This window comes from Callorhinchus milii, unplaced genomic scaffold, assembly GCF_018977255.1.
Source record: "Callorhinchus milii isolate IMCB2004 unplaced genomic scaffold, IMCB_Cmil_1.0 Scaffold4, whole genome shotgun sequence".
Taxonomy (NCBI): domain Eukaryota; kingdom Metazoa; phylum Chordata; class Chondrichthyes; order Chimaeriformes; family Callorhinchidae; genus Callorhinchus; species Callorhinchus milii.
The window spans coordinates 2,842,057-2,905,175 of record NW_024704745.1 but is presented as its reverse complement, the minus strand read 5'-3'; the positions used below and the strand labels follow the sequence as shown (position 1 = coordinate 2,905,175).

General features: G+C 46.9%; 1 protein-coding gene across 1 annotated transcript; it reads left to right on the top strand.

Moving 5' to 3' along the window:
- Positions 1–3,379: 3,379 nt before the first annotated feature.
- mrpl39 (mitochondrial ribosomal protein L39) lies at positions 3,380–15,445 on the top strand. Its single transcript, XM_042333988.1, has 10 exons — positions 3,380–3,392; positions 4,015–4,224; positions 4,891–5,030; positions 7,552–7,651; positions 8,644–8,711; positions 10,417–10,529; positions 12,078–12,143; positions 13,025–13,184; positions 13,916–13,963; positions 15,275–15,445. The coding sequence occupies exons 1-10, from the start codon at positions 3,380–3,382 to the stop codon at positions 15,323–15,325; spliced, it is 969 nt and encodes a 322-aa protein (XP_042189922.1). The 3' UTR covers positions 15,326–15,445.
- Positions 15,446–63,119: the final 47,674 nt, after the last annotated feature.

Below are 63,119 nucleotides of genomic sequence, written 5' to 3'. Positions count from 1 at the left end.
CCCTCTCAACCCCTCTCCCTCCTCACTCCATCCCTCCCTCCCTCAACCCCTCTCCCTCCTCACTCCATCCCTCCCTCCCTCAACCCCTCTCCCTCCTCACTCCATCCCTCCCTCAACCCCTCTCCCTCCTCACTCCATCTCCTCCTCACTCCATCTCCCTCAACCCCTCTCCCTCCTCACTCCATCCCTCCCTCAACCCCTCTCCCTCCTCACTCCATCTCCCTCCTCAACCCCCCCTCCTCACTCCATCCTCCCTCCCTCCCCCCCCTCCTCACTCCATCCCTCCCTCACCCCCTCCTCACTCCCTCTCCCTCCCTCAACCCCCCTTCCTCACTCCCTCAACCCCCCCTCCTCACTCCATCCTTCCTCTCTCCAACCCCCCTTCCTCACTCCCTCAACCCCCCTTCCTCACTCCCTCAACCCCCCCTTCCTCCCTCCAACCCCCCTTCCTCCTCCTCCAACCCTCCTCCCTCCCTCAAACCCCCCCCCCTTCCTCCTCCCTCCAACCCCCCCCCTTCCTCCCTCCCTCAACCCCCCCTTCCTCACTCCCTCAACCCCCCCTTCTTCACTCCCTCCACCCCCTCCTCACTCCATCCCTCCCTCCTCAACCCCCTCCTCACTCCCTCAACCCCTTCCGCACTCCCTCAACCCCCATTCCCCACTCCCTCAACCCCCATTCCTCACTCCCTCAACCCTCCCTCCTCACTCCCTCAACCCCCCTCCTCACTCCATCCCTCCTCCCTCAACCCACCTCCTCACTCCATCCTCCCTCCCTCAACCCCCGCTCCTCACGCCTCAACCCCCCCTTCCTCACTCCCTCAACCCCCCTCACTCATCCCTCCCTCCACTCCTCTCACTCATCCCTCCCTCCCTTCCTCCTCCAACCCCTCCTCACTCCCTCAACCCCCCCTCCTCAACTCCTCCCTCTCCAACCCCCCCCATACTCACTGACCCTCAACAAATCACCCTCCTCCTCACCCCCTTCCCCCTCACCCTCTCCCCTTCCCTCTCACCCCCTCCTTCTCTGCCCCACTCCTCATCCCCCTCTCCTGCTCACCCACCTCACCCCCCCTCCTCATCCGCCCCCCCCTCCTCATCCGCCCCCCCCCACCCCACCCTCCTCAGGGGATTGAGGAAGAGAGCGCAAGTTTGTAATTGATATGACTTTTGAATAAACCAATAAATAATACTTGCATTTGATACATCGCCTTATTTATTCACTTCGGTGGAGGCGCCTCAAAGTGCTTTACAGAAATATACTGTGAAGTGTATTCACTGTGTGCTTCTTGGGTGAAGTGCAGCAGCAGGGATTGCACACAGCAATGTCCCACAAACAGTTGTGGATTAAGTGACCAGTTTTATCTGGGGGATTGTCTGGCAGGACACTGAGCGAGGAAAACTCACTTCTCTTTTCAAATAGTGCCACGGGATCTTTAACGTCCGCCTGAACAGGCAGACGGGACCTCGGTTTAACGTCTCATCCAAAGGATGGTACCTCCGACAATGCAAAAACATCCCCAGCACAGCAAGCAGACCATCTGCTATTTTTTCCCCCCTCTGGAACTGAGTCCTGTAGCTCAGTGGTTGGAGCACTCGACTCCCTTCGCGAGGGGACCTGGGTTCGATTCCCTGCAGGGCGTAACATTGGGCAAGTTTTCTTACTGCATGCGTCTCTGTTTATCTAGCAGTAAGCAAGAATCCAATTGTTAGTCGACTGGCGGATCGCTTTCTGAGGGTAATAATCCCTTTTTTAAAAAAAATTGGTCGCTTCAATCCATGACTGTTTGTGGGACGCTGGGGGCACAATTGTCTGCTGCTTTTTGCCGACAAAATATACAGTCAATTCACTTTACAGTACATTCTCTGATATGCTTTGAGACTTCTCAACGACGTGTTAAGGCACTATATCAAATGCAAGTATTATTTTTAAATTATGTTTCTTTTCTTAATAATTATAATTATACTTCAATTTTATCAAGTCTCTTTCTTGTGTTTCTTCTGTCCATTTCCTCTCCTGTTTCTCTCTCTCTCTTTCTACCCATCTCCCTGGTGTTTTGTACCTGATTCTCTGCTGGAATGCAGATGTACAGACAAAAAAAACTCACCAATATCTCGCCCAAGTGGTCACTGTTCACGCATATAAAGGGTGAGCACTGGGACAAGCTCTTTGACCTTGCCTTGACTCACTCTGATAAAATGTCAACATGCATAAGGATTCCAGCTACGGTCCTAGCTCAAGGCTGTTGAGGTTGGAAGCACTTCCTCTCAGGGTACCACACCCACGAAACGCCAGAAAACAAACAAAACCCTCTGATGCTGATCTGATATTTCTATTTAGACATCACCACTTCCTCTGAAACTGCTCTCAAAATTCGGGCTATGCTTCTCTTTCGCCGGAGTGCCTGTAAAGGGACTGGGACCTGGGGACAAGCAGTCTGGTCCTGTTCCTATAAAATTGGAATTTCCTGTGGAGGGATTCAGGATAACTCAACCACTGGCACTTTAGAGCACGTATATCTGGATATCAGGAGTACTTTCAAGCTTTACAGCAATGCCACAACATTCCTTATTGAATCACAGATTTTACAACAATAATAATAATAATCTTTGCATTTGATATAGCGCCTTATCACATCTCAAAGCGCTTTGCAGGATATATCATAAAGTGGATTGACTTTGCGAAACATGGCAGCCAATTGCGTATAGTAGTGTCCTACAAACAGTTGTGGATTGAGCGACCAAGTTCTTATTATTTTATTTATTTTTTGAAGGGATTATTATCCCCGGAAAAGCAATCTGCAATCGACTAACAACCAGTTCCTATTTACTGCTTGTTAAACAGAGGCGTGTGGAGTAAAGAAACTTGCCTAACGCCGGGGAATCGAATCCAGGTCATCTTGCTTGTGAGGCGAGTGACCTCTCTGGCTGAATCACTTTTAAAAGTTATGGATTCAGCCTGAGACACTCTGCATCCTAATAACCCAGTGTGTGTTCGTGTCAAATAATTTGTGTTAAAGAAATTTCCCTTTGAGCTTTTTCCTGTCATTTTAAATTTAGGCCTGTACAATATAATTCAAATTTACATTTATACAGTGCTTTATAATAATACTAATAATCCTTGCATTTAATATAGTGCCCTCTCATGTCTTCTGGACATCTCAAAGCGCTTCACAGGATATACTGTAAAGTGAATTGACTGTATATTTTGTGGGCGAAACACGGAAGCCAATTGCGCACAGCAGCGTCCCCACAAACAATCGTGCAACACTACTGGGAGGGGAGGAAGTCCCAGAGGATTAAACAGCCCTGCCTTGGCACCCGAGCAGGGGATGGGAGGCGGTGGTGGGGGTGGCTATGGAGGGGAAAAATAAACTAAAGCATGGTCTTAAGAGGTACATCTTCGGAGAGATCTTGATTGAGGTGAGGGAGGGAGAGAGAAAGGGAGCAAGTCAGAAAGAGAATCTCGGATGGAATTTCAGAGAGTACAAGCCTCCCTGCTGATGGTGGGACAGATAAGGTAGGCAATATGAGACAGGCCAGTGGAGCCTGTAGCTCAGTGGTTAGAGCACTCGCCTCGCAAGCAAGAGATCTGGGTTCGAGTCCCAGACAGGGTGAAATCTTGGGCAAGTTTCCTTACTCCACACACATACGCACACCTCTGTTTACCTAGCAGTAAGTAGGAACCCGGTTGTTATTCGATCGCTTTTCCAGGGGTAATAATTCCTTCAAAAATAAATTAAAATGAATAATAATAAATTGGTCACTTCAATCCACGACTGTTTGTGGGACACTGCTGTGCGCTTTTGACTCTCACGTTTCGACCACAAAATGTACAATCAATTCACCTTACAGTATGTTCTGTGAAGAGCTTTTAGATATCTTGAAGATGTCATAAGGCGCTATATCAATGCAAGGATTATTATTATCTAAGTTACAAACTCATTGATAGGTAGAAGGATTTTCTGGGAGGAAAAAAAAATACTGGTGAGTGACCTTCGCTTTCTGTCCTTTCAGGATTTCTCTGCACGTCTGCAGCGTCTTCGCGCCTGACGAGCTCCGAGCTGGTTCAGAAGCGCATCCAGCTGTTCAACAAGGAGAAAGAGAGACAGAGGTCACTGATCCCCCGCATCGAGAAGATTGAAGTTAAATATGTGGGAACGTCAGACCCTGGGACTGTCTTCATCATGAACAAGGGGCTCTCTACCCCTTACAACTGTGCCATGCGTGAGTTGTCCATCTTTGTTATTTCCAATTCTCTACCTCCTCCTTGCCCTGTTCTCCTGACATACTCCCTGAACTCAACAACAACTTGGATTTATACAGTGCCTTTCAAATGCCCAGGAGCGCTTCACAGTGATGGAGTCTGACAACGAGCCAGGGGGAGAGTGAGGGGGGAAATGACCATAAGCACGATCAAGAAGGAAACTCTTCCTGTTCCGGTCTTATTGCGCTCTCCCTCTTGTTTCAAGCTCCCTTTATTCCATCATCCCACAGCGTAGTGGTTAGTGCGTTCATCTCGCAAGCGAGAGGATCCAGGTTTGATTCCTGGGCAGGGTGAAACCTTAGGCAAGTTTCCTTACTCCACACGCAAACCTTTGTTTGGCTTGCAGAAAGTAGGAACCTGGTTGTTAGTTGAATGTCGGACCGCTTTCTGGGGATAATAATACTCAAAATAAAATATTGTCGCTCAATCCACGACTGTTTGTGGGATGCTGCTGTGCGCAATTGGCTGCCACACTCCTCCCACAAACAACAGTCAGTTCACTTTACAGGATATTCTGTGAAGGGCTTTGAGATGTCTTAACGACACGATAAGGCGCTATATCTAATGCAAGGATTATTATATTATTATCTGTAATTGCTCCACGTAACCTCCTCCTGTTCGTACAGATCTCAGTGAGTGGCAATGCAGGCGGTCAGTGCTGGCCCTTGTGGATGGGGAAGTCTGGGATATGTATCGACCATTCCACAAGTCTTGTGATATCCAGTTCCTGACTTTCAAGGATGAAAACCCTGAAGAAGTTAATAAGGTAATGTCTCGACTTTCTGAAATAAGTTTAAGGCGAATTCCAACCTGGGGCAGTGGTAGTGCTCTCTCGTCTCTGAGTCAAGAGATCATGCGTTCAAACCTCACATTGGGACTTGTAATCACACAGTCTCAGCTGACGCTCCAATGCAGTGCTGGGGGTGCTGTCCTTCGGGTGAGACGTTAAACCGAATCTGTGCCCTGTTCAGGTGGATGTTAAAGATCCTGTGGCGCTATTTGCAAAGAAAAGGGAGTTTCTCTCTCTCTCCCGGTGAGCTGGCTAACAATCTCCCCAGGTAAAACGTTGTGCGCAAACTGCCTGCTAGTTTTCACACACAAAATATAGTCAATCCATTTTGCAGTGTATCTTGTGAAGAGTTTAGGTAATAAGGCGCTGTATCAAATGCAATTATTATTAATAATTTGTGTTTTGTGAGAGGCACTGTATAAATGCCACCAGTTCTTGTCGAAAACCTTGCCCACGCTCTCTGTTGAGAGAGAATTAGATGCGTATTTGATAAAGAAAAATGTAAAAGGGTAGGGGAGGGTTTGGAAGAGCAGAGGGGTGGGATTAACAAACATGAAGATTGGCCACTTGAGCAAGAGTGTTCCTGATATCCAACGGAATTGTGAACCTAACAAAACTCAGTGTCTACACTATAGGGAAAGTGGCAAATGCATTTTTGGACACACTTGATTAATTTAGGTTGGGAAGCTTCCTTACTCGCTTTGGGACGTCGTCCCGACGCGAAAGGCGCTCCATAAATGTAATTTTATTGTTGTTGTTACTCTACACGCGTCTGTTTACCTAGCGGTAAGTAGGAACCCGATTGTTAGTCGATTGTTAGTTGGGGGTAATAATTCCTTAAAAAAAATAATAAATTGGTCACTTCAATCCACGGCTGTTTGTGGGGGACTCTGCTGTGCGCAATTGGCTGCGCGTTTTGCCCACGATATTCTGTAAAGCGCTTTGAGATGTCTCGAAGACGTTATAAGGCACTATATCAAATGCAAGGATTATTATTATTAGAATTGTGCCTTTGCTGACTAAACGGCTTTCCTTTGAGTCCCACCACTCTTTTTCCACCCCGTCCTCTTTCTGATATGCGTCGAATTCTCTCTTAAAAACTATTGGGGATTTAGCTTCCAATGCTAGCAATGTCAAAGGGGTGCAAATGTGAAGCGATTTTTTAATATCTCTGTAAGAAATTCACCCTTTGTTTCCTTTTTGGTAATCGTCTTGAACATATTTAATTCCTGTTTTCTTCAAGGGCTCTGAGATGCTACCCTGCGTGGAGGGCGCTTTATAACTACAAGTTGTTGTTATTGATTCCTCCTAGATTCAATGATAGAACAGAAAGTCATTAGTGAAAGGACTTTTTTTTTTTAAAAACACTCCTTTTAAATCATTTTGCTGTCAAAACCCAATTTGTTCAACTGCAATTATTGTTTTTGGCTTTGCTTTGATGGGAGCTATCAGGAGAGAGCCTGCAAGACATCCAATAATAATAATCCTTGCATTTGATACAGCTCTTTATCATGTTGTTGAGACTTCTGAAAGCGCTTCACAAAATATACAATAAAGTGAATTGACTGTATATTTCGTGCTTGAACTGCGGTAGCCAATTACACACAGCATTCTGGCACAAACAGTCGTGGATTGTTATATAATAATAATTATTATTAAAATATTTATTACCCCCAAAGCAATCCACCATTCGACTAACATCTGGGTTCCTACTTACTGCTAGGTAAACAGAGGCATGTGGAGTAAGGAAACTTGCCCAAGGTTTCGCCCTGCCTGAGAGGCGAGCGCTCTTAATCAACACACTACACGTCTCCACAATGCACTGCTCCTCCACAAACCTGCCAACTGGAACTTATTTTTTAAAAAAAGACTACACAGATCTGGGGTTATTCTGATGTTATCGGGGTTGTGCTGCAAATGCGGCCCCCAGTTGACCTTGGTTAATGAGGCTCTGTCCTAGGAATATGGAAAAGAAAAAGAACAAACTTGCATTTGTATAGCGCCTAATGTCCATCCTTTTTTTTTAAACACTTCATAATAATAATAATAATCCTTGAATTTTACATAGCGCCTTACCAACGTTTTTGAGATGCCTCAAAGCGCTTCACGAAATACACCGTAAAGTGAATTCACCGTATATATTTTGTGGGTGAAATGCGGCAGCCAATTGCGCACAGCAGTGTCCCAGAAACAGTCATGGATTGAGTGACCAAATTATTATTTTTGTTTGAAAGGGATCATTATCCCATAAAAACGAACTAACAACAGGGTTCCTACTTACTGCTGGATAAACAGAGGTGTGCGTGTGGAGTAAGGAAACTTGCCCAACGTTTCGCCCTGCCCGGGAATCGAACCCAGATCCTCTGGCTTGTGAGGCGAGTGCTCTAACCACTATGCTACAGGACTCCACTGAAATAAACTGTGTCCTAGATTGATGGCAGGCCCCATTCATTGTTTTGAGTTCATTCCTTGATCTCTGCTCTTCTGTTCTTCACAGGCTTATTGGCGATCGTGTGCTATGATAATGGGTTACGTGCTTGAAACTTCATTCAAGGACAAGTATAGCATTACTCTGGTCAGAGCCCCTGAAGTACCAGGTATTTTACCAACACTACATCACGTCAAATGTTCGACCACGAGATAAGGCTAGATAATAATAATCCTTGCATTTGATACAGTGCCTTATCACATCTTCGAGACTTCTCAAAGATCATAGAATCGTAGAATGTTACAGCACAGAAGGAAGCCATTCGGCCCATCGTGCCTGTACCAGCTGTTTGGAAGAGCTACAACAACAATAACTTGCACTTATATAGCGCCCTTCACGCAGGGTGCATCTCAAAGCGCTTACAATTACAGAGCTCTTTCCCCATGTCCTTGAAATTGTTTCCTTTACAAGTATCTATCTAATTCCCTTTTGAAAGTTGTTACTGAATCGGTTTCTAGATATATCAAATGTAAGGATTATTATAATTTGCTGTCAAGTGTAGTCACTGTGTATGTGTAACCGTCTTTTGGTTGAGAAGTTAAACCCCAGCCCTGTCTTTTCTGCCTGTTAAGGTGGACGTTAAGGAGGACTGAAAAGAGTAGGATGTTTCTCACTGTGTCCGGGCCGACAATCCACCAAATAAAAAAAAAATGGGATCATTTGCTCCATGGCTGTTTTGTGGGATATTGGTTTAGCTTAGTGGTCAGAGCACTCGCCTCGCAAGCGAGAGGATCTGGGTTCTCGCCTAAACAGGCGAAACCTTAGACAAGTTTCATCTCTGTTTACCCAGCAGTATGTAGGAACCCGGTTGTTAGTCGATTGGCAGATTGCTTTTCTTGGGGTAATAATTCCTTCAAAAAAGTAAAAATGAATAAATGATAAACTAATAATTTGGTCACTCAATCCACGCCTATTTGTGGGACACTACTGTGCGCAATTGGCTGCCGCGTTTCACCCACAGAACACACAGTCAATTCACTTTACAGTATATCCTTTGAAGCGCTTTGAGACGTCTCGAACACGTGATATCAAATGCAAGGATTATTGTTATTATTACCATTGAATACTGTGTAATTTTACTTTGCTTTATGTGCCCTTTAGTAATTTCTGGAGCTTTCTGCTACGATATCGTGTTAGATGAGAGGCTGGACGACTGGAAGCCCTCCGTGGTGAGTGAAATAATCTCGTCGGTAGACATGTGGGCTTCTTGCAATGACTTAACCCCTGCTCCCCTCAATATTTTTCATAGCATAACCTGTACCCCAGGGGCATGGGGAGGGGAAGATGGAAGGACAATTGACCAGATCCAAAGAAGGGACTACAACCCATATTTGAAGGGGTAATAATGGCTTCAGAAATAAATGTGTAAAAAATAATAATAATAATTGGTTACTCAATCCATGACTGTATGTGGAACACTACTGTGCCCAATTGTTTCACTCACAAAACATACAGTCGATTCACTTTATTGTGTGGAGCGGTTTGAGACTTCTCGAAAACGTGATAAGGTGCTGTATCAAATACACACATTATTATTATATTATTACAAGTGTTAAGTATTAAAGCCAGCTCCTGTCTGCCAGTTTCAGGTGCACTTTAAAGATCCTGTGGCACTTATTGGAAAAGAGAAGGCAGTTTCTCTCAGTGTTTTACCAGAAATGCCACAGATAAATTAATCATTCACTTTGTAGCTGTTTGCAGTTGCCGTGGGCGTTTGCCTAGAAATACACAGCCACTACTCTTGACATTGACAGTAATTACTCTGAGGGATTGTGAGAAATGTCAGCGTGATGAAGCACAATAAACATGCAAGCTCTTGCCTTTCTTTAAGTATGCGTGCAAATCACGACCCGATTTGGGATTTATTTTTAAACCCAGTTTTAATTACCTTCTTATTGTGGGTGCGGGTCGTGGGGAGGTGTGGTTGCGGGAGTGGTAGTGATGTTCTTTTACACGCCACAAGGTGTCTCCACACACCTACATATTGTGTTGCAACTCTCGATTTTCTGCATCGCTTTCTGGCCTGACACATCGATGTGTACCTGCAGACTAAGTACAGCACTTCTGTCAGAATGGGTTAACATCCTCTTTGAAACTATAGCCCTCAGTCTCGCAGCAACAAAGTGCTCCACCGTCCACGATGGACTATGATAATAGTAATAATCCTTGCATTTGATATTGCGCCTTATCACATCATCGAGATTGAGTGACCAATTTATTACTTTTTTTGAAGGAATTATTACCCCTGGAAAAGCGATCCCCCATTCGACCAACAACCGGGTTCCTATTTACTGTTAGGTAAACAGAGGGTGTTGCACTAACCTGATATTGAATTCTTGGGCAATCTCAGCCAAAAGTCAGGACATGGAATCACACAGTCTTAAGTTGATACTCCCAACGCAGCGCTGGAGGGGGGTTTGTTGCATTGCCGGAGGTACCGTCCTTTAGGTGAGACGTTAAACCAAGGTCCCGTCTGTTTGTTCAGTAGAGTTGCTATGATCGCTGCGTATGCCCGGCACCTCCCAACCTCTCCGACTTGCTTACCCTCCAACACACTACCAGCTGCCTCTGCTCGACTGGCTTCGGCCTTCTGCAAGTCCCGCTTGCCATTGGTGGCTGCATTTTCAGCCACTACTCCCTGAAATACTCTTCCTCTATCCCTCCTCCTTCCCCCCTCCCTCCCCACTTGCAAATTCCGCCTTAAAACCTTCCTTTGTGACCGTGCTTACAGTCACCTCTTCCACTTCCTCTCCCCCTGGCTCGGTATCAGACTCCACCACTGTCAAGCGCTCTGAGATGCTACCCAGTGTGAAGAGCGCTATGCAAATGCAAGTTGTTGTTGATGTGCTAACACAGTCTCTGCCTGTAACCTAGGAGAACCTGCGCTCACTCACCACAGAGGCTCACCGGCTCATTCATAAGGACTCGCCCTTTGAATCTTTGGAAGTGGTACCCAAGGTGGCACAGGAGATGTTTCAGGAGAACCAGTAAGTGGGTGGAAATCCTTGCATTTATATAGCGCCCTTCACTCGGGGTAGAGTCCCTGAGCGCTTGACAATGGTAGTATTTTGTTTGTTTCACCCACAAAATATACAGTCACTCCACATTACAGTATATTCTGTGAAGCCCTTTGAGAAGTCTCGAAGACATGATAAAGGCACTGTATCAAATGCAAGGATTATTATTATTTATATTTTTAAAAAATGCGCTGACCAGAGGCAGTCTGCTCCCTCTGTTTGTCAGGGAGATGTTCAAACCATTGTACTATTTTAGAAGAGACCAAGGTTTGTGTGTCAGCCTGGCTCAGTTAGTAGCGCTCTCACCTCAGAGTCAGAAAATTGTGGGTTCAAGCCCCGGATCAGGTTTGTATAAATTTGTATAGTCTCGGCTGACACAGTGCTGTGCTGGGAGAGTACTGGACGTGTGTTGTCCTTTGGATGAGACATTAAACCGAGATCCCGACTGCCTGGTTAGGTGAATGTTAGGCGCTGCTGGAAAGGAGACGGGAATTTCTCCCGGTGACCTGGCCAGCAATCTTTCAGATTATGGATTGTGGAGTCCCGTAGCTCAGTGGTTAGAACACTCGCCTCGCAAGTGAGAAACCTGGGTTTGATTCCTGGTCAGGGCAAAACGATGGGCAAGTTTCCTTATTCCACACACCTCTGCTTACCTAGCAACAAGCAGAAACCCGGTTGTTAGCTGGTTGGCGGATCGCATTTCCGAAGGTAATAATCCCTTCCAAATTTAAAAAAAAATTTATAATAATAATTTGATCACTCAATCCACGATTGTTTTTTGAGACACTGCTATGCACAATTGGCTGCTGCATTTCGCCCAGAAAATATACAGTCAATTTTACGGTGTATTCTGTGAAGCGCTTTGAGACGTCTTGAAGTTGTGATAAGGCATTATATCAAATGCAAGGATTATATTATTAAGACTGCTTGTGGGAGCTGGCTGACTGCAAAATAACGGCTGCTGGATTTGTATTCAAATACAGTTGTTACACTTGTCCACGATACCTATAAAGTGCTTTGAGATATTTTGACAAGATGAGGCAGTATTAAATGCAAGTTCTTTCTTTTATTGGTGACCGTATGTGTGATGACTACCCTTGACAGTCCAGATGTATTGAAGTACAGGGGTCCTCAAAGTCCTGTTACCCCCTATTATAAAACAGCCATATGAGATAACGGAGGAGCTCAAACAAGCTGTCAGAGAGGAGTTTGGCCTCCTCACTCCATCCATGTTAGGGAAGATGTAGCACCGAACATGGCAACAGATCATTATCTGCCATGAAAAAGATGGACACACACACACTCACACACATCCTCTGGACGTCTGAACACAGTTAAACACTCTTACTGAATACAATTCATCACTTCTGAATACAATTATGATCATTTCTTCCACGTGTTTCAGTTCTTCCGCATGGGTCAGTGCACTGTAGAAAGAAAAAGAAAGAAATGCGAGTAAGAGGACTTTGTGGACACCTTGTATGTTCATGGTATTCAAGTTCATGGATGTCTTCACAGGCACAAGTTGGATACTATCGAGGAAATGGCTTCTCTCCACCCCAACAGACTGGTGAAGCTGTACAGGTGAGAGCACTCTTGTTGACCCAAGTGGCTATCGGGGTTGGGCAGAATTGTTCAAAAGGGAACAGGATATGAAAACAATGAGGAATATGAGAGTCGGTCTGGAAAGGTCTATTTAAAAAAAAACAATTGAACCGGCACATGCCAAGAGGGGTATGATATGGGTATCGAGTGTGACAAATTGGATAGCATCTTTCAGGTCGGGAGGGCTTGATGTGTGGTTAGTGTGTGTGTGTGTGGGGCATAATAACCTGGATCTAAATCCGTACCCATATCTCACCAGTTCTGGCCCAGGCTCCACTGGCTCCCCATCACCGAACGGATTGACTTCAAGATCCTCACACTCGTGTTCAAATCCCTTCACTCTCTGGCACCTCCCGACCTCCTCTCCGACCTCCTCACTCCCCAATCCACCACCCGGCGCCTCCGCTCGACCGACACCGGCCTCCTGCTCGTCCCTCGTGCACCCCCCGCCCCACCATTGGAGGTCACGCATTCAGCTACTATGCCCCGAAACTCTGGAACACTCTCCCTCAATCCCTCTGCCTTGCCCCGCCCCCCACCCGCCATTTTTCAAGTCCTGCCTGAAAACCTTCCTTTTCAATCGTACTTACGATCACCTCTCTCTCTCCCACCCCCACCCCCTCCTTCCCCTGCAGCTCGGAGTCAGGCTCTGCCATTGTTAAGCGCTCTGACACGTTTGATTACGTGGAGGGCGCTGTATAAGTGCAAGTTGTTGTTGTGGGGGGTGTGGGGAGAAAGGTGTGCAATTGACATGATGTATATGGGGATCAATTGGGGAGTAGAGATGTTTGTGTATTTGTGTGTGTGCGTGGTGGAGGGAGGGGTACAAGCTGAACATTTTCTGACTGTTTTTTCTACAGATGCGATGAATTTGTGGACGTGAGTGAAGGACCACACATCCCCCGCACTAACTATTGCTCTCAGTTTGAGATCACTGCCGCACACAACCTGGGCGCAGGGCACCACGGGGCAGGGCTGCTTCGCAGGTTCCAGGGTCTATCGCTGCCTGCTCACATGAGGGTGAGTGAGTGTCGGAATGCATCGAAGCCAGAAGATCAAATTCATCCCATTACATGCAGAGGGAGGCCGCATGCGAATGCTGGGCGGTGTTTGTGTGGTGGGGGAAGTTTGCTCGCTGAAGAGCTGAGGCACACAAGAGATATCACGTGGTATCATGTGGAGTCCTGTAGCTCAGTGGTTAGAGCACGGACTTGGGTTCGATTCCCAGCCAGGGTGAAACCTCTACACACACGCGCCTCTTTACCAAGCAGAAAGTAGGAATCCGGTCGTTAGTCGATTGGCGGATCGCTGTTCTGGCAGTAATAATTCCTTTAAAAAAAATAATAAATTGGTCACTCAATCCACGACTGTTTGTGGTACACTGCTGTGCGCAGTTGGCATCTTATACAGCACTCTCCATGCAGGGTAGCGTCTCAGAGCGCTTAACAGTGGCAGAGCCTGATTCCGAGCTCTGGGTGGGGGGCGAGGGTATTTTGGCCGTAAGCACAGTCGAAGAGAAAAGTCTTCAGGTAGGTCTTGAAAAATGGTGGGAGGGGGAGCAAGGGGGAGGGATTGAGGATTTCAACACTTGATAGCATTTCCCTGTGAAGCCACTTGAGATGTTTGGACATTACCAGGGCTATTTTAAAAGCAATAATTATTATAACTTAGGGATGTCTCCATTAGTGGGGCCTGGATGCTTTGAAAGATGTGGTTCACACAGACTAATGTGACTTTTTCTCCTCTCACAGTCGTTCTTCTCTGTGTGGGACAGATTGCGGCAGAGGTCTCAGAAACTGGTGAGTTGGAATAGCTGAGGCTCTTCCATTCAATTCTTTGGGTCACAGCTCTAATCTACTGTAGACCGTTCCCCTCTTATTTCCCCATCGTGTCTGTGCTGGTGCTGTTTCCATTAACCCGGGACTATCTGCTTTAATCCCAATTCCATTCCCCTGATCTTGCCTCCTCTATTCTGATCCCAATTCCTTGCTCGTTCTTTGTGACGTTGAAATGTTGTTATGGCCTTAGCTGCAGTGTCAAATGTACCTCATTTACAGTCTGGATCGCACTACTTGAAAGGGGTGGTGGAAACAGATTCAGTAACAACTTTTAAAAGGGAATTGAATAGGTTCTTGAAGAGGAAAAACTTGCAAGAGCGGGGGAGGGAGTGGGACTGATTGGGTAGCTCTTCCAAAGAGCAGGCACGATGGGCCGAATGGCCTCCTTTTGTGCTGTAATATTCTATGATTCTATATATTCTATGTTCAGTTCTTTCTCTCTCTTCCGCTTTCTCTCCTCTCGCTCTCTTTCTCCTCTCTCATCTCCTTTCTCTTTCTCTGTTAAGCGCTGTCAATGCAATGCAAGAATAAAATCCTCAGAAGGTTTGAGGAAGCTGAATATTTTGTGGTGATTTTTGGAGACCATTTGCTTCTGTACGCTCACCAATATTATTTTGGTACGTTAATGGAATGCAGAGCTTTAAGGCTCTCTGAGAGAGATGCCGGCTCTCTGAAAGAGCTCTCTGTTTAGTCCCACTCCTCTGTTCTTACCCCTGTCCTCACCATCATTTTCTTTTTGAAATATTTTTCTTAATTACCCTTTCGAAAGTTATTACAGTTTCTGCCTCAATCAATGTCTGATTGGGCATTCAATGTCCTAACATATTATAGTTTTCAAATCCCTTCATGCCCTCCCTATCCTACCTCTCCGATTTGCTTACCCCCCACCCCACTCCACCACTCGCTGCCTCCGCTTGGCTGGCTCCAGTTTTTTTTTTCTCCCTCGTCCCCTCCGCTCCACCATCGGCGGCAGTGCCTTCAGCCACTATGCCTCGAAACTCTGGAAGTCCTTCCCTCAAACCCTCCTCCTTGTCTCCTCCCTCCCCACTTTCGCATCCCACCTGAAAACCTTCCTTTTTGATCGTGCTTACGGTCACCTTCCCCCTCCCTCCCCGTCTGCCACTGTGAAGCGCTCCGGGACCCAAATTGTTGTTATATATAAAAAAAAATCCTAATCCTAAATTCTCTGTTCGTTTATGCTTTTGGTGATGATGATGATTTATGTCCTTTACGCTTTTATTTCTAACACTGCATTTGTTCTATGCTCTGCAGGTGACAGAAGAAGGAGCTCAAACAGAGACTGTAAAAACAACAGCATCGTAATAGGGGTGAGGGGGTGGGTCGGGGTGGGGGCGTGAGAAGCTTAAACAAATCCCAGTTTGTTCTTATGTCTAATATATAATGTCAACAGAATGGTATGGATAATAAATGTATAAAAGTGTACTGGATGGGTGTAGTTGCTGTTGAAGAGAAGTGGGTAAAGGCAAAGAATGATGTTAATAACAATCCTTGCATTTGATATAGCGCCTTATCGCATCTCAAAGTGCTTCACAGAATATACTGTGAAGTGAATTGACTGTATATCTTGTGGGTGAAACTCAGCAGCCAATTGCAGCCAATTGCACACAGCAGCGTCCCACAAACAGTCGTAGATCGAAGTGACCAATTTATTATTTTTTTAAAAGGAATTATTACCCCCGGAAAAGCAATCCTCCAATCGACTAACAACCAGGTTCCTACTTACTGCTGGGTAAACAGAGACGTGTGGAGTAAGGAGACTTGCTCAATGTTTTGACCTGTCCGCCTGTGAATCGAACCTGGGTCCTCTCACTTGTGAGGCGAGTGTTTTAACCACTGAGCTGCAGGGTGCCACAACATCTATCGATGACTAAAATAGGTCGTGGGTGGGGGAGAAGGGAAAGAAATGATAGGCTTGATATTCTAGAAGGATGAGATGCAATGGACTGAAAGCCTTTCTACATCTGAAGCACTTGTAAATTTCATATCTCTGCTGTGTGAATATAGGTGTCTGTGACCGTAGTGTTATTTCTTAATCGGTCAGGAGATGAAATCCGTGCAGTTAATGCACTCAAACCCAGTTGTTAGACGATTGGCGTCACTTTCCGGGGGTGATTATCCCCCCAACCAATCCTTGCATTTGATATGGCGCCTTATCACGTCTTTGAGACGTTTCAAGGCGCTTCACAGAATATACCGTGAAGTGAATCGACTGTGTATTTTGTGGGCGGAACGCGGCAGCCAATTGCTCACAGCAGTGTCCCACGAACAGTTGTGGATTGAAGTGACCAATTTATTAGTCTTAATTTTTTTAAACGGAATTATTACTCCCGGAAAAGCGATCAACAGTCGACTAACAACTGGGTTTCTACTTATTGCTAAGTAAACGGCAGTGTGTGTGGAGCAAGGTAACTTGCCTAACGTTTCACCCTGTCTAGGAATCGAACCCAGGTCCTCTCACTTGCAAGGCGGGTGCTCCAGCCACTGAGCTACAGGACTCCACGACACTTGTTGCGGAGCTATAATGGAGGTAGCAGCGATTGCTTTTGCTAGGAATACACCCCAATACGTTTCCTGGAATTGAAGGAGGGCGTCATAGTGGAGCCTGGTAACTAAAGGTCAATGGAGTAGGAACGATTTTCCGCCTTAGTGGGATCATAGCTGCTGCTTAATTTAACGCCTTTTCTGTGGTGAGCTTATCTTGAAAACACCTCATCGCTGCAGTTGCGTTTTGGTCTTTCATATCCTGGGCCAATGTTTTGTACAGAACTTCCGGTGTACTGCAAGATTAATCTACCCAGAAACTGATTCATTGTTCCCCCTCTCTTTCATTGTCCCTCTCATTTACTTGCTTTGCTCTCTCTCTCTCTTTCTCTCCTCTCACGTGCTCTTGCTCGCTGCCTTTCTCGTTCGGGTTTGCTTTCTTTTTTTCTCTTTCACACTTGCTTTCTCTCTTTCGCAGCCTCACGGACCTGCTCTTCATCCTCATCTTATTGGTTCATCTGGCTTTTGTTTTCTCTGCCCTTTCTCGCTCGCTGCCTTCCCTGATACTTATGATAATACATTTGCATTTGATGTAGCGCCTTATCACATCGTTGAGACGTCTCAAAACGCTTCACAGAATATACAGTAAAGTGGAGTGACTGTGTATTTTATAGGTGAAACCCAGCAGCCAATTGCGCACAACAAGATCCCACAAAGAGCCATAGAGTGAGTAACCAACTTTATTTAAAAAAGAACTTTTTTTTGAGGATTATTATCCCCAGGAAACGATCCGACAATTGACTATCAACCAGGTTCCTACTTTCTGCTAGGTAAGCAGAAGCGTATGGAGAAAGGAAACTTACCTAAGGTGTCACACAAACAGTCGTGAATTGAACGACCAATTTTATTTTGAGGGCCAGGACACCAGGAGACATACTCATCACTTGCTCTCTGTCTCCTTTGCTCTTTCGTCTATTTTTTTCTCCCCTCATCCCACTCATGCCTTCATCATCTTCATCAGTGCCGTCACCAGCCACGTCTCAGAGCTAATGCTAACATGTAGGAGCTGGTCAAAATTTACAACCCCTATCACAATTAGCATTAAATCCGCAACAGCTCAGAATGTCAGTCCAAAGGAGCAAATGGAGGGCAGGGCAGGAAGCCAGGGCCGATCATTCAATGTGTTCTTCCTGTAAAAGAGAAAAGAAACCCAGTGAATTACAGTCTCTCCTTCAACAACAACAACAAATTAAATTTACACAGCGCCTTTTACATCGGGAGAACGTCCCAGAATGCTGGACAGTCAAGGATATGGACCTGAGCAGGGGTTTGGGATCAACTGGTGGAGGGCAGGGGGGAGGGGTAGGAGAGTGACCAAGGCCACGGTCGAAGTGGAGGTTCTTGAGATAATCCTTGCATTTGATATAGCGCCTTATTACGTCGTCGAGACATACAGCAGTTTTATCTAGTGGGTAATTTACGCCACCCAGATTGCACCCAGGTCCCGTCTATTACTGATCTCAGCTCAGTCAGGAGTTGGGGTTGCAATCGGCTTCTGTGGGTTGGGTAAAATCAGCGCCCCTCCCTCCTGAGGTGGTCCAGCTATCACCTACTGAGTGAAAGGTGAGGACAGGATCGAGCTGGGCTATAATTCTTTCTTTTCCCCCATCTACTCCCACACCCAAATCCCAATGTGGTTGAATACCCTGGTAACAGACACAGATGAGTAATGGCCACATGGAGTGAGATTCCTTGGAACTGTACTCCCCCGGTACAAGTGTCACGGAGCCTTCAGAGAGATGAGTGGATGGTCCATCTCGTGGATGGAGAGAGGGAAGTAAGTGGAGTCTCCTGTGGAGGGGGGAAGGGGTTTGCTGAGGTTAAGGGACGTCCCAAAGATTCCGGCGTGAAAGGTATCTTCAGTCCCTTTGGAGTTGGAAGTGGATCACAGGCAGGATGGCCGAAGGCTTAGTCGAAGAGGAGAGTCTTGAGACATGCCTTGAAGGAGGCAAGGGAGGGAATGAGGTGAAGGGACTGAGGGATGGAGTTCCAGAGGCTGGGGGCAGAGAGGCTGAAGGCCCGACCGATGGTGAGGTGAGCCGGACTGGGACATGGAGCAAACCAGAGCCTGCTGAGCGGAGGAACAACAACAACAACAAGATTCCATTTATAAAGCGCCTTTCACGTCAGGAGGACGTCCCAAGGCGCTGCACAGTTGGGTCATGACCCGAGCAGGGGGGAAATGGTCAGGGTGAGGGGAGGGAAGGGAGGGAGCGAGGAGGGGGAAGAGAGTGACCAAGGCCACGGTCGAAGTGGAGGGTCTTGATAAAATAAAATAAGAGGAAGCGGACAGGTTGATTATGGGGTTAGCATGTCGGAGAGGTAGGAAGCAAGGCTTTGAAGGTGAGGGCAAGGATTTTGAACTGTATCCTCTGGGGGATGGGGATTCAGTGGAGCCGATCAAGGATGGGGGGGGGGCTGATGGGGTCACTGAGCCTGGTGCGGGAGAGGACACGAGCTGCAGAGTTCTGGACGATCTGCAGCTTGCGGATGGAAGAGTTGGGAAGGCCAACGAGCAGGGAGTTGGTGGGTAGAATGGCTCTACACAGGCCTTGCTGTGTGGTGGAAGAAAGCTCTCTGTGGAGAGGTAGGTTAGGGAGAGGGCAGCCAGAGGTTACCTGTTCAGAGCTCGGTTGGGAGTGCATGGCTGGAGCCAGCTGCGTGACTGAGCCGCAGCTCATAGTCACAATCTGCCCTTTATGCACTTGACGGCAGAGGCGGAAAGGTTTTTGTTAAGGGGGTGGGGTGGGAGTAAAGGCACAGTGGAATTTCCCTTCTCTCTCGCTCATCACGCCATTTGTGAAGAGTGTGTGTGAAGGTACTTAAACAAGCTCACTTCGAGAGCTTGGATTCGCAAAATTAATTTTTTTTTAGGAATGAAGTTCTGTTGGTTCGTCTGCGTGACTGCAGAATGCTTCTTCTATCGCACTCTGCCGTAACGCTTCTGTTTGTCAAAAATAAAAACTTGGCACAGCGCCAAAACACGTCAAAGCACCTCAGTAATTACTATCACTTACAGTGACTATATTCTGTAGGGAAATGCAGCAACCATTTTGCCCACAGCAAAGTCCTAATGGCCAGCGTTATCAAATGCAAGGATTATTATTATTACTAATCCCAGAAAGTATTAAGTAAAGGGTTGAATGGAGGCGAAACTTCAGGTACCTCAAAAGCGTGCACTATGGAGTTTAACTAGTTAAAACTGCAGGTTGCCTTCACAAGAAAGATTGAATGTGGGTGGTGGGGGTGGGGGGGTGGAATGGAGGGGAATGGGGAGAGGAAGGGCTGTTGGTGGGGGGGTTGTGATCTGGGCGTGAGAAGAAGGATATTCACTGGTTCGTTGTTGAGGGGAATTACCGTCTCACGTGTGATCAAGGTGATACTACGAATCCATCATAAAAAAAATAACCCATGATTCATTCAAACCGAACAGCTCTCAAAAAAGTCATTTTATGTTGGAAATAGGTTTTTATTATGCAGATTGCTTACGTTCCAAAGAATTTCCCCTGGCTAAAGGGCAGGAAACAGCTTTTTTATACGTAAAGCTCACTGCGCCCAGAATGAATAATAATCCATTCTGTCAACAGCTTTGTATATTAACAAAGAATTAAAACATGTGGTCAATCAATCCACGATTGTGGGAAACTGCTGTGTGCAATTGACGCCTGCGAAACACACCATCACCACACTTTAGTATATGCTGTGAAGCGCTTTGAGACGTCTAAATGACGTGATAAGGCGCTATATCAAATGCAAGGATTGTTGTTGTTATAATAGTGCAGCTCTTCATTTGTAATAATAAGAATAATCCTTGCATTTGATACAGCGCCTCATCATGTCTTCGAGACGTCTCAAAGCGCTTTACCCAATATCCTGCAAAAGTGAATTGACTGTGCATTTTAGGCGAAACGCGGCAGCCAATTGCACACAGCGGAGTCCCACAAACAGTCATGGATTGAAGTGACCCAATTTTTTTTTAAGGAATTATTACTCCTGGAGCGAGTGCTCTAACCACTGAGCTACAGGACTCCATATATACCGTAAAGTGAATCGACTGTATTTTTTTGGTTATTAACATCTGGCTGACCGGCTTGGAAAAATGTAATCCTTGCATCTTGCCTGTGAGGTTGAAACTGTTTCAAAGTGCTTCAAGGGGGAAATGCGGCAGAGTGAAGGGACTGTGTGTAAGTTTAGCCACCCATTGCACAAGGAGGTCCCACAAACAGCCGTAAATAAACAATTTACCTGCACGACCGGATGTTGTGGTATTTTTTAATATCCTTTTCTGTAGCTCAGTGGTTAGAGCACTCGCCTCACAAGCGAGAGGTCCCGGGTTTAATTCCTGGGCAGGGCCAAAAGTTGGGCAAGTTTCCTTACTCCACACACACACATCTCTGTTTACTAAGCAGTAAGTAGGAACCCAGTTGTTAGTCGATTGGCGGATTGCTTTTCTTGGGGTAATAATCCCACCAAAAATAATAATAATAATAAATTGGTCACTTCAATCCACGACTGTGTGTGGGGACGCTGCTGTGCGCAATTCGCTGCCGCTTTTCCCTCACAAAATATACAGTCAATTCACTTGACAGTATATTCTGTGAAGCGCTTTGAGTCGTCTCGAAGACATGATCAGGCGCTACATCAAATCCAAGGATGATTATTATTATTAAAAATTCATGGCTGCTTGTGGGGCATTGCTGCACAGTGACACACTTTGCCGTACACAATCACTGCATGAGGTAGTAATATCCTGTCAAGGGCTTTGAGACGTCTTGGTAACACAATGAGGCACTTTATCAAATGACATTACAACTGAGGGGAGAGTCCTACCAAATGAGGCAAGGAGTCTTATTGACTGAGCCAAAGTGACGCCCATGTATACAAATAAGAGATAGGAAACTATGTTATGAGAGATGGGATGCACCTGTGTTCCCCTCCCCCCCCACACAGCCCCCCAGGGAACAGACAAAATACTCCTCATTTGTCAGGATGAACAAACCATATCTCACCAAACAGATGGCGGGGAAACTTCTGGCCCGAAATCCCCTCTTGTCTCAACCCGTGGGACTTAAAGTGCAAAGTGGTTTCACTGTGTATTTTGTTGCCAGCCGTGGAATGAGTGACCCCAGTTTTATTTGGGGGGACTGTTGGCCAGGACAGGAGAGAGAGAGAAACTCCTTTCTCTTTTCTAATAGCGCCTTGGGATCTTTAACATCGACCTGAACAAGTAAGACGAGACCTCGGTCTAACGTCTCATCCGAAGGACGGCACCTCCGGCAATGCAACACCACCCCCCCCTAAGCACTGAGTTGGAACGTCAGCTTAGACCGTGTGATTCTAAGTCTCGATGTGGGGGCTTGAACCCAAGACCTTCTGACTCAGAGGTGAGAGTCAGTACTTCCACTGAGCCAGGTGGACACATTGATATGACACCCTCTGGGTAAAGAAACACTTCCAAGATTCCATCCTCAAATTGCCCCTAAGTCACCATGAACCATGAGCCCTGTTGTTCTGCTGCCTTTGCTAATTATCTGCCAGGAATTATAATGTCTCATTGGAACTTCTGTAGTCTAAGCTGACGCTCCAATGGAGTGCTGGGGCTGTGCTGCGTTGTCGGAGGTGCCGTCTTTTGGATGAGACGACAGATTGAGCTCCCGTCTGCCTGTTCCCATGGCACTATTAGAAAAGAGAAGGGAGTTTCTCTCTCTTGGTGTCCTGACCAACAATCCCCCAATTAAAATTGGCCTTTCACTCCACGCCTATTTGTGGGCGAATTGGCTGCCTGATTTCACAACAACAACAACAAAATTACATTTGTATAGCGCCTTTCACGTTGGAAAGACGTCCAAAGGCGCTGGACAATCAATGTTTCGGACCCAAGATGGGAGTTGGGATCGGGGACCGTGGGGAAGGAGGGTGAACGAAGACACGGTCGAAGAGGAGGGTCTTGAAGGGGGCCGGAGAGGGGGTGAGTTGGAGGGACTGCGGGATGGAGTTCCAGAGGGTGGGGGCAGATTGGCAGAAGGCCCACCCGCCAATAGTGGGCGGGCGAGGCGGGGCACACGAAGCAGGCCGGAACCTGTTGAGCGGACGGAGTGGACAGGTCGATAGGGGTTTTGGAGGTCGCAGAGGACACGGGCTGCAGAGTTCTGGATGATCTACAGCCTGAGGAGGGAGGAGTTGGGGAGGCCGACAAGCAGGGAGTTTGGAAGTCAACTCTGGATGTGATGAATACGTGTATGTCTGCGGTGTGACACAGTGGTGGAGCCGGGGCCTGTTGAACATATCCACTGCACTTAACCCTATATACCATGAAGCACTTTGGGATGACCTCCTTACGTGAATGGCGCAAGTTGGCTGCTGCATGCGCTGACAAATGCACAGTCACTAAACTTGACAGCAGTTCCCCGTGAAGCACTTGGCGACGTTAGAGGCGCTATTTCAAACGCAAGGATTATTTTTAGCATTCTAATTATTATTATGGTCCTGCGAGTGAGTCCAGCATTGTAGCGCAACTCACCTCTTAAAACCCAGCCTCGGGAGGAAACTTTGTCACTCACTCGACATTTCCTTCCGTGCCTCTTAGAAACTTGCACATGTATAAATAACAGTTTATTTCTTGGAAATTAGAAAAAAAAAGTATAGATGGCTGCGGTCAACCAGAATGCTTCCATTTCTGCGCACGCGAGCTGCAAATGATAATAGTAATAATAATAATCCTCGCATTTGATACGGCGCCTTATCACATCTTCGAGACGTCTCAAAAGCGCTTCACAGAATATACCGTAAAGTGATTTGACTGTATTTTGTGGGCGAAACACGGCAGCCGATTGCGCACAGCAGCGTCTCACAAACTCGTGGGTTGAGTGACCAATTTTATTATTTTTTTATGGAAGGAATTATTAACCACGCAAAAGCGGTCTGCCAAATGACTTAACCAGGTTCCTACTTACTGCTAGGTAAACAGAGGCGTGTGGAGTAAGGAAACTCGACCAACATTTCAACCTGCCATCTCGTCTCAGGAGGTATCTTAAGATCACTCTCTCTCTCTCTCTCTCTGCCTTTATTTATACCAGATTGCACGTTCTGCGTTCTCACTTCAAAGAACCCATTCCCCCACAGATATTGCAGAGAAATATTCGGAAGGGGGCAGTTTCTCCTGTTGAGTCTTTCATGTTAGTTTATATATTAAGACGCCAATTGGTATTTTTTTCTTAAAGTAAAGGGTTTCAAGCAATCCCTCAGAATAGATTAACAGGGCATTAATCTGCGTTGGATAAATATTTGAAGGGGAACGACATAGAAAAATTGCAAAATGGGAGGGGGGAAAGAGTAGGGAGCTGAGATTAGCTCCAGAGGGAGAATGATCAGCAGCACAGACACGATGGGGAGAGAGCAGGAATGGGATTCGAGCAGAAAGCTCCAGAGGGGGGAGCGAGCGTCAGCAGAGAGATATGAGGAAAGAGCATGTGAGGGAGAGAGTCTAAGCAGTTAAGCTCAGCCACTGTTTGTGGGACAGAGGGAGAGAGAAGTAACCAACCATCGTTGGAAGAGTGCAGAGGTCACAACTGAGACAGGGTAGCTGTTCCTGTGAAAGTTTTCCCGAGGCACGGTTTCTGTGCCCAGTACCTTGGGTGGCAAAAGAACCAGAGGAGAGACAAGCAGAAATGTTTTTACACAGAGAGTTGATACGAGAGTTGGCGTGCACCGCCTGAAAGGGTGGTGGAAACAGATTCGATAACAACTTTCAAAAGAGGAATTGGATAGATACTTGAAGAGGAAAAAGATTGCAAGGCTATGGGGTAAGAACGGGAGGAGCGGGACTAATTAGGTAGCTCTTTCAAAGAGCCGGCAACATGCACGATAATACTAACAATAATAAACCTTGCATTTCATACAGCGTCTTATCACGTCTTCGAGACACCTCAAAGCACTTCACAGAATATACTAAGTGAATCGACTGTGTGTTTTGTGGGCGAAATGCGGCAGCTAATTGCGCACAGCAGCGTCTCACACAAACAGTTGTGGATTGAGTGACCAATTTATTATCATTTTTTTTGAAGGAATTATTACCCCCAGAAAAGTGATCCGCCAATCAACTAACAACCGGGTTACTTACTGCTAAACACAGGCATGTGGAGTAACGAAACTTGACCAAGGTTTCATCCTGCCGGGAATCGAACCCAGGTCCTCTAACCACTACGCTACAGGACATCGCGATGGGCCAAATGGCCTGCTTCTGGTCTGTAAGATTCTTTGATTCTATGATGGCTTCCCGACGTCGTGAAGGGCGCGATATAAGTGTAAATTGACGTTGTATCGCACAATTGCGGTGTCAAAGTGAGCGAGCAGGTCTTACCTCAGTCTTGGGTTTCTCCCTTCTCTCTGTGGCATGAACAGACAGAGCCTTCCATGACCATAGAGTCCCGGAACAGCATCTCGAAGCAGCATTTAGTCGCGAATCTCACACACACACACATACACACACACACACATACAGGCACCTGTTACCCTTCCCTCCCCCCCCCCACTTCCTTCCTTCATTCTCTCACTCATTCTTTCCCGCTCTCTCTCTCTCTCTGGTTGTCTTATCTTTCTCTCCAAACCAACAGCTCCCCAGAACGTCTAACTACCCAGCAAACCTTTATCCACAGAGTGGGTCTCCTTTTATATCTTGAACGAGTGAGTCATTTTGTAAACCCCCCCCCCCCACCCTCCCGTCCCCTCCTTCAAATGCTTTTCTCAGAAGGCTGGGAATTTTCAGGAAAGGAATCGCCGATTCTTTTTTATTTTCATTGCTCGCTGCATTGTTTGATGTTTAAGCGTGATCTGTTGCTTTTGATTTTTCTTCGCTAAAAGGTATGCATGTGTACAATAATAATAATTATAATGGTATTCCTTGCATTTGATACAGCGCCTTATCACGTCTTCGAGATGTCTCAAAGCGCTTCACAGAATGTACTGTACAGTGAATTGATTGTATATTTGGTGGGCAAACGCGGCAGCCAAGTGTCTGTCCCACAAGCAGTCGTTATTGAAGTCGCCAATTTATTTTATTTGTTTTAAGTAATTATTACTCCCGGAAAAGCAATCTGTCAATGGACTAACAACCAGGTTCCTACTTACTGCTGGGTAAACAGAGGCGCGCGGAGTAAGGAAACTTGCCCAACGTTTCGCCCCCTGACCGGGAATCGAACCCCTGGTTTCTCGCTTGTGAGGCGAATGCTCTAACCACTGAGCTACAGAACCCCAGTGTATACCTATACATTCACGTAGATTCAAGCGTATAGACACATGCTCAAACATACACACACATGCGCATTCAATTTACATACACCCACATACATCGTAATAATAATAATCCTTGTTTTTCATCCAAAGGACAATGGAAACTCTCTCCTCCGAAAGGCTGTAATTATGGCTGGATACATTCACATGACTGAGGTGGATAGATATTTGTTAGGTCAGGGTATCGAGAGATAAGGAGCAAAGGCGGGTAATTGGAGTTGAAGTACAGATCAGTCATGATCTTATAAAATGGTGGAACAGGTTCTAGGGGCTGAAGGGCCTCCTTCTGTTTCTATGTTCCTATGTTCCTTGAATTTGGTGCAGCATCTTTCACATCAGGAGGACATCCCAAAGCGCTTCACAGAATTTACAGTGAAGTGGAGTGGCTGTGTGTTTGTGTGCAAACGTACATTTTCGTATATAGATACGTGCATTCAAACACATATACATGAACACACATGGATATAGCACACACTGTATACACATAGACATGTGTTCAAAGGCATACACATGTGCAGAAATAGAGATAGACAGACAGACAGACAGACAGACATGTAGAGGTGTCAGCTTAGTGAAGTTTTACTCTTGCTATTCGATCAACACATTGTTGCAGGTCAACTTGGGTCATACCTCTCCCTCCACTCCCTCCTCGAGTCCCTGCAGTCTGATTTTTGCCCTGCCCACAGCACAGAGACAGCACTTGGCAAAGTCACAAACGATATTCTCTCTATCTGTGACCAGGGCTCCTTCTGCCTCCTCATCCTCCCGACCACGCCATCCTCCTCCACCGCCTCTCCTCCCTCATCCACCTTAGTGGGACCGCATTTGTATGGTTCGAGTCCTACTTAACCAACCAGCTCCATTTCATCTCGGCAAATGTTTTCTCCTCCCTCCCCCGCCAGGTCACCTGCAGGGTACCCCAGGGCTCCATCCTTGGCCCTCTTCTTTTACTCATCTATATGCTCCCTCCGGGTTATGTCATCCGCAGACACGGGGTAAACTTCCACGTTTGCGGATTACACACAAAACTACTTTGCCTCCTCCAGCACCAACTCCAGGTCTGTCGATGTTCTATCAGCTTGTCTGGCAGACATCAAGGTCTGGATGAGTGTAAACTTCCTGCAGCTGAATGTGGACAAGATGGAAGCCATACTCTTTGGCTCCCGTCAACGCCTTCACTCCTGAGGATCTAAACTCCTCAACCTCCCTGGGCTCTCCCTCAGACTCACCCAACCAGTGCGTAATCTAGGCACCTGGTTTGATCCCCAGCCGTCCTTCCTCCCTCTCATCCAGTCCCTGACCAGGACCGCCTTCCTCCACCTCCGCCACATTGCCCACCTCCGACCGTATCTTACCCCAAATGCAGCCGAAACCCTCTGCATTCATTTGTCACCTCCCGCTTGGATTAATCAAACACACTCCTCGCCGGTCTCCCCAGCTCCACTATTCAAAAGATCCAGCTCATTCAGAACTCTGCTGCCCGCATGCTTAGCCAGACCAAACTCCGTACCCACAACTCACAAGTTCTGGCCAAGTTCCACTGGCTCCCCATCACCGAACGGATCAACTTCAAGATTCTTACACTTGTGTTCAAATCGCTTCACTCTCTGGCACCTCCCGACCTCCTCTGCCTTAATCCCTCCGCCTCTCTCCCCTCTTTCAAGTCCCACCTGAAAACCTTCCTCTTCGACTGTGCTTACAGCCACCTTCCTCCAGCTCAGAGTCAGGCTCCGCCACTGTTAAGCACTCTGAGACCCTGCCCTGCCTGGAGGGCAGTATATAAGTGCAAGTTGTTGTTGTTGTTGTTGATCAGAAGGCTGTGGATTTACAACAACAACAACAAGATTACATTTGTATAGCGCCTTTCATGTCAGGAGGAATTCCCAGTTTAAGCCCTGTCCTGGGAGTGTGGCCACACAGTGTAGAGGTAGCTTTACTTTGCCTCTAAGTTGTGGTGTAGAGGTACATCCCATATCAATCTGTCCTCTCCTTTTGCTCACCAGGCTGTGGCCTGCTCCACGCCACCCGCCTGGCTTACCCCACCATCGGCGGTCAGGCCTTCAGCCTTTCTGCCCCCACTCTTTGGAACTCCATCCCACATTCCCTTCAACTCGCTCCCTCCCTTACCTCCTTCAAGGCGCATCTCAAAGCCCTCCTCGGCCCACCCTCCACCCTCCCTGCCCTCCAGCCTCCCCGATCCCGACTTCCAGCCTGGGTCTAATTTCCAGACTGTCCAACGCCTTAGGAGGTAAGGGATGTGAAAGGATGCCCAATGTGAAAGGAGCTGTCTAAACGTAATTTTGTATTGTATTGAATAACTGTGGGGGTGCGAGATAAATATGGGGACATTGGTACATTGGTAACATTATGTGAAGAACAGATAGAGATGCCAAGACGCCAATCTGGGAATGTCCTCTCAAGTCGTTTGTCTTTCAGATTCTTTTGCAAAGTTTCCTACAGCAATGCTCATTACTTAGCCTGTTGACTGTTCCTTTTTGCCTGGCAAGGCTGGTAGAGTCATATGAGGAGGGTGGGGTTCAGAGAAGAGTGGTTGGTTGGTGGTGGTGGTGGTGGGGTGGGGGGGGGGGTGAGCTGGAAACCAAGGACTGGTCTGAAAGGGCAACGTGTGGGTGGGGGTTTTTCCACTTTTTCTGATGCTACCGTGTGTAGTTTTCCCGGCCGAGTGTGTGCGCGAATGAGGCCAAAGAGAAATCAGTCACTGCTATGAATAGAACCCATTTCTTGATTTGATTTGATTTGTGTTACTTTGGGTTACTTCCGGTTTTGGTGGCCTTTCTTTTTCGCCTCTTTACAGCTCTCTTTACCACCATCCTCCTGCTTTCAGTCCATGGACTTTTTTTTTTGTTTCTTCGTTCGTTTTTTGGGCTCGAGGCTGTTCTTGGAAATTGCGCACTCGTAAAGACGGAAAATGATGGCATTCGGATATGACATTTTTTGGCGGGGCTGGGGTTTGGGGGTTGTCAGCCGGGTGTCTGATACATTTCCTGGGGCTAATAATTACTTCAAAAAAATTTAAGAAATAATAATTTGGTCACTTCAATCCACGACTGCTTGTGGGGGACGCTGCTGTGCGCAATTGGCTGCCGCGTTTCGCCCACAAAATATACGTCACTACACTTCACAGTATATTCTGTGAAGCGCTTTGAAACGTCTTGAAGAAGTGATAAGGCGCTTATCACTTAAATGCAAGGATTGTTGTTATTATATGTGGAAACCCATCACCGCGCCTGAGGGTATCCAATCAAGCTGAGAATTCCATGCATCCCACCTCTACGTGGAAATCCCAGAGATAGATTGTTGGATAGGAATGGGATGCGTACTCTCTCTCCCTGGAGGGACAGAGGGAGAGATTGCTTACAGGGAGAGGTATGCTGCCCAGAAGTGGCTGATAATTAATAGCGGTGATAGGTTTCATCGGACGGTGCCTCGGAGCACTTAACGGTGGTGGAGCCTGACCCAGAGCGCGACCTGAAAATGGGGGAGAGAGAGAGGGAGGGGAAGGGATGGAGTTCCACAGTTTCGGGGAGCAGTGGCTGAAAGCACGGCCGCTGATCGTGGGGCAGAGGTTCCGGAGGGATAGCAGGAGGCGGGAGCCAGTGGAGTGGAGGCAGCGGGTAGTGATGTAGGGAGAGAACAGGTTGGAGATACGGGAGGGAGCCTGGGCACGAAGGGTTTTAAATACAAATCGATCCGCTCTGCGATAGGGAGCCAATGGAGTTTGACAAGGACTGGGATAATGGAGGTACGGAGTTTAGTGCGGGTGAGAATGCGGGCAGCAGAATTTTGAATTAGTTGAATGTGAATGAACGACTAGTGGGGGTTTGTCGGTCAAGACGCCAGGAGAAACTCTCTTCTCTTTTCCATGGGTGCTGTGGAATCTGACGTCCACTAGAACAGATAGACCCGAGCTTCAGTTTAAACGTCTCCTCCGAAAATGCAGCCCACCTGATTTGATGTAGCGCCTAATCACATCTTCAAGACATCGCAAAGCACTTCACAGAATCTACTCTGAAGTGCAGCGACTGTATATTTTGTGGGCGAAACGCAGCAGACAATTGCGCACAGCAGCGTCCCGCAAACAGTCGCAGATTGAATGACCAAAATTTACAAAAAAACGTTTTGTTTTGAAGGGACTCTTATCCCAGGAAAAGCGATCCGCCAATCGACTAACAACCGGATTCCTACTTATTGCTGGATAACCAGAGCCGTGTGTGTGGAGTAAGGAAACTTGCCTAAGGTTTTGTCCTGCCCGGGAATCGAACCAGAGTCCTCTTGCTGGCGAGGCGAGCGCTCTTGGCCCTCGTGTTTGCACCCAGTTTACACAACTCGCTTAGTGGACCCCCAGTGTTGCGTTGCCAATCTGGATTTGGCATTGGCGGTCGGCCATTCAGCATCTCTGCCCCCACGCTCTGGGACTCTATCCCGCGATCCCTCCACCTCATCCCCTCTCGTGCCTCCTTCAAGTCCTGTCTAAAGACCTTTCTCTTCGATTGCGCCTTCGGCCACCCTCCCAACCCCAGCCCCCACCCACCCCCCTCTTCACCCTCCACCCCTCCTAACCCCAACTCCCGGCTCAGGTCTGAAAACCCCTGATTGTCCAGCGCCTTGGGAAGTCCTCCCAACGGGAAATGAGCAATACAAGTGTAATATGTTGTTGTTGTTGGATTTCACCAATATTGTTAGTGAGTGATAGAAGTTGATTTCTAAGAAAGAGAAGGAGGAAGATAGACTGAGGGCAGAACATGTGATACAGAGCCTTCCCTTCAGTGGCGAGATGTGCTTTGCCCACGTCCGATCAGTGCTAGCAGAGAGTCGCAGAGGTTGGGAGCCTTGGGGAGTATGGGAGTATGGGTGGTGGAGTGGGGGTTAAGCAGGTCGGAGAGGTAAGGAAGTGCGAGGGAATGGGTTTAGTGAGGATGAGAGTGAGAGAGAGAGAGAGAGAGAGAGAGAGAGAGAGTGAAAGAGTCAGGGGAAATTCTGCAGGGTAAAGGTCTGTTCTCACACTGCTTCACACAACAGTTTTAAAGAGGTTTCGTCTCCATAAACGTAGTCATACTTCCTTTTGTGTTTGATAGCAGCCCCCTGCCCCCTCGCCCCCACCTCCCCTCCACCCCCATTCTGATTTCTCCATCCAATGACTCACACTGGAGTCAGATTCCACAGGTATCTGCAGTCTTCCTGCAGTTGACCCCTTTTCCCCCCATTTTCCCCCAACCCCACCCACACACCCACAAGCCACACAAACTACACACACCCACACACATGCGCAACATGTCCTGTGGTGTAGTGTTTAGAGCGCTCACCAACAACAACAACTTGCATTTATGTAGCAGGGTTATCATGTGGGGTAGCATCCCAAAGGGCTTCACATTAGCGGAGTCTGCCAACGAGCCAGGGGGAGAGGGAGGGGAGAGGTGACCATAAGCACGATCGAAAAGTAAGGCCTTTTGGTAGGATTTGAAAGTAGGAAGGAAGGGATGGGGGCGAGGCGGAGGGATTGAGGGAAAGAGTTCCAGAGTTTTGGGGCTTAGTGGCTGGAGGCACGGCCATCGATGGTGGACTGGAGGGGATTAGGGACAGCTGAGATGAGGTAGTGGATGGTAGAGTGGGGGGTAAGTAGGTCAGAGAGGTAGGGAGCTGTGAGGAATTAAGTTATTTGAAAATGGGTGAGAGGATCTTGAAATCGATCCATTTCGGTAATTGGGAGCCAGTGGAGCCTGGGAAGGACTGATGTGATGGGAGTTTCATGAGGGGTGAGTATTCAGGCAGCAGCGTTTTGAATTAATTGGATTTTGTGTATGGTGGAGCTGGGGAGACCAGCGAGGAAGACCAGAGAGGACTCGGGTTTGATTTCCGGGCAGGGGCGAAACCTTAGGCAAGTTTCCTAACTCCACACAGCTCTGTTTGCTTAGCAGTAAGTAGGAACCTGGTTGTTAGTCGATTGGCGGATCACTTTACGGAAGTAATAATCACTTTAAAACAAATAAATAAGTAATTTGGTTACCCGTCCGACTGTTTGTGGGACACTGCTGCGCGCAATTGACTCACAAAATATACAGCCAACCTAATGGAAATGGAAAGTCGGGAAATGGAACTCGAACAGTCCGGGTTGACACTCCAATGTAATAGTGGGGGCCTGTTACATGGTCAGAGGTGCAGTCCTTCAGATGAGATGTGTTAAACCGAGGTTGTGTGTGATGCCTGTTCAGGTGGACATTAAAGATCTCGTGGTACTACTGCTCGAAAAGGGAAAGGAGTTTCTGTCGCCCGGTGTCCTGGCCAACAGCCTCACAGTTAGAATTCATGTCATGGGTGATTGTGAGACCTCACCATGTGCAATTGCTTGGCATTTTCACCGACAAATGCACAATCTCTCCATGTTAGGAACATAGGAGCAAGAGTAGGCCATTCAGTCCCCTGAGCCTGTTCCGTCATTTTATTAGACTGTCATCCCCCAGGGTGTGTGTGTGTGGGGGGTGGGGGGGGGCACGTGGTGGTAAGCAGGGACTCCTTGGAACTGAACTGGCACCAAGGTGACATGCCTGGCAATGGAATGTCAGAATCAAGTCAGTCTTCTGTGGCGGTCTCCGGTCCAGGTCAGCAGAACTCCGGCCTGGCTCATAGGCAGGACCTGGAAGGGCAGATCAGTCACTGGGGGCAGGGAATCCTCCCACTCAGCTCCTGTTAACAATGCGAGCAAAAGCCCTCACAGATAGGGTGGTCCTGGCTGGACAAGCAGCGGGAAAGCTTGCCGGACAGCAATATCAATGGTTAGCCACGCGGTTTTAGCTGGTTAGACTCCGTCAGTTATCCCAACGCACACTCTGGGGTCCCCAAGCATTGGCTCTTGCCAGCCTGCGCCTAATATTTTTATTATTAGATCATGGCTGATCTGCATCTCAACTCGATTTACCCACCTTTGCCCCATATCCATATTACAATAAACCATGTGAAGGCTTTTGTTGTGTCCTCCAAATGTGAAAGAAATATATCAAAGATTATTTTCATGGATTATTATTATAATCACTTCACCTTCAAACTATCGTCTTAAATCTTTGGTTAAGCCGATTATCGGAATTCTTGATATCTTGAGTTCAGTCCTACTTGGAAGCACTGGGGAAAAACAGCTTTAAAAATAAAGAGAAGAATTTTCCAATGCTCTGCGTGATCTTAAATTTCAAGAAACAATTGCAAAGATTGTGGCGCTATTAGGTTTCCCTGTTGCCCCGTGGGCCTTTAGATACAATGGATCCGTGGCTGCTTGTAGGGCATTGCTGTGTGCAAATTGGTGACCTCGTTCTCCTACAAATGCACAGTCACTGCACTTTACAGTAAAATTATGTGAAGCGCTTTGAGTTTTGGGGGCGTTTTTCAGAGGGAAGAATTCTTATCATCATAGATATTATTATTAGCCTCTAATTCTGCACCCTCAGAAATGTTGCGAAAAATCACCTAAATCCATAGGTAGACAAGGTGCAGTGTATTAACCTCAGTTGGAGGAATTATCCATCTCTCTCTGTCTCACACACGCAAGAGGGGTGGGGGAAAGATTAACGTTGAAAGTTGTGGGCTGTGAAAGTAACAATATTTTAATTTTTTAAAAATGGGAATCTCCCATCAACAGCCAGATTTTTCAAGATTAATTTCGCTCTCTCCCTTCCAGGCAATGATTCATTACGTTACTTTCACTTCTCATTTGATAGACTTAAGTCAAAATTAAAACAGAATTTTTTTTATGCATGACAGGTGGGTGGGGGATGTGTGGAAGAGGTGAGGGGCACTAGCCTAGATTGCCTACTTGTCTGTCTGCGGGTATGCAAAAGGTTTTAGAAGGGTGGCAGAGATACAGGTAGATACACACAGAGAGGCACACGGATAGACAGACAGCAGACAGACAGATAGACAGATACATTATCTGTGAGTAATCACATACAGTAAGTTATCAAAGACTGATTCATCTCGACTGGAAAATCCAGTCCAGAAAGAGAGAAAATAAAAAAAATTCCAACTCGACTAACAGTAAATAATTAGAATCCTTGCATTTGGCGCCGTGCGGAGTTTTTCAATAAAGTATAATTTAATTAAAATATGTGTATTTTGTTGCCGAAGCAGCAGCCAATTTGTGGACAGGGATGTCCTACAGCTAGCCATTACAGTGAATGAACAATTTTACCTGGAGGATTGCTGACCAGGTCACCGGGAGAGGTAGATAGAAGCTAAAGAAGGGGGCGAGGCGGAGGGATTGAGGCAGTGAGGTTAGGACTGTTAATGGGTGAAAGCACAGCTTCAGATGATGGCACAGAAATTTGGAGGATAATGATAATAATCCTCGCATTTGATGTCTCAAAGCGCTTCACAGGATATATTGGAAAGTGTCGTGACTGTGGATTTTGTGGGTGAATTGTGACAGCCAATTGCGCTCAGCAGTGTCCCACAAATAGCCGAGGATTGAGTGACCAATTTTATTTGAGGGATTGTTGGCCCGGGAGAAAGAGACAAACTCCTTTCTCTTTTCAAACAACGCCGGGGGAGATCTTTAACGTCAACCTGAACAGTTTAACATCTCTTCTGAAGGACGGCACCTCTGACAATGCAATGCTCCCCTAGCACTGCCCTGGAGTTTCAGCTCAGACTATGTGATTCCATGTCCTGACGTGGGGGCTTGAACCCACAACCTTCTGACTCAGAGGCCAGAGTGCGACCACTGAACCAGGCTGACACATAATCTAAGGTGGGCCAAATAGCCTGTTTTTAGGTATATCTACGGTCAGGGACCGAATGTGTGGTAAGGAAGACCAGGGCATTGAATCAGATTCCGATTAAAAAAAAAAACCGCACAATCTATCATGTCTCGCTTTGAACTTGGGCTGGATTATTTGCCAGACTCATAGCGAACCCCATTGCAACACCTCAGTGACATTTTATTCAATGACTGATCAGTCTAGAACTTAGTTGTGTGGTTATTTGTTCAAGGAGTCGTTTTTTGGGGTGAATAATATAAATTAACTGAATCCTTTTAATTTCAGGTAAGTGCTTCAGGCCAGCCCCTCTGATAGCACAATCACGGCCCTCTTTTAATCTACTTCAATCTCAGACTAGAGAAGTTGGGATTGTTCTCCTTAGAGCAGAGAAGGTTAAGGGGAGATTTAATAGAGGTGTTCAAAATTATGAGGGGTTTCAATAGAGTAGACAGGGAGAAACTGTTTCCACGGGCGGGTGGGCCGGTAACCGGAGGACACAGATTTAAGATAATTGGCAAAAGAACCAGCGGGCAGATGAGGAGAAATGTTTTTACTCAGAGAGTTGTTACGGTCTGGAATGCACTGCCTGAAAGGGTGGTGGAAGCAGATCCACTAGCAATTTTCAAAAGGGAATTGGATTGGTACTTGAAGAGGAAAAATTTGCAAGGATATTGGGTAAGAACGGGGTGTGGGATTAGGTAGCTCTTCCAAATACCCGGCACAGGCACGATGGGCCAAATGGCCTCCTCCTCTGCTGTAATATGTGATTCTATGACTTCCTTTTTTATCTCTCTAACCTTTGTGATGTTGGCTAAATAAAAGAAAAATGTCCTCGCGGGTGTAAGAGTTAGCCTTTCAAATGGCAGTAACACTCGAGAGGCTACATCCTTATGCTCCCAATTGAAATCCCGTTTGTGAAAGAATGATCCTAAACAAAAAAAATCATTCCCTCTGGTGCCTGCGCCAAGCTTGGACTCTTGCCAACCTGCGTCTATTATCCCATATCAGCCTGTCTGCTCCTTCTGCTCCGCAACACCATTGGCTGTCAGGCCTTCAGCCTCTCTGCCCCCATCCCTTGGAACTTCACCTCACAGTCACTCTGCCTCTCTCCCTCCCTTGCCTCCTTCGGGATCCGTCTCAAGACCCTCCTCTTCGACTGTGCCTTTAGTCACCATTCTACCCATACCCTCCCTTGCCCTCCCCCCTTCCTGATCCCAATCCCCAGCTCGGGTCCAAATTCTTTGGGATGTCCTCCTGACATGAAAAGCCCTGTGTAAATGTAATTTGGTACTGTATTCTCTGGAATTATACACAAGTCGAATGTAACGATGTCTGACACCAATAACTTTCTCCTCACTCAATCCATATTACGAAAATGTGGCACTGAACATGGCAACTCCATCTGTGGTGAAGATAATGGCGCTCACACACACTGGCGCACACCCATCCTCTGGGCGGCTAAGTACCATTAAACACTTGTACTGAATACAATGAAGTACTTCTGAATACAATTATTCATAGAATCATAGAATTATACAGCACAGAAGGAGGCCATTCAGCCCGTTGTGTCTGTGCCGGCTCTTTGAAAAGAGCTACCAAATCAATCCCATTCCCCGCTCTCTCCCCATAGCCCTGCAAACTTGTCCTCCCCAAATAATTACCTACTTCTCTCTTAAAAGTTGTTATGGAATCGGCTTCCACCAGCCTTTCAGGCAATGCATTCCAATGCATTCCAACTCGCTGTGTGAAAAATATTCTCCTCACCTCCCCTCTGTTTCTTTTAACAACTGTTTTAATTCCGCGTTTTCAGGTTACCGACCCACCCGCCAGTGGAAATAGTTTCTCGTTGTTCACCCTATCGAATCACCTCATTATTTTGAAAACCTCTATTAAGTCTCCTCTTAACCTTCTCTGCTCCAAGGAGAATAATCCGAGCTTCTCTCGCCTCTCCTGATAACTGAAGTCCCTCATTCCCGGTGCCATCCTGGTAAATCTCCTTTGCACCCTTTTCAATGCCTTGACATCCTTCCTAAAGTGTGGAACACAGTACTCTAGCTGAGACCTAACCAGTATTCATCATAACTTCCTGACTTTTGTGTTCCGGAGAGGTGACTGGAAGGTTTTTAGGCGGGACTTGATAAAGGGGAGAGAGGGGGCAAGGCAAAGGGTTTGAAGGAGAGTGTTCCAGAGTTTCAAGGCGTAGTGGCTGAATGCACAATCTCCAATGGTGGAGCAGAGGGTGTGAAGGACGAGCAGGAGGCCGGTGCCAGTCGAGCGGAGGCGGACTGGGGAGAGAGGAGGTTGGAGAAATAGGGAGGTGCCAGGGAATGAAGGGATTTGAAAACGAGTGTGAGTATCTTGAAGTCGATCTGTTTGGTGATGGTGAGCCAGTAGAGCCTGGCCAGAACTGGTGATATGGAGGTTCAGAGTTTGGTCCAGTTATAGGTCCGGGTGGAACAGAGTGAGACTGCTGTTAAGGAAATTGGTGAGAGTGGGAATTTGGTGAGAGTGGGAATTTGGTGTAGAGGGGGAAGAAGGTGCAAAAATAAACAAACAATAAAAAAAAATGTTTGGGAATACCACAATACTGCTGAGACCTAGTGTGTGCTCCAGGGTCCCGCCCCACCCACTTCACCATTGGTGGCCGGGCCTTCAGCCTTTGTGCCCCCACCCTTTGGAACTCCATCCCACATTCCCTTCACCTCTCTCCCGCCCTTGCCTCCTTCAAGGCGCATCTCAAAACCCTCCTATTCGACTGAGCCTTTGCCCATCCTTCTACCCAAGGATGGTCCAAATATCTGACTTTCCCCCAACTCGGGTCCAAATATCTGACTGTCCAGTGCCTTGGGACGTCCTCCTGACATGAAAGGCACCGTGCAAATGTAATTTTGTATTGTATTGATTCCTGTGCCATGTGGAATTCCAGGATGCTTTGCGTGTCCTGGACATACATGAAAAGTCTCCGGCTGTTCGACTCAGGGTTTCTGAGCTCAAGGAGAGGCTGGTGTCACTGCACATCGTATGGGAGGCTGGAAATTTCATGGATCACAGGTTTCAGGAGGTGGTCATCCCACAGCCACAGAGAGTTCAGAAGGAGAGAGAATGAATGACTACCCGGCATGATAGGAAGAGGAGAAAACCCCTGAGCGTATAGCACACACAAACCAGTTTTCTGCACTGAATACCGGTGAGGATGATGACACCTCTAGGGAGGGCATTCAAAAGCAAATCGATGCACCTGGGGACGCAGGGAAGAGTGCTGTTACACTTGCCTTTGGGGACTCAACAGTCAAAGGGATAGACAGACATTTCTGCAACTGCATACATGAGTCTCACATGGTGTGTTGTCTCCCTGGTGTGAAGGTTGAAGACATCACGGAACGGGTGCAAAATATTCTGCGGAGGGAGGGGGGTGGGGGGTTATGTGGGGTGAGGGGAACAGCCAGAAGTCGTGGTCCATTTTGGAATCCATGATGTAGGAAAAATAAATGGGTTTAGATCCAGTAGAGTTTTAGAAGCTAGGGAGAAGGCTAAAGAGCAGGACCTCAAAGGAGGTGACGAGAAGAATTGCAAGGCTATGGAGAGATAGCGGGGGAGTGGGGCTTGTTGGTAGCTCTTTCAAAGAGCCGACTCAGACACGATGGGCCGAATGGCCTCCTTCTGAGCAGTAGGATTCCATGATTCTAAAAGAGGTGTCGCTAAGCTATACTTTGTCTTGAGTTCGTTTCAGTTGTCCCCACCCTTTGGAACTCCATCCAAAATTCTCCTCGCCTCGCTCCCTCCCTTGCCTCCTTCAAGGCACATGTCAAAACACTCCTCTTCAACCGTGCCTTTGGACACCCTCCTACCCCTACCCTCCCTGCCCTCAACTCTCCCTAATCCCGACCCCCCCCACCCCCCCCCCCCCGAATCCAAATCCCTGACTTGTATTGTTTGCCCCAAGTGTTCGGTTGGCGTTAGTGAGAGAACGACTACATTTTCCTCTCCTCCAGGAAGGCAGGACTGGTCCCCGAAGTTATGTGAAACAAACCGCTCAACCCCGACTGTTCCAGGTTCCAGCGATCCCACCAATACGGGAGCTAAAGCAAAAGAGAAGAACAATGATACGAGAATATTGCTGCAATGCAACTGTAAGAGATTCAAAGCCTGCTATTACCAGAGACGAGTTACCCCCAACTCACACTCTGGGGTCCCCAAGACTTGGTTCTTGCCAACCTGCGCCTAATACTTTCTGGGATAAGATAACCAGGATACGTCCCTCTGGGGAGAATACATATTCCTTTTCAGACATAGGGAAATTGCCACATGTATGTGGAATTCTTTGTAGTTCGGTTCAGAAACTCTTGATTGTAACCTCTAATAATCCTTGCGTATAGTATAGGATCTTTCACGTTGTGAGAATGTCCTAAAGCATTTCACAGGAGAACCTGTAAAATGTAGTGACTGTGTGTTTTGTGGGTGAAAGCAGCAGCCAATTTGCACTCATCAACGTCCCACAAAGAGTCACGAAGTGAGTGATCAATTTTATCTCCTCCAGCACTGCGTTGGAATGAGTTTAGACTGCTTGTGAGGTTTAGATGATGTGGGGCTTGAACTCCCTGCCTTCTGTCTCAGAGATGAGATTCGTACAAGTTTAGCCAGCCTGATACGCAACGGTGATAATAATTATATATTAATAATAATCCTTGCATTTGATATAGTGCCTTATCACGTCTTTGAGGTCTCTCAAAGCGCTTCACAGGATACACTGTAAAGTGAAACTAACTGTATTTTGTGGGCGAAACGCGGCAGCCAATTGTGTACAGCTGTGTCCCAGAAACAGTCGTGGATTGAAGTGGCCAAATTATTATTATTATTCATCTTTTTTTTTGAAGGGATTATTACTTTGTGTATCAAATTATTACTGTTTGTATTTGTGACATTGCAATACAGGGCTGGGGGAGTGCTGCATTTGTTGAGGGTGCTGTCCTTCAGAGGAGACCGAGATTTAAACTGAGGTCCTGTCTGCTCGTACGTTTTAGATTCCCCTAAGGAAAGAAAAGAGAAGGAAAGCTTCGAGCAACAATTCAGATGAATCCTTCTGTGTCCCAACAAGCAAACATCAAATCGAATTCTGATTCTGACACAATGACATGAGATAAGCAAAAAATGACTCAAGCCATTTTCACTTCTGTTTGCTGTGAGATTTTAAACGGTTCTTGAGTAATACAAGGCACCTCAGGAATGACTACATCATTTTCATTATAACGTGGAAAATCAATGTGGTAAGATGCATGAGTGTTATATAAAAGATCAAGCACCCTTATCTTAAAAGCACAGGGAGTAATAATGCTATATCACATTTCTGTTCAATAGAGCAATTTTAGCATCAAGGCACTTTACTGATAATTACTGTCAAATGCAATGACTGTATAGTTGAAGGCAAAAGCGGCAGACAATCGGAACATGACAAAAGCTATGATGGGAACTAGAGAATGTTAACTGGGAAAAATTCCCATCTCTTTTGAAATAGCGTTGTGGAACCTTAAAGAGAGGACCTTGGTTCAACATCTCATCTGTTGGACTTTGCATCTAATAATCCGGCACTGGATTCTGTTTACCCAGCAGTAAGTAGGAACCCAGTTGTTAGTTGATTGGCGGATGGCTTTCCAGGAGTATTAATCCCTTCAAAAAGCAATTTGGTCGCTCAATCCGTGACTATTTGTGGGACACTGCTGTTGTAATTGGCTGCCACGTTTAGCCCAACTTACAATACACTCTGTGAAGCCCTTCGAGGTGCCTCAACAACAACAACTTGCATTTGTATGGAGCCCTTCACTCGGGGTAGCATCCCGGAGCGCTTGACAGTGGTGGAGTCTGACCCTGAGCCAAGGGGTGAGACGGAGGGCGGGGGAGGTGACCCGTGAGCACGATCAAGAAGGAAGGTCTTTAGACGGGATTTGAAAGTGGTGGAGGGAGGGGGCGAGGCGGAGGGATAGAGTTTCGGGAGGGGGGGTAGTGGCTGAAAACACGGCCGTCGATGGTGGAGCGGTGGGGCTGAGGGACAAACAGGAGGCTGTAGCCAGCCGGATGGAAGTGGCCGGTGGTGGAGTGGGTGGGTAAGCAGGTCGGGTATCAATCCACGGCTGTTTGTGGGACGCTGCTGTGCGCAATTGGCTACCACGTTTCGCCCACAAATATACAGTCAATTCACTTTACAGTATATTCTGTGAAGCGCTTTGAGACGTCTTGAAGACGTGAAAAGCGCTATATCAAATGAAAGGATTATTATTTATTTATATTACTCCGCAATCCTCTGTTTTCCAAGCAGTAAGTAGGAACCCGGTTGTTAATCGATCGGGGGATCACTTTCCAGGAGTAATAATCCCTTCAAATAATAATTTGTTCACTCAATCCATGACTGGATCCAGCTCATACAGACTCTACTGTCTGCATACTGACCCAGACCAAACTCCGTCCTCCCAGCTCACCAGTCCTGGCCCAGGCTCCACTGGCTCCCCATCACCGAACAGATCGACTTCAAGATCCTCAATCTCGTGTTCAAGTCCCTTCACGCTCTGGCACCTCCCGGCCTCCTTTCTGACCTCCTCACTCCCCAATCCAACACCCAGCACCTCCGCTTGACCTCCTGCTCGTCCCTCATACCCTCTGCCCCACCATTAGAGGTCGTGCTCTCAGCCACGAAACTCGGAACACTCTCCCCCTTTTTCAAGTCTGAAAAACCTTCCTCTTCGACCGTGCTTTCGGTCACCTCTCCTCCCCACGCCCCCGGGTCTGAGTCAGGCTCCGCCACTGTTAAGCGCTCTGAGAAGCTACCCTGCATGGAGGGTGCTATATAAGTACAAATTATCTCTGTGATGCATGCGTTAATGAGCAGCACTTTTGCTCCTGTTTTTAGCCACGTATAATTTAATTCTCACCCCTCCCTCCCCTCTGATCTGCTCTGCTCTGCTCGCCGCCTCTCCCCCTGGCTCCTTTTTTTCCCTTCTACTGAGGATAGTTCTAAGCGTGTTTATGGAACGCCTCACTCACTTGCTCGTTTCTACGCGAGCCTTTATTCACAGTGAGTGTTAGTAGGGTAATCCGGGGTATGTGATTATGCTCCCTCCGGTGGCTGCACATGTAACCATACAGCATTAATAAAATAATACTGATCCTTGCATTTGGTAAAGCGACTTATCGCGTCTTCGAGACGTCTCCAAGCGCTTCACAGACATTACTGTAAGTGTAGCGACTGTGTATTTTGTGGGCGAATCGCGGCAGCCGATTGCGCACAGCCAATTATTACCCCCGCAATAGCGATCCGTCAATCGACTAACAATCGGGTTCCTACTCACCGCTGGGTGAACAGAGGCCTGCGCGCGTGGAGTGAGGAAACTTGCCCAACATTTCGCTCGAACCCGGATCCTCTCGCTTGCGAGGCGAGCGCCCTAACCACTGAGCCTCAGGACATTGCTGGTTGCAGAATGGCTAACCGTCTTTGCCTAAAAGTGTGCAGTCACAACACTTGGCCTTGGCAGCTATCACTGGTGAAGAGCAGCTGAGATGCTCCTCGTGAAAGACACGCTGATCAAATTAGGAAGGATTGTGCATTCCTGACCACAGCCAGAATTGTTATTCAGTCTGTGGACTCCTGCCTTCATAATTTACTTATTTCCAATGTGGTTGTTGAATACCTCAGGTTTGTTCCCTGCGAAGGAGCTGAATTATGCAAGCCTCCAGCGCCCTGGCTAATATTGAGACAAATTAGATGCAATAGAATTGCAATAATTTACACTCGGCTCTTAATCCCCTCATAACTCACTCCTGGGTCTCTCTCCCGTGTCATTCCCTCCGGTAAAGCCTCGTGACTTGACACTGCGGAGAAGACAGCCTCTTCTCTGCCAGGGGCACATGTCGGTACTCACTAATCTCGGGCAATTTGTGCTGAGCCGTGGAGGACTCTGTAGGATAGTGTCTGGTGCTGGAGGATTCCGTAGGATCCAGTCAAGCGGAGGAGGATTCTATAGTTTGAAACTTAAATTAAGTGGTGTCCCTCACATGAGAACTTGAAGAATCCACAATTTTCTGGTCCTGTGGCCGTCAACGGAGGCAGGCTGACGCCATGAAATTCTAGTTCAGAGCAGTCACTGCCATGGCTGTGTGGAGGGGAGTGGGGAGGGAGAGCGAGAGAGAGAGCGGAGAGAGCGCGTGAGTGCGAGAGAGAGAGAGCGCGAGCGGAGAGAGCGAGAGAACGAGAAAGTGGCGAGCGAGAGAGAGCCAGAGTGAGAGAACGAGAGAGAGAGTGAGAGATCGAGAGAGTGGCGAGCAAGAGAGAGCCAGAGTGAGAGAGAGCGAGAGAGAGAGAGTGAGAGAGCAAGAGAGTGAACGCTAGAGCAAGAGGATAGAGAATGGGTGTGAGCCTCCAGATTGGGTTATCAAGGGTGGTTACCTATGATAAAGAATATAGGAGCATTTTCAGTAGTAATAAGAAATGCATTAGTGCAGTCATTCCAGGTTGGACGGAGTGGGGCTATTTCACAATTGTTTATCCTTTGCAATCGGAGTGATTGGAAATTCATGACGGACGAGATGCACTCAAACGCTTAGTGCATTTTAATGCCAGGAGATGGTATTTTTAATGCGCTCTCACTGAAGATGGATTCCCGTTGCTGGCTGCAGTGAATCATCATTGCCAGATATGGGACTTGCGTTTTGTAAACACTCAACTACAGCTCTCTGGGTGAAGGATCTGAGGATGAATTATGAACACTAATAATCATAATAATAATTCTTATTCAGCTGGACTGAATTACCAGCTCGGCTGATAACAATCTTTCCGTCAACTCCAAACCGTCTCGAGGTTAATTGCTGTCAAGTGTAGTGACTGATTTCGTCGATGTGCGCACAGTGCTGTCCCACAGACAGTCGAAAAGTGAATGATAATAATAATAAATCGTTCCATTTGACACAGCGCTTGATCACGTCTTCGAGACGTCTCAAAGCGCTTCACGGAATATACTGTAAAGTGAATTGACTGTGTATTTTGTGGGTGAAACGCGGCAGCCAATTGCGCACAGCAGCGTCCCACAAACAGTCGTGGATTGAGTAACCAGTTTAATTTTTTTTTGAAGGAATTATTACCCTTGGAAAAGCGATCCATCAATTGACTAATGACCGGGTTCCTACTTGCTGCTAGATAAATAGAGATGTGTGTGTGTGTGTGGAGTAAAGAAATTTGCCCAACGTTTCGCCCTGCCCGGGAATCGAACCCAGGTCGAACACAGGATTTACTGTGAAGTGGATTGACTGTGTATTTGTACAAAATTGCGCACAACAACATCCGACAAACAGTCATGGAGCGAGTGACTAATTTTATCTGGGGGATTGTTGGCCAGACACGGGGAGAGAGAGAGAGAGAGAGAAACTCCCTTCCGTGTATGAGTAATGCCACAGGTTGTTTAATGTCCGCAGACGGGACCTCGGTTTAACGATTCATCCGCAGGACAACACCTCTGACAATGCAACACCCCCACAGCACTGCAGTGGAGCGTCAGCTTCGACTGTGTGAGTTCAAGTGCCGACGTGGGATTTGAACTCGCAACCTTCTGACTCAGAGGCAAGTGTGAGCGCTTTCACTGAGCCAGGCTCTCGCCTTCTCACCCCCACTCCCTCCTCCCACCTCTCCACTCCACATTGCTCAAAACAGTGAGCTCCGAGTCTTGATGCGCAACAGAACCCACAGCACCCTGACACAGCGGTGAGAGAGTCACTGACCTGAGTCAGGCTGACATTTGGGCCAAACCGTAGCTCAGTGGTTAGAGCCCTCGCCTCGCAAGCGAGAGGACCTGGGTTCGATTCTCCCGGCAGGGCGAAACGTTGGGCAAGTTTCCTTACTCCCCCCCCCCCCCACACACACACACACACACGCACACCTCTGTTTACCCAGCAGAAAGTAGGAACCCGGTTGTTAGTCGATTGGCGGATCGCTCTCCGGGGGTCATAGCTTGATCAGCTGCTAATAAACAGATGCTGATAAACAGATTGTTCCACACAGCAGTTGGGTGGCTTCCAGCTTGGTGTTACCGCCTGTTGGCGGATCAGATCAGCGGTGTTCAGCCCAGTGTCCCTGTGCTGCATCATGTGTAGGAAGTCATCAGATCATGTTTCTGCTTGAACCGTTCCTGCAAGTGACTCACCCCTCTCCCTCAACCCCTGCGCCTCGCCCCCTCCCTCCCCACCTTCAAATCCTGCCTGAAAGACCTTTCTTTTTGATTGTGCTTACGGTCACCTCCACCCCCCCACCCCGCCCCCTCCCCCCCCTCCCTCCACCTCTCTCTCCCCCTCCCTCGGGGCTCAGGGTCAGACGCCGTCACTGTGAAGGCCGCTGTATAACTGCAAGTTGTTGTTGTTGTTGCCTTAGGCGAGTACGGTTAAGCGAGTAGTTTTATGGGGTTAAGACTGAATTGCGTTGGCTGTGAGTATGTGTTGCATTGTCGGAGGCCTTCAGATGAGACGTTAAACCGAGGTCCCCGTCTGCCCTGTCCAGGTGGACGTCAAAGATCCCGCGGCGCTATTCGAAAAGAGAAGGGGGTTTCTCTCTCTCTCTCTCCTGGTGTCCTGACCAACAATCCTCTCCCCACCCAAATAAAATGGTCACTCACTCCACCACTGTTTGTGGGACGCTGCTGTGCGCAAACTGGCTGCCGCGATCGCCCAGTCAAAATATACAGTCACAACACTTTAATGTAAGGGTTATTTCTGTTATTATAGTGTCTCCCTGGGCTGTCAGCAGAGAAGAGTTTTGCTGCTTGTGGATGTCAATGTGTTTGGTGGTTGTCTCTCCTCCTCGAGGCTACCTGTAAACAACAACAACAACTTGCACTTAATTAGTGCCCGCCTCCCAGGGTAGCATCTCAGAGCGCTTAACATTGGCGGAGCCTGACCCCGAGCCGGGTGGGGGTGGAGGTGGCCGTAAGCACTGTCGAAAAGGAAGGTTTTCAGGCTGGACTTGAGAAAGGGGAGAGGGGGGTCAAGGCGAAGGGATTGAGGGAGAATTTTCCAGAGTTTCGAGGCGGAGCGGCTGAATGTGCGACCTCCGATGGTGGAGCGGAAGGTGCTAACGATGAGCAGATTGAAGAGAGGCGTCGAGTGATGGATTGGGGTGTGAGGAGGTCGGAGAGGGAGGGAAGTGCCAGAGAATGAAGGGCTTTCATCCTCTCCAGACCGAAAACCTGCTCATTATTTATTCCACAGAATCATAGCTTCACAACAGCTGAAAATAGACAGGCTTCGTGACCAGAGAGAAACGAGCATTTTAATCACAAGCAGATCGTTCAAAATATAACAATAACAACCGTAATAATCCTTGCATTTGATACAGCGCCTTATCGCGTCTTCGAGAACGTCTCAAAGCGCCTCGCAGAATATACCGTGAAGCGTAGTGACTGTGGATTTCGCAGGAGAAACCCGGCAGCCAATTGCGCACAGCAGCGTCCCCACAGACACTGGTGGATTGAGCGACCAACTTATTATTAGCATAATTTTTTTAATAAAGGGATTTCATCCAAAAGTGCTGACCCAACACTGCATTGGGGTGTCAGCTTCCTGAGACTATAGGGTCTAAGAGGAGGCTGACAACAGCAGCTGAGGCCAGCCGAACACCAGGATAGAGGTGGGATTCATCACATCCCCTGATAGCGGGCTCCGCAGGGTCTCTGCTGGGGAATAAGAGACCACAAGGTAATTGGGATCTCAGCTTGCTATCTTGTCCTTCACACCAATCTGCCTCCCAGCAGCAACCGGTTACAGCGCAGGGAGTTTTCACACACTGCTTTTGAGTCGGCACTGAATTTGGAGGTTCATTAGATTTCTCTTCAGGTGTCAGCCTGGCAGTTCGCATTGTTGCCTGTGATTCAATTCTCCCAAAACACAGCAGCCAATTGTGCACAGCGATAATAATAATAATAATAATAATAATAATCCTCTTGCATTTTGTATAGCGCCTTATCACAGCTTCGAGACGTCTCAAAGCCCTTCACAGAATATACAGAACATGTGTATTTTGTGGGTAAATGTCCCACAAATAGTCGCGGATTGAGTGACAAACAATTTTAAAAATTTTGAGGGATTATTATCCCCGGAAAGCGATCCGCTAATCAACTAACGATCAACCGGGTTCCTAATTACTGCTAGGTAAGCAGAGGCGCTTGGAGTAAGAAAACTTGCCTAAGGTTTCACCCAGACCCGACTAGGGATTGAACCCGGGTACTCTCAGTTGTGAGGTGAGTGCACTAACCACTAACTCTATAGGAGTCTAATACTCTCTGGAATTAGTTAAGCAGTGGAGATCAAATTCCATTCTGGACACAGGATAATTTCCAGCGTTTATAATAATATATAATAAAATATTATAATAATAATCCTTGTAATTGATACAGCGCCTCATCACGTCCTTGAGACGTCTCAAAGCGCTTCACAGAATACACTGTAAAGTGAATTGACTGTATATTTTGTGTTTAGTAAATGGAACTGAATTTGGTTTGGATATTCTTAAACATGGTGATGGGTTCCTGAATGTGTCTCGCCTGGGAGGGGGCTCCCTATCCCCTCCCTTCCCCCACAACGAACATATTAAAAACTATGCCAGAATCCATCAGAGAGCTTTATCTCTTAATTGAGTACTTCAATAGGGGCAGCGATGCTGAAAAGTTTCATTAATGAAAAGCCAGCAATAATTTTTACAGATACGAGGCGCCTGTGTGATGTGACTTTGTTTAACCTTGTGTGTGTGTGTGTCTGAGTGAGTGAGGGCTTCCTCCTCTGTTTACTCTGTAAGTAGGAACCCGGCTGTTATTCGATTGACTTTCCCGGCCATAATAATCCCTTCAAAAAAAAAGTTTGCTCACTTCAACCCACGGCTGTTGAATCTGGCTGCCGCGTTTCGCCCACGAAATATACAGTCAATTCACTTTACAGTATATCCTGTGAATCGCTTAGAGGTGTCTTGAAGACGTCATGAGGTGCTGTATCAAATGCAATAATTATTTTTTTATTGTTGCTCCTTCATTCATAAGAGTTTGCCACAGGGGAAAATGAGCACTGATTAAGAGCCTGTCGAGAGAGAGAGAGAGAGAGAGAGAGTGCGAGAAATCACTCATTTCTCTCTCTCCCCACCTCTCTCTCTCATTTCCTCTCTCACTCTATCTCCGACTATCTCATGAATACTTAATGCATTCCTGTTTTTCATCAGATGCAGCGGCAAAAAAACTAAATGAGAAAAGCCAAACAATGGTTATCTATTCCAATATTCTCGCTGTCCAAATTTCACGCTATGTATGTACATTTTGAGATTATATATATAAAATAATGTTTCTCCTGGGACTGTGTTACAGGCTGGAATCTAATCCAGACGTTCAGTGGGGTATGATAGAATACAACAACAACAATAACTCGCATTTATTGTTGTGGAGTCCCTTAGCTCAGTGGTTAGTGCTTAGAGCACTCGCCTCGAAAGCGAGAGACCTGGGTTTGATTCCCAGCCCGAGCAAAAGTTTCCTTACTCCACACGCCTCTGTTTACCCAGCAGTAAGTAGGAGCCCGGTTGTTAGTCGATTGGCGGATCGCTTTTTGAAGGAATTATTATGTGGGTAATAATTCTCTTCAAAAAAAACCATTCATAATAAATTGGTCACTCATTCCACGACTGTTTGTGGGGTCGCTGCTGTGCGCAATTGGCTGCCGTGTTTTGCCCACAAAATACACAGTCAATTCGCTTTACAGTGTATTCTGTGAAGCGCTTTGAGACGTCTCGAAGAAGCGATGACGCGCCGTATCAAATGCAAGGATTATTATTACTGGTGGTACTCACTGCAGATAACTTCTCTCGTTTGGACTCTTGGTGCGAATGTGCGTGTGTGTGTGGGGCCCCCCTATCTTTCTCTAATTCGCTCTCCCTCTCTCTGTCTCTGACACAATCTATAGCCAACGTTTGATATGGGCTATTCTCTCCGGTTCTCCTTAACATTCTCGGGCTGTGTGGTGTAGATTAAAGGGCTGTATTCGCTCTGAGATGCTCGTTTAACCCCAGGGGCTCCTTATAGCGAGTAGTGAAGCGATGACATAAAAGCCCATTATTTGCCTGCTGGGATTGCAGCCTGCTTCGATCGCAGCGGGAGATTCTGAGCAAAGCGGCTAAGAAATGCTCAGAGAGAGAGAGCGAGAGAGAGAGAAAGAGAGAGTGTGTTGAAGTCAGACAGCAAATGCTTGCCAGTCCTTTACAAGAGGTAAATAATAATGATCCTTGCATTCACAACATGAGGACAACTTAAAAGTACACCCGAGGGCAGGCTCTAAAATGCATAATAATAATAACAACAATCCTTGCATTTGATATAGCGCCTTATCACGTCGATGAGACGTCCCTAAGCGCTTTGCAGAATATATTGTGAAATAGATTTTGTGGGTGAAATGCGGCAACTAATCGCACGCAGTGTCCCACAAACAGTGGTGGATTGAGCGACCAAATTATTATTTTTTTTGGACGGATTATTACCCCCCCGGAAAAGGGATCCACAATTGACTAACAACCGGGTTCCCTACTGTTTGCTGCAAGTAGCTATAAAAATACACAGTCACTACACTTTACAGTTAAACAATATAAATAATAATAAATTGGTCACTCAATCCACGACTTAACCTTGTGTGTGTGTTTGTGTGTGTGTGTGTGCGCGAGTGAGTGAGGGCTTCCTCTCTGTTTATCTAGCAGTACGTAGGAACCCGGTTGTTATTCGATTGGCGGATCGCTTTTCCAGGGATAATAATCCCTTCAAAAAATAATTTGCTCACTTCAATCCAGGGCTGTTTGTGGGACGCTGCCGTGCGCAATTGGCTGCTGCGTTTCGCCCACAAAATATAAGTCACTACACTTTACAGTACACTCTGTGAAGCGCTTTGAGACGACTTGAAGACGTGATAAGGCGCTGTATCAAATGCAGGGATTGTTATCATTTTCAGAGCGAGCCGTGCTTCGATTTTGAGTGAGTTTGTATTGAGATATTGGTCCCGTCACCTCATGGCTATTTTAGGAACCTTGGTTTGAGCAAATTGGCTGCTATACTCGTCTGCAAATCCTGTGAAGCACTTTGAGATGTTCTCCCGACGTGAAAGGGGGTGTAGGAAGAGTGAGGAGTGTTTGTGGGGCCTTGCTATGCTACGCATAAAACAGATGGCCTGTCTGCCCTCCAGTAATTGCCGTGAATGTTTTTCGATGTGATAAGGCTGCAGAAACACCGGTTTACTTTTGTGTAAATAAATAACGTAAAATAAAAGCCTAATCAACACGAAGCAGTTCCCTGTCGAGGTGTGATACCGTTGTTTTTGCCGGCACCTTCGTCCCTCCATCCCTCCCTCCCTCTCTCCCTCCTTTCCGGTACAAAAGCAAAACATCTTAAAGAAAACAACTTCGCAAGGAACAGTTAAATGCTTCCGATGGATGGGAGAACAAGGGAAAAGTGAGAGAGAGAGATAGGGGGGGAGAGAAACACATGCACATACACACACACACACACACCACTCTTAAAGCAGGTCCCACAACATTGAAGGGCAACAACAACAACAGATTACATTCACACTTACACAGTGCCTCTCACATATCAGGAGGACATTCAGGGATCTGCACCCGAGTTGGTGGTTGGGTTCAGGGTGGGGGTGGAAGATGGGGGGGGGGGGGGGGGAGAGAGCAGGTGGTAAGAGGGTGACCGAAGGCACGGTCGAAGAGATGGGTCTTGAGACGGACCTTGAAGGAGACAAAGGAAGGGGTGAGATGGAGGGGTTGCGGGATAGAGTCCCAGAGTGTGGAGGCAAAGATGCTGAATGCCCGACCGCCAATGGTGGGGCGGGAAGTGCGGAGGACCTGAAACAGGCCGGGGTCCACTGAGTGGAGGGAGTGGACAGGCTGATATGGGGTTAGGAGGTCACAGAGGTAGGGGAGAGCATGAGTGTGGAGGGCCTTGAAGGTGAGTATGAAACAGTTACGTACTTGATTCTCTGAAGCGGCCGATGGGATGAAGGGAACCTGCTGCCGTTTTTGCAGCTAGGCGTCAGTCATACTGCCAAAAGCTCCCAGCACCACAGATGCCAGAAGTCTCTGCATCCAGCTCCTGTGCAATTAGTCTTGGCACAGCCTCCGTTTGGTAGACGTTAAATATTTACAACACCTTTTACTAAAAATGGCCTGATTATCAGTTAATCTTCCCCCTCCCTCTCTGCGGTCTCTCCTCTACCTCCCGCCGTCTCCATGCCTGCGGGCTTGACTATACCTTACGTCAACAAAATACACAGTCGTCATCATAATAACAACAAAAATAATAATCCTTGCATTCGATATAGCACTTTTCATGTCTTCTAGACATCTCAAAGCGCTTCATCTTACAGTTTACAGTCATGACACTTTACGGTATACTCTGCGAAGTGCTTTGAGACGTCTCGAAGACACGATAGGGCTCTGAATCAAAATGCAAAGATTATTGATATTATTCTTATTATATTATTATCCTCGGTTGGGCTGAGAGTGGTACTTGGAGTTGGCTGGCCAGCAGCAGCCACACTGACTGCCCCACCCTCCACTATCACCGCAAGACCCAGACCCTGGGGCAAACATCTCTTTCCTCATCCACGTTCCCACCCTCCTGGCCAATCTCGCCCACTAACCCCCACCCCCTGCCACCCAGCCCCACTCCCATCTCACACATCCAGCGCCTTGGGACGTCCTCCCGACGTGTAAGGTGCTATACAAATGTCATTTTGTATTGTACTTTAATTTGGTGCCTAGCAGCTAATCACGACTAACTTACAGTGGTTTTATCAATTCCATGTCTCCGATCTCACCTCCCTATCTCTCCGGACTCCTGCCCCCCCCCCCCCACCCCCACCCCACATCCCCCACTCCTACTATCGGTGGCCAAACTTCCCCATTCTACCCCCCCTAACCATCTCTCCTCCATTCCTCCGCCTCACTCACACCTCCCACACTCCCCTCCCTCCGTAGCATAGTGGTTAAAGTTCTCGCCTCGCAAGTGAGAGTATCCGGGTTCGATTCCCGGACAGAGTCAAACCTTAGGCAAGTTTCCTTACTTCACACTCACTCCTCTGTTTACCCAGCAGTAAGTAGGAACCCTGTTGTTAGTCGATTGACGGATCGCTTTCCGGGGGTAATAATCCCTTCTCCCTCCCCCCCAAAATGTGGTCACTCACTCAATCCACAACTGTTTGTGGGACACTTTGCACGATTGTCCGGTGCATTTCGCCCATAAAATACAGTCACTACACTTTACAATATATTCTGAGATGTCTCAACAACGTGGTAAAGTACTATATCAAATGCAAAGATTATTATTATTATTGTTATTATTGTTATTATCATCTGTCTTCAAGTCCCTCCTTAAAGCCTTCCTCCTTGACTGCGCCTACGGTCAACTTCACATTGCCCCTTAAACCCTCCCCCCCTCCCAAGGCTTTCCAAGAGAGAGGATTGAGTGGGTCAGTGGGATTAGTTGTGGAGTCCTGTAGCTCAGTGGTTAGAGCAAGTGAGTAGACTTGGATTTAATTCCCGGCAGGGCGAAACATTGGGCAAGTTTCTTTACTCCTCAGACCTCTGTTTACCTAAAAGTAAGTAGGAATCCGGATGTTAGTCGAATGGCGGATTACTTTTCCGGGGATAATAATCCCTCTAAAAAAATTAATTAAATAATAATAATAATTTTTTTGGTCGCTCAATCCACGACTGCTTGTAGGACACAAATATAACAGTCAATTCACTTTACAGTGTATCCTGTGAAGTACCTTGAGATATCTCGAAGACGTGATAAGGCGCTATATCACATGCAAGGATTATTATTATTATGTTCCTTATTATCAGAGCGTTCACCCACAAAATATGGACACTTTACAGTATCTCCTGCGAAGCACTTTGAGACGCCCTTCTGACACGAAAGGCTACGCGTTAAATGCAATGATTATTATTATTTATTATTATTGTCCGAGAGAGATTTCCACAGGCATTTTTGATGTGATCGAGGTGCTGTATTGAACAAAGCCCTCTCTTGCCCACCCAAACCTCACCCTAGCAGTGGAGCAGAGTAATTTGCTTAAAGTGCTTTGTTGTGAAAGAAAGAAACATAATTCATCCAAATGGTGCCAGTTTACACCAGGATGAGTAACAATAATTGGTGACCTTACGCCAAAAAAAATACTGCGATGGAATTTATTTTTAATCAGTGGAATATGTAAATTATGGTTTCGCAGATTGATAACCAACGAGGTATGACTAATTCATCTAATTTTTCAACTTTGTACCAGGCTGCTGAGATTCCTTGTAAATCTCGATTAATCCTATTATCCTGAGCCCTTCCACTTGAGGTCCGATCTTTTCCTCTCTTAGGGGCAAAATTTGCGGCATTCCCTAACTTCATTTTACATTCTGCGGGCGTAGTGGTTGGAGCACTCGCCTCACAAGTGAGAGGACTCGGGTTCGATACCTAGGCGGGGCGAAACCCTCGGCAAATTTCCTGACTTACCTAAAAACACGGATCGCTTTTCCGGGGATAATGACCCCTCAAAAAATAATGTGGTCACTCGATCCATGACCGTTTTTCGGGACACTGCTGTGTGCAATTGGCTGCCGCATTTTGCCCACAAAATCCACAGTCACTGCACTTTACGGTGCATCCTGCGGAGTGATTTGGGATATCTCAAAGCCGTGATAAGTCGCTATATCAAATACTATTATTGTTGCTGTTGTACTTCCAAGTCTCTCATTGGGGACTGTCAACTCACAGTTTAAAAATAGGAGTAGGCCATTCAACCCCTCGAACCTGTTCCGCTATTTTATAAGATCACAGCTGATCTGTATCTCAACTTCAATTACCCGCCCCTTGCCCATATCCCTTGATAGCCTGACCTAACGCATATCCAACCACCTCAGTCTTGAAAACGTGAATGGATCCAGCCGTAATCCACAGCCTTCCAAATTTCCACTGCCCTTTGAGTGAAAAACTGCCTCCTGGCTTCACTCCCAAATGGCCGAGCTCTAATTTTGAGATGATGTCCCCCTTGTTCTGGATTCGCACCACCAGAGGAAGTGGTTTCTCTCTCTATCTACTGTATCGAATCCCTTTATTATTTTCTAGCATCGACGCTGCATTGCAGTGCTGCGATGTTGAAGCTCTCTGGGATTGTACCGCTATATAAGTGGAAGTTGTTGTTGTTGGAGGTCCCCTTTTCAGATGGCACAATTTAAAAAAAGAAGGGAGTTTCTTCTCTCTACTCTCTCTCCTCTCTCTCTCTGTGTCTTTGGCTGACAATCCCACAGATAAAATTGGTCGCTCACTTTATGGCTGTGTGTGGGGTCATTGCCGCCTGCAAATTGGATGTCGCATTCCCCTGCAAGATGCGCCGCAACAAAAAAAAAAGTCTAAAGAGGATCACGTTGATAACTTATCAGCAAGATTTCAGTCAACCTGTAATTACGGTTTGCAGAACCAATTGATAAATATTTGATCACATCATCTGGAATGCATTATTAATTTCCAATAAATAGGGCTTATGAAATATTCACAAACTCATTGCTGTTTCATTTTATTGAAAGAAAGAGCTTGTGGTTTTGATGGCGCCTTGCCATGTGGAGGTGTCTCGCGAAGCTTCAGAATTTAATGGGATCAAGAACTCAGGAGCAGGAAGATGCCATTCAGCCCATCGAGGAGGACGTGCCAAGCCAGTCAGGGACTGGGACCCCGAGCTGAGGGTTGGGATCAGGAGGGGTGGAAGGCGGGGATGGTAGGGGCTGGAGGGAGGCCGAAGGCGCGGTCAAAGAGGAGGGACTTGAGATGGGCCTTGAAGGAGGCAAGGGAGGGAACGAGGCGAAGGGTCTGTGGGATGGAGTACCGAAGGGTGGGGTCAGAGAGGCTGAAGGTCTGACCTCTGATGGTGGGGCAGCCTGGGCGGGGGGTGTGGAGCAGACCGGAGCCCGCTGAGTTGAGGGAACGGATGGGTTGATGATAAGTGCCGGGGAGCAGAGAGTGAGTATTTAAGCCTGAGGTCGCCGAGGTGTTTGGTCAAACATTCAGTCAGGAAGAAAGGAGGACGGTGTTTCTCTTTCCTGGTGTCCTGGCCAACGATCCCCCAGATAAAATTAGTCATTCAATTCATGGCTGCTTGGGGGAACGTTGCTGTACTCAAATTGGCTGTCACGTTCGTCTACTTAACACACAGTCGCCAAAATCCTGCAAAGAGCTTTCAGGCGTCATCCTGAAAGTGGAGTCCTGTAGCTCAGTGGTTAGAGCACTCGCCTCGATATCGAGTGGACCTGTGTTCGATTCCCGGAAGGGCGAAACACTGGGCAAGTTTCCTCACTCCACACGCCCCTGCGTACCTAGCAGTAACGTGAGGATCGCCAGAGAGAGACTTTGCCCAATTCAGGTTTTGTGAATTACAGCTCTTTTAAGATCACACACAATTAAAAGGTGAATGCTCCCAACACGCACAGTTATTATATTGTGAAGTTACATGAAAGAATCAACAAAACCAATATTAGCCGAGTCCATCGGGGAAGTCAATGGCCACTGGTTGCCTCGCAGTTGTTCCTCCTACGATGATTCCAACTATTCCAAAGTTACACCTTTCTTTTATGTGTTTCTCGTTCCATCTCCTGCTTGTCACAGAGACAGGCCCCACCCTACGCAGACTGCCAGCTATCTTGAGTAGGCTCTTTTCGCCTGGGAAGATAACTGATGCTGCTCAGTCGTCATCATAACAATAATAAAATATAATCTACAGAATTGTTACATCTTTAACCCAAACACGAATTTGTTATTGGAAAACCTCTTCAACTATCTCATCATTCACACAACACTTAATTAAAACATGATTGTTATGGAGCACGAATTTGTTAGGGAGAACATCTTCAACAACCTTCAATAAATCCTTACCTTTGCTACTGCTAATTGACACGTGTACCCTCTCAGAGGCTCTGAGTTAAGTTGGTTACATTCTAAAAGTATAATTAAATAAATGAATAATAATTAATTAACACAACCTTAAAAACAGTAGGCATCACAAATATAATCTTACAGTGCGAAGGAACCCGGTTATTAGTTGATTAGCGGATCGCATTTCCGGGGGAGGGGTAATAGTACCTTAAAAATAATAATAATATTTAGCCACACAATCCAGGACTGTTTGTGGGACAGTTCCTGTGAGCGATTGATTGGCTGCCACGTTTCGCCCACAAAATATTCTGCGATGCGCTTTGAGACGTCTCAAAGATGTGATAAGACACTATATAATATGCAAGGATTATTATTATTATTTCCTGATATGAAAGACACTATGTCAAACAGCAACAAATGACATTGGTAGCACCTTTCAAGTTGGATGGATGTCCCAAGGCGTCCCAAGAGAGGAGGATTAAGAGGGACAGTGGGATTAGTCATGGAGTTCTGTAGCTCAGTGGTTAGAGCCCTCGCCTTGCAAGCGAGAGGATCGGGGTTCTGATCTCGGGCAGGGCAAAATGTGGAGCGAGTTTCCTTACTCCACACACACCCCTCTGTTTACCCAGCAGTTAGAAGGAACACGGCTGTTAGTCGATTGGAGGATCGCTTTTCCGGGGGGAATTATTACCCTCCCCAAAATCCCTCCCCAAAAAAATATTGATAATAAATTGGTCGCTCAATCCACGACTGAATGTTAGTGGGAAGTTAGTGTGCGCAATTGGCTGCCATGTTTCGCCCGCAGAAAAATATTCAGTCACTGCACTTTACAGTATATTCCATCAATCAATCACTTTGAGATGTCTCGAAGACGTGATGAAGCCCGATATCAAATGCAAAGATTATTATTATAGTCTGGATTGTTGGCGGGGTGGCGGGAGGGGGTGGGTGGACGGTGGGGGGTTGGGGAATCGGGTTGGGTATGATGGGTGGGTGGGGTGACTTGTTTCTTGTGCTGTTAACATTTCTACGATTCGATTCTCCTGAAGAGGGCAGTGTGTCTCCAGGGGTGGTGAAGGAATGAAATTTGCCGTTGTTTTTTTCTCTCTCACAGTCCACCTCACAGTGAAAATAAATTTCCAGAGAGACGGAAGTCGTCTCGATCCCTCACCTATTCTCGTCAGGCGCTTGGAGTTCAATCCCTGCGCCTTTTCCGTTAGGTTTCTTTGCGAACTCTTTCAATTCATTTCAATTTGAAGTTCGGGAAGGAGGGAAGGAGGGAGGGAGGGACGGAGGTACTCTGCTGTCTCCCTCCATCACTACCCGCTACCTCTGCTCGACTGGCTCCAGCCTCCTCCTTGTCTCCCAGACCCTCCACCTCACCATCGGCGGCCGCACTTTCAGCAGCTACGCCCCGAAGCTGTGGAACTCTCTCCCTCAATCCCTTCACCTGAGCCCCTCTCGCCCCCATTTTCAAGTCGCTCTTGAAGTCCTTCCTCTTCGACCCTGTCTATGGTCACCTTCTCCCTCCCCCTGACTCGGCGTCAGGCTTTGTGCGACTGTTACGCGCTCCGAGACACCGTCCGGCGTGTAGGGCGCAAGTTGTCGTTGTTGTTGTTCGAAATTCCACCTCGTCTTAGCTCGCGTCTTGACGGGAACGTCACAAAAGGTGGTTTCGAGAGAATTAATCGTGATGAAAAGTTATTTCCAATGGTTTGGGATTTGAGGGGGTGAGTTTGCTGCTGTGGATGGGAAGATTGGAAAGAGAGATCATGGAGGAACTGCTGTAGGCTTCTCTGATAATCCTGGTTCCCAACAATGTCCCACAAACTGCCAGTTTTTATCTGGGGGACTGTTGGCCAATCCACGACTGTTTGTGGGACACTGCTGTTCGCAATTGTCTGACCCGACTCACCCACAAAATACACAGTCAATTCACTTTGCTAAGAGCGATAATAATCCTTGCATTTGATGCAGCACCTTATCACTATCATGTCTTCGAGACGTCTCAAAGCGCTCAAAGACATCTCAAAGGCCGGTCTCAAAACCTTTCTCTTTGACCGAGCCTTCAGCTCCCCTCTCGACTCTCTTCCCCCTCCTCGCTCCCTCCCTTCCCTCCCCTCACCCTGACCATTTCCCCAATGCTCGGGTCCTGACCCAACTGTGCAGCGCCTTGGGATGTCCTCCTGACGTGAAAGGGGCTTTATAAATGGAATCTTGTTGTTGTTGTTGTTCGCTGAATACACTGCAAAGTGAATTGACTGTATATTTTGTGGACAAAATACTTTAACGTATATTCCGTGAAGTGCTCTAAGATGTACGAAATGCAAGAATTATTATTATATATTCTTAGATACGTCTCTAGTTGTGGATGAGACGTGGAAGAGAAGGCACGGCAACTCAGAACATTATTCCCGACAATGTTCAGACACTGAATAAACTAATCCTGTTTCGCTCGTCTACAAAGAATTTGTTCGTTAAATCATTTCCTGGTGGAGTTAATTCTGTGTGTTGAACGTGGAGAGAAGGTCCGTTTGAAATCCATAATTTATAAATCCTCAAGTATTTCAGTGGGTAAATAATAAAACATTTACATAAAAGCTATTATATCACAGCAACTTTGTCTTTTGCCCCCAAAATTGGCACCGTACATCACTGTCAGGGGTCTATACACACAAATTTGGTACTCATAAATATTTAAGATTGTGATTCAATGTGTAACTTTGGTTGTGGTAGTGGGGGAAGAAGATTTTCTTCGAGAACTGCAGTGTGCAGGGAGAAGAGATGAGAGGCTATAAATCTTTCAGAATATCACCCGCTGGATGAAAACCGGTCCAAATCATTGGCTTCAGCCTCAATTGGCAAACACTGGGTAGGAAGCACCAGTCAGTGCCAATTAGAGGAATGTTTCTGTTGGGGGATATGGATTGCTACGTCTGCATTGTATAAGATAAAAACAATGGCAGCGTAACTCTTGATGGTTGTGGGGTGGGTGGGTTGGGGGTGGGGGGCGTTCTGAAACACTTTAAGGTGAGTCGTGTTGCGTATTGGTTTGAGCGTTCGGCTCACAAGCGAGAGGACCCGGGTTCGATTCCTAGCCAGGGCGACCGAAACCTTAGGCATGTTTCCTTACTGCATACACACGCCTCTGTTTACCTAGCAGTAGGTAGGAACCCGGTTGTTAGTCGATTGGCGGATCGCTTTCCCGGGGTAATAAACCCTCAGAAAAAATGTGGTCATTCAATTCATGACTGTTTTGCGGGAAACTGCTGCCGCATTTTGCCCACAAAATACACAGTCGCTACACATCACAGTGTATTCTGTGAAGCACTTTGAGACGTCTCAATGATGGGATAAGGCACTATATCAAATACAAGGATTATTATGATGATGATGATTATTATTATTATTATTATTATAATAACCTGTTACTATGAAAATGTGTGTGTCAGCCTGGCTCAGTGGTAGTGCTCTTGCCTCTGAATGAGAAGGTTGTGGATTCAAGCCCAACGTCAGGACTTAGAATCATACACACAGTCGTTCCACTTTACAGTATATCCTGTGAAGCTCTTTGAGACATCTCAACGACGTGATTAGGCTCCATATAGAAAGCAAGAATTATTATTTTCATAAAATAAGTTTTCGAAGAGAAACATTGATCCAAAATATGTCGTCAAGCACCAGAAACGGTTAGACCACACATTGTCGTGATGTCTAGCCTTACCACAGTCAATGATTTGACATAAAAATACAGCTAAATATAGTCACTGGACAATCTGTAAACGCTTTGATATTGATGTAAAGGCCAATTGGAAATAACATCACAATAATCTGGGACTCACAAATAGGCCGATCTGTAACAAACCAGATATTATCCTAAAGAATCAAATAGATTGAACATGTCGTATTATTGACATGGCTGTCCCACATGATTGCAATGTAGGAAATAAGGAACTAGAGAAGATCAGGAAATATATTGATCTACAAATTGAATGCTGCCATATGTGGCAGTAAAACAAACATATGATCATTGGTGCAACTGTTAATAAAACTATTCAGAAATGGCTCGACAAAATACCTGGTGAACAGAATATCAACCTCCTGCAAAAAGTAGCTATTTAATTATGAAATCGGAAAAAAATAATAATAATAATTTGGCCACTCAATCGACGACTGTTTGTGGGACACTGCTATGCGCGATTGGCCGATGAGGCACTATATCAAATATAAGGATTATTATTGTTATTATTATTTAAATAATGAGTGCAATAATTGCTCAGTCTGGCAGTGAATTGATAATAATAAAAATAATAATAATAATAATCCTTGCATTTGATACAGTGCTTTATGCCTCTTATCATCCCCTCGCCTCCTCCACTCTCTCTTTATTTCACTCTCCCAGTGACTCAGTTGTCTGTCACTTGCAGTACTTACAGCTCAAATCCATTTCAGGAACATTTACAGAATTTTATTCCTGGATTTACGCCAAGACTCTATTCCCAGCTCACAGGTTATTCTAACCAACCAGGCTGCTCAGCAACTTCAGAAGGCAATCTAGGGAGAGCGAGCGCGGTGACGTGCTCTCGCCTGACCTCCTACAGAGCTTTTTTTTTCCCTTTCCAAAGTTATCGTCGAGCTTTTAAGTTTCCTAAACACAAATCAGGACAGACAGTCATCATGTATGTCAGCCTAGCTCAGGCGGTCAGTCAACTCTAACTCGTAACAATAATAATAATAATCCTTGCATCTGATGTAATAATAATCTTTGCATTTGATATAGCGCCTTATCCTGCAATTGAGACGTCTCAAAGCGCTTCACGGAATGTACAGTAAAGTGAATTGGTTGTGTTTTGTGGGCGAAATACAGTGAATTCACTGTATTGTGTGGGTTGTGGCTTGAACCCACAACCTTCTGACTCAGAGGCACGGTAAAGTTGGGCACGGCAGGATTGAGCGACCAAATTATTATTTTTTTTAAGGGATTATTACCCCCGGAAAAGTAATCCGCCAATGGACTAAGAAACCAGGTTCTTGCTTATCGCAGCCCAGTGCCTGCCAAGCAGAGGGAGCGGAGAGGTTGGTAAAATGTTTCTTGAATGAGTCCCACATCCTGGCCTCAACCATCATTCCCGGCATAAGCGTTTCCAGCTATTAATTGCTCTCTGGACAAAGAAATACTTCCTGGTATCTGTCCTAAACCTACTGGAGACAGGGATTTTTCCTACTCAGCTCTTGTTAAGCTTGTAAGCCTGACGAGTAAGGGTGGTCCTACCTGGACGAATTTTCCTGGTTTACCTCCAGCAGTCACTCCAGTGCACACTCTGGGGTCCCCCAAGCCATGGCTCTTGCCAACTTGTGCCCCAAACTTTCTGAAATTAGGTAACAAGGGTGCATCCATCCACGGAGAGAGAGAGAGAGAGAGAGAGAGTGTGTGTGTGTTCCCATTCAGCTCAGAGCAGAGGGAAATTCCGATGTGTAGTTGGTGTACATATGTGGAACCCTCAATCTGATTTGGATACTCTTTAATTAAGCATGGTGATGGGTTTCCATGTGTGTCAGACACCCAGCCGAACAAAACAAACAGCAACAGCTCCAAAACATATGTCCTTTTTATTTCTGCAGCCAACTCCCCTCACACTAGCCTTAGCCAGGATCCACTAGTTCCCTACCGCTGAACGGATCGATTTCAAGATCCCTAACCCACAACCCGTTGCCTCCGGTCGACTGGCTCCCGCCTCCTACACGTGCCTCGTGCCCTCCTTTCCACCATCGGTGGCCGCCCTTTCAGCCACTACGCCCCGAAGCTCTGGAACACTCTCCCTCGATCCCTCCGCCTTGCCCCGTCCTTCCCCACATGTCGCGCCTGAAGACTTTCCTTTTCGCACCTACGGTCACCTCCACCCCATTCCCACCGGCTCAGCGTCGTTCTCTGCCACTGTCAAGCACTCTGGGGCGCTACCCTGAGCGAGGGGAGCTGCGTAACTATGTATTTCCAACCAAACCGCAGCAGCAAAGTCCTGCAGCTTTATCAGCTGCACGTGCGCAGTAACGAGGCGCGGCGTTTACAAAGGCACAGCGAGCAGGACTGTCAGTCGCACGTGCAAAGTCACGTCACACGCTCCATCAAATGTGGTTTGCACGCGGTGTGTAACAAGCGCGTTGCCGGTATTACACAGCGAGTTACCTCAATTTCAAGTTCACTCCATTGCCAGCTGCCAGTCTCACCCAACAACAACAACAAATGACATTTACACGGCGCCTTTCACGTCAGGAGGATGTCCCAAGGCGCTGGACAGTCAGGGATCCGCACCCGAGCTGGTGGGTGGGATCAGGACGGGTGGAGGGGCATGGCGAGGGTAAGGGGTAGGAGGGTGAACGTAGGCGTGTTTGAAGAGGAGGGTCTTGAGACTTTACTAGGGATTTGCACCTAACAGTTATATTCCTTACATTTTGATGGAGCGCCTTAACACGTCGTTGAGACGTCAGCGCCTTGGGGACGTCCTCGCGACGTGAAAGGCATTTTACAGATGTCATTTTGTTGTTGTTGTCTCAAAGCCCTTCGCAGAATATACTGTGAAGTGAATCGACTGTACATTTTGTGCGTGAAACGCGGCAGCCAATTGCGAACAGCAGTGTCCCGCAAACAGACGTTATGATTATGAATACTTCTTTAACTATTTTTTTTGGAAGGATTTTTATCCCCAGAAAACGACCTACCAAATGACTAACCAAACGGGTTCCTATTGACTGCTAGGCAACAGAGGCCTGTGTGTGGAGTAACAAAACTTGCCAAAGGTTTTGCTCTGCCCAGGAATCGAACCCTGGGGGCTTAGTTGGAGTGGGGACTGGGGGCTGAAGGCTGGGGAAGTGGGGGCGGTGAGGGAGCTATGGGGGCAAAGACAGAGTGAGAGAGAACATAAATAACAAAGTTCTCAGATGAAAAAAGATAGTAAAAGGAGCAAAAGTGAATCCTTTTTTGCTGAACTGCTCTGAGAGTCACCACTGAACAATTATAATAATGCTTGCAATTGATATAGCGCCTTATCACGTCTTCGAGACATCTCAAAGCGCTTTGCAGGATACACTTGAAAGTGGGGTGACTGTATATTTTGATTATCTTTCTTACCTGGAAAGGTTCCCTCGGACTGGACTACGAGGAGTGACTGAGTAAATTAGGCACGTTAACGCTGGAAAAGAGAAGACTGAGAGGCGATATAATTGCTGTCTTTAAGATTCTAAAGAGTCAAGGCAACATAAATCATGTCGGGCTGCTTCAACTCGTCCAGAACAGTAAAACGAGAGGACACGGCCTGCGATTGAAAGGCGGGTAAATTCAGAACGAATCTACGCAAACACTATTTCAGTGAGCGAATAGTGAACCTGTGGAACAGGCTCGCTCCCCAGGGAGACGGTTGAAGCAGAAAATGTTGATTCCTCCATATCCCTGACTGTTCAGCGCCTTGGGACCTCCTCTCGATGTGAAAGGCGCTACGCAAATGTAATTTTGTGTTGTACAGTAACACAGATTAGATAGTTTTCTTT

What these genes read in the sequence shown, in the direction of transcription:
- mrpl39 (XM_042333988.1), top strand. An exon ending in CCCTTACAACTGTGCCATGC is followed by an intron (nt 4,225 to 4,890) that starts GTGAGTTGTCCA and finishes CTGTTCGTACAG; the next exon opens with ATCTCAGTGAGTGGCAATGC. An exon ending in CAGAGCCCCTGAAGTACCAG is followed by an intron (nt 7,652 to 8,643) that starts GTATTTTACCAA and finishes TGTGCCCTTTAG; the next exon opens with TAATTTCTGGAGCTTTCTGC.